This window comes from Pinus tabuliformis, chromosome 9 (genome assembly GCF_031772625.1).
Source record: "Pinus tabuliformis cultivar Carrire ecotype Pingquan chromosome 9, CPIR1, whole genome shotgun sequence".
Lineage (NCBI taxonomy): Eukaryota > Viridiplantae > Streptophyta > Pinopsida > Pinales > Pinaceae > Pinus > Pinus tabuliformis.
Window position 1 is genome coordinate 648,855,461 of NC_142307.1, and position 72,089 is coordinate 648,927,549.

Here is a 72,089-nt window from a genome sequence, read left to right on the forward strand (position 1 = left end):
GTGAGATCAATATAATTAAGAAGAAGGATTTGAGTTATGAACATGAAATAGATTTTAGTATTAGTGATTCAGATTGCATGATAAAATAGGTTTCTTCACTTCAAAAATTCATGGTGTGATTGTCAGAAACAGAGTGTGTGAGTTTTTTTTACTTAATTTTGCACTAAATCTGCATAGGATAAGTTTGGATTCGAACTGGAATGCATTGCAACTCAAATTTTATGAATCTCAATTGACAATTTAAATTTAGGAATTCAATGACATATAAAATCCATAATAGAAGGAAAGTTCAATATCTATTGATTAAAGGGGGGAAGATGTGGATTAGCCCAAGATTCATCCAAAAAAGTGTTCACATTGAACAAGTAAGATAATGAAGGGAAGAGGATATGCATGCATAAATACACCCAACAACAACTATTACTCATAGGTGAAAATACATGGAATGTGAAGCAGCACTAGAAAAGAAGCATAAAAGGTTGAAAACACTTTTAGAAGCTAATAATAGTTAAAATGAAACTTTTTGTGTAAAAATTGAGACAAAATAACACTTTTGAAAGAAAAAGTGACAAAAGTGAAAGAAAAAGTAGCAAAAGGCAACAGCTAAGAAACTTAACTAGAAAAGCAAGGAAATTGAGACAAAATCTCCCTCTACTCATGAGAGTAACTAGAGCTCCATGGATGACGGAATGATATCTAGGATGAATTCTTATATAGATGAGAACTCACAAAGTTATGGTTATGTGTTTGGGTGTGCATGTCTAAAATCTAGAAGCTAAATCTAGATAACTAACACATGTAAGGTAATCAATTTGGAACACATGACATATATCATATATAAGTGTGCATGGGTATCCTTGGGAAGTGCACACTTCTTACTTTCAAGGAATAAACATTTGATTATCACTAGGAACTATGCAGTCTAATGGCTTAATAGATTACACAGTTAGATATCTCAGTGGAGTGCATAGTTCACTGCAACAAACAAGTGTGACGTTTTACACCATTTTTTGATGGCGTAGTTTCTTATCACAAAGAGTTGTGCACTTTACTCTGACAAGGAGTTCTGTGGTTGACTGTAACATAGGATTGCACAATCTCACAGATCAAGGTATGCAATCAATGTTATTAGGGAATTAGCTTATTTTCTCAAAAGAACTTAGTATTTCTTTCAATTTTGTGTAGCTATTGTTGACAAGGACTGGTTTTCAACATGTGGTGCCCAATAGTTGTTTGACATAATGCATAGTTAAGGTATCACAAGTTTATCATGAGAGAGTAAGTGACTTCGAACTTAGTACTTCATGAAGAAAACTTGACACAAGTTGAAATAAAAGTCCTTATACCCAAAGGGAAGCTCCAAAATCGAATCATCGACAAAGTTTTGGAGCGGTTTGTAGTAGCTACGACAAGTTACTTCTATAGAAAAGAAAAAAATAATCAATTTAGGATTGGAAGTTTGACAAGAAGTCATTGGATGCTTATGATGGAAATGGAAACAATGGAAATTCTCTATACAAGAGGTATATGGTGCTTGTGGGATGTTAGACTAAAAAGTTATTAATATTTCACATTAATCTAAATCGTTCTCCTTTAGCTGGCCAACAACATTTGGCATCCTTTAGGCATCATACTTATTGATACATTATCTATTTGCAAGTGGTGCGAGGCATGTTGGAGCTATGTATTCTATGGTTCTATGTATGCATTAAGTAGTTAGTGATGCCCGTGGTGATTGGGATATCATTCTTGACTATCTTGAAGTGTGCTTTTCGATACATATCTCTTCTAATGCCAAGGTAGTGTCATGGTGGGACTATCAAATCACAACAATGGGAATCACAAATGTGAAACTTGAGAATTGGGAGGAAGCCTTTGCACATCCAAATTTCTTCTAGGAAGACCATTAAAGTTAACTATATCATCATGGTTAGGGACAACCACACAAAAACCTTGTCACTGAAGTCCATTTGCTAGGCTGCATGTTGTCAACATCACAGTTGGACCACAAAACATTATAGGGTATCTCTATCCTCAAATATTCACCCATCATTGTTATGGGTCATCCACAAACTCATGGCTATGGATCAACCACACGAAACTTTTTACATCGAAGTCATTTCCCAGGGCCACACATTGTCACTATCATAATTGGCTCATAATCATTACAAAGTACCTCTATCCTTGGATCTTCATTCATCATGATTATGGGTCATCCGTAAATTAAAATAATTAGCCAAATTTAGAGTTAATAAATATTGCATCATATTTGTTCTAAAAAAATTAATAAAAATAAATTAAATACACAAAAATAAAATTACTTATTTGTAATTTAGTACCAATTAAACTAAAAACAAAAAGAAAATAATATAAAATGATATAATTAAATTTAAGAATAAATATGAATAAATTAGAAATAGTAAAATTAGTGATAAATCATTTGTTTTTTTTAAAGCAAAGATTAAAAAATCATTGAATTCAAACAAATTTAGAGATTAAAAATCATTGAATTCAAAACAAATTTAGAAACATGAGAATAAAAATCATTAAAAACAAAAAGAAATATAGAAAAATTGAGAATCTATAACTCATCAAATTGACACATTTACAAAAGCAATATAACATTTATCTGACCTTAAAAAAGGCATGGATAAGTGAACCGTTGCATTGATATTCGTTGCCAGAAAAGCTTGAAGAAGTACAGGTGTGAGTAATCCGATATCCGTTGAACGGACGCCGAAGAATATATATATATATAGGCATCAACTCTACATTATTATAGCCAGAAACCTGGACTTCCGGTGGAGCAGATCGAAGGCAACCAGATCAATCCCTTCGGTGGAGAAGTTCAATGGTTAATGATCATTTTCTTTTTGCCCTTTGATTCTCTGAGAAGCCCTTGATTTCTTCGAAATGGTTCAGCAATTTTAATCTCTTATGAGCCGAAGCAACCGGCAACCAAATCGTCCGGTGGAGAAGTTCAATGGTTGATGATCACTTTTCTTTTTTCTTTTCATTTTTGAGAAACCCTTGATTTCTTTGGAAATAGTTCAACCAATTTTAATCTCTTCTGCATATGTTAAATTTAGTGTATTAACTTTAACTTGATTGTATAACCTCTTCCTCCATCTAAGTTTTGTTGGCATGTTACTGTAGGTAGCCTGGGCTTCAGGTGGAGCAGATCTGAGGCAACCAGATCTTCGGGTGGAGAAGCCCTGTTCTTTTGAACTTTGATTTTGAGAAGCCTTGATTTCTTTTTGACCTTTGATTTTCTGAGAAGCCCTTGATTTCTTTGGAAATGGTGCAGCAATTTTAATCAAATTCATGTTCAAATGTAGTGTATACTTTTTGATTGCAAATATTTTAGATGCAGACAATCATATGTTGGGAGAAGTGAATGGAAGATGTAGGAAATGCTGGTGGCTATAGAATTCCACCAGAGGATTCACAAGTTTCAGGTTGTATGGATCTAGCTTCTCTTTCCTTTTCTTCAACAGGTTAAGCTGGATGCTACTACGGCTAGGCTCCTGTATCTGCTGGTAATTTCGAATGAATCACAGCGAGTAATCTCCAAAAACAGTTTAATAAACAGTAATCATCTCCATAGCTTATTTATATCCTCTTGACATTTCTATAGGCAATCTCCATAAACAGTTTAATAAACAGCTAATCATCTCCATAGCTTATTTACTCGTCTTGGACATTTCTATAGGCGCTTCGAATTCAATTATTGTCACAAAAACCATTTCAGCACAACTAACATTCTTTGAAATATTGTTTTAAATTTTTAAAGTTGAAGCTTATAGAATTTCTATTTTGCAGTTGTTAAAACAGGTTTTCTTTGGCTGGAATTGGATATGGATTGGTTTTTGAAAAGTGAAAGTCTCTAAGTTTATTTCATAATCTTTTATATATATATGTTTTAATTTATTTTACAGTCATATATATAGTATACAGTGTTTCAATTTATTTCACTTTATGCTTTTTCAGTAATTTTGGAGAGACAAAATTTGCTACACCTGAATGATTGTATTTTTATCAATTTATTTCACCTTATGCTTTTATCAATAATTTAGGAGAGTCAAAATTTGTTACATGTGAATGCTTGTATTTCCATGATGAAAATATTTTGAACAGCTTAAAAATTTATATTTTAATAATTCATATTTATTATATTTTGATTATAAGTATTTTTTTTTTTTTTATATATTTTTATTTACTAAAATAAAAAATAGGGAATTATATTTTTTTCCTCAATTAATATATAAAGTTATTTTTTATATTAATTTGTTTTTAATAAAAATCATTTTTTAGAAGAAAAAAAATTGTGCGCTTTTAATAAAGTAAATTGTCTTTTTATAATTTCTCAAGTTTTCTTAGTTTTTATATTATGAATTTTTTATTAGTGATTTTATCTTTTAAAGTATTTTTTTTATAAATTTATTATTTAATTACTTAATTGAACATTTTGTTATATATGTTTTTATTGTATATTGAAAATTTATTTTATTGTAGAATTTATATTATGTTTCATAAAATATGTTTTCAATAAACACAAATTTTTATTTTGTAACTTTCATAATAAATCCATTACTTATGTTCTTCTTCTTTTTATGTGAAGTTATTTTATTTTCATGTGGGATGTATATTTATAATATATATTGAGATTTAGGGTCTAGGTTTGTCTAGGTTAGTCTAGGTTAGGCTAGACTGGGGTAGAATAGGCTAGGCAAGACTAGACTATTTAGGCTAGGCTAGGCCAAGTTAGTTTAGGTTCGACTAGGCTCGAGTAGGCTACTTTAGGCAAGACTAGGATAGGCTAGTAGGTGCTAGACTAGTTTAAGCTAGGCTAGGTTAGGCCAAGCTAGTTTAGGCTAGGCTAGGCAAGCTTAGGTCAGGCTAGTGTATGTCAAACTAGGTTATAAGATAGTTTAGGCCACGCTAGGCTAGGCTAGTTTAAGTTAGGCTAGGCTAGGCTAGGCTAAGCTAAACTAGGCTATGTTAGGTTAGGCTCAACTAGTTTAGGCTAGATTAGGCTAGGTTGGATAATCTAGTTTAGGATAGGTTAGGCTAGGCTAGTTTAGGATAAGCTACCTAAGGTTAGGCTAGGGTACGCTAGGTTAACGTAAGCTAGGGTAGGCTCAGATAGGCTTGGCTTAGGTAGGATTGCCTAGGTTAGGCTGGGCTTAGGATAGGGCAGGCTAGGTAGGGTAGGTTAGGGTAGGCTAGGTAGGGTAGGGTAAGGTAGGCTAGCTACACTAGGGTAGAGTAGGCTAGGGTTGGCTAGGGTAAGCTATCTTAGGATAGGGTAGGGTAGGCTATGCTATGCTAGGCTAGGGTAGGGTCGTGTAAGATAGGGTAGGCTAGGGTGAGTTAGGCTACGTTAGGTTGGGCTAGGTAGGCTAGGGTGGGCTAGTGTAGGTTAGTGTAGGCTAGGTAGGCTAGGCTAGGCTAGGGTAGGGTAGGGTTATGGTAGGGTAGGCCAGGTTAGGGTAGGGTAGGGTAGGCTAGGTTATGGTAGGGTAGGGTAGGCTAGGCTAGGCTAGGCTAGGTTATGGTAGGGTAGGGTAGGCTAGTTAGGCTAAGCTTGGGTAGGGTAGGATATGCGAGGTTAGGCTTAGGTAGGTTAGGATACGCTAGGCTAGGCTAGGCTAGGCTAGGCTAGGCTAGGTTAGGGCAGGATAGGGCAAGATACGTTAGTGTAGGCTAGGGTAGGTTAGGGTAGGGTAGGCTAAGCTAGGATAAGATAGGGTAGGCTAGCATAGGGTAGGATAGGATAGGTTTGTCTTAGGTAGGCTAGGCTATGCTCAGGATAGGGTAGGCTAGGGTGGCTAGGCTAGGTTATACTAGGGTATGTTAGATAGGCTAGGATAGGTTGGATTATGTTAGGCTAGATAGGGTAGGCTAGGCTAGGTAGGCTAGGGTAAGCTAGGTAGGCTAGGCTAGGCTAGACTAAGGTAGGGTAGGCTATGCTAGGGTGGGGTAGGGTAGTGTAGGCTAGGTATGCTAGAGTAGGCTAGGTATGCTAGGGTAGGTTAGGGTAGGCTAGGTTATGCTTGGGTATGTTAGGTAGGCTAGGATAGGTTGGGTTATGTTAGGCTAGGAAGGCTAGGCTAGAGTAGGCTAGGTTATGCTAGGGCATGTTAGATAGGCTAGGATAAGTTGGGTTATGTTAGGCTAGGTAGGGTAGGCCATGCTAGGTAGGCTAGGGTAGGCTAGGTAGGCTAGGATAGTTAGGGTAGGCTAGGCTAGGCTAGGCTATGTTAGGTTGGGCTAGGGTAGGAGAGGGTAGGGTAGGTTAGGCTAGGTAGGTTAGGTAGGCCAGGCTAGTGTAGGCTAGGTATGCTAGGGTAGGGTAGGGTAGGATAGGTTAGGTTTGGCTAGGTTAGGGTAGGCTAGGGTAGGATAGGTCAGGCTAGGCTATTGTAGAGTAGGGTAGGGTAGGATATGTGAGGCTAGGCTAGGCTTAGGTAGGTTAGGATACACTAGGCTAGGATAGGATAGGTTAGGTTAGCTAGGCTAAGCTAGGGTAGGATAGGCTAGGTTAGGTAGGTAGGGTAGGATAGGCTAGGCTAGGGTAGGCTAAGCTAGGCAAAGGTAGGTTAGGCTAGGGTAGGTTGGGATAGGCTTAGGTTAAGTAGGCCAGGACAGGCTTAGGCTAGGCTAGGCTATGCTAGGCTAAGTTATGCTAGGGTAGCCTAGGTAGGCTAGGATAGGCTAGGTTATGCTAGGCTAGGTAGGGTAGGGTAGGTTGGTAGGGTAGGCTAGGGTAGGTAGCCTAGGGTAGGTAGGGTAGGTTAGGGTAGGCTAGGGTAGGCTAGGGTAGGCTAGGCTAGTCTAGATTAGGCTAGAAGAGATTAGGCTAGATTAGGCTAGGCTAAGCCAGGCTAGATTTAGAGTAGGCTAGGCTAGGTCAGGCTAGATTAGACTAGGCTAGATTAGGCTAGGCTAGATTAGCCTAGATTAGGTTAGATTAGGCTATGCTAGGTAGCTTAAGTTAGGTTAGGATAGGCTAGATTATGCTAGCCTAGATTAGGCTAGTTTAAGCTAGATTAGGCTATATTAGGCTAGGCTAGGTTAGGCTAGATTAGGCTAGATTAGGCTAGGCTATATTAGGATAGGCTAGATTAGGCTAGGTTAGATTAGGCTACGTTAGGATAGGCTAGGCTAGGCTAGGCTAGACTAGATTAGGCAAGATTAATCAAGATTAAGCTAGATTATGCTAGGCTAAGCTAGATTAGGAGAAGCTATGATAGGCTAGGCTAGATCAGGTTAAATTAGGCTAGGCTAGATTAATCTAGTTTAGGCTAGGCTAGGATAGGCTAGATTAGGCTAGGCTAGGTTAGACTAGATTAGGCTAGATTAGGCTAAATTAGGCTAGGCTAGATCAGGCTAAATTAGGCTAGGCTATATTAAGCTAGTTTAGGCTAGGCTAGGATAGGCTAGATTAGGCTAGGCTAGGTTAGACTAGATTAGGCTAGATTAAGCTAGGCTAGAATAGACTAGACTAGATTAGGCTAGGCTACACTAGGCTAGGCTAGATTAGTAGCCTTGGCTAGATTAGATTAGACTAGATTAGTCTAGATTAGTCTAGGATAGGTTGGGCTAGGCTAGACTAGGCTAGGCTAGACTAGAGTAGCCTAGCCTAGCCTAGACTAGACTAGCATAGACTAGGCTAGAGTAGGCTAGACTAGACTAGGTTATCCTACACTAGACTATACTACACTAGACTAGACTAGAATAGCCTAGCCTAAACTAGACCGGCCTAGCCTAAACTAGAGTAGCCTAGCCTGAACTGGACTAACCTAGCATAGGTAGACTAGCCTATTTTAGACTAGCCTTAACCTATTCTACACTAAACTTGGTCCAGTCTAATCTACTTTAATCTAGCCTAGTCTAGAATAGGGTAGTTTACAATAGGTTAAGTTAAGCTATGGTAGGTTAGGGTAGGCTAGAATAGGGTAAGCGAGGCTAGGTTATGGTAGGCTAGACAAAGCTAGGCTAGACTAGGGTAGGCTAGGGTAGGCTAGAATAGGGTAGTGTAGTGTAGACTAGGGTAGGCTAGGGTAGGGTAGGGTAGGATAGGGTAGGCTTAGAATAGGGTAGTGTAGACTAGGGTAGGGTAGGGTAGGGTAGGATAGGGTAGGCTAGAATAGGGTAGTTTAGACTAGGGTAGGGTAGGGTAGGGTAGGGTAGGATAGGGTAGGCTAGAAGAAACTAGGGTAGGCTAGATTGGACTAGGCTATGGTAGGGTAGGCTAGAAGAGACTATGGTAGGCTAGACTGGACTAGGCTAGGGTAGGTTAGGGTAGTCTAGAGTAGGGTAAGCTAGACTAGGCTAGGGTAGTCTAGGGTAGGATAGACTAAGCTAGGCTAGGATAGGCTAGTCTGGGGTAGACTAAGTTAGGCTAGATTAGGGTAGGCTAAACTAGGCTAGCCTAGAATAGGGTAGGGTACACTAGGGTTGGCTAGGCTAGACTAGGATAGGCTAAACTAGGCTAGCCTAGAATAGTGTAGGGTACACTAGAGTAGGCTAGGCTAGGCTAGAGTAGATTAGGCTAGGCTAGGCTGGGCTAGATTAGGCTAGGCTAGATTAGGCTAGGTTAGGCTAGATTAGGCTAGACTAGACTAGACTAGATTTAATTTAGGCAAGGTTAGGCTAGGTTTGTTTAGGTTAAGCTAGTTATGGCTACCTTAGGCTAGGCTAGTTTATGCTAGGCAAGATATGCTAGGCTAACCTAGTTTAGGCTAGGCTAGGCTAGGCTAGTCCAAGCTAAGTTAGGCCAAGCTAGGCTAGGTCAACCTAAGGTAGGCAGCTATGTTGGGATGACATAGGCTAGGCTAGGCTAACATAGTTTAGGGTAGGTTAAGCTATGCTCAGCTAGGCTAGGCTAGAGTAGGATAGGTTAGGATAGGCTCGGCTTAGATTATTTAGGCCAGTTTAGGTTAGCCTAGGTTAGGCTAGATTAGATTAGGTTAGGCTTGCTTAGGCTAGGTTATCATATATAGTTTGGTTAGGTTAGGCTAACCTAACCTAGGCTAGGCTACACCTTGCTAGATTAGGTTAGGTATGGCTATGCTAGGCTAGTTTAGGCCATGTTGCGATAGATATAAGCAATGATATGGTGGGCTATGTTAACATATTTTTGGCTAGGCTAGGCTTGTTTAGGCTAGACTAGTCTAGGATAGTCTAGAGTAGGCTAGGCTAAGACAGAGTAGGCTAGGTTAGGGTAGGCTATGTTATTTTACGCTAAGCTAGGCTATGCTAGTTTAGGATAGGGTAGGCTAGGCTTGTTTAGGCTAGTTTAGTCTAGCCTAGGCAAGGCTATGCTAGTCCAGGCTAGTTTATGCTAGGTTAGGCAAGGCTAGTTGAGTTTAGGCTAGTGTAGGTGAGTCTAGTTTATGTTAGGCTAGGTTAGGCTAAGCTAGGTTAGGCGAGGATAGGCGAGGTTAGGCTAGGATATTTTAGGCTATGATAGTGTAGGATAGATTAGGCTAGGCTAGGCTAGACTAGTTTAGGCTAGGTTAAGCTAGGCTACGCTATGTTATGCTAGGCTAAGCTAGGTTAAGCTAGGCTAGGCTAGGCTAACCTAGTTTCAACTAGGCTATGTTAGGTTAGGCTAGGCTATGCTAGTTTAAACTAGGGTGGTTTGGGCAAGGCTAGACTAGTTTAGACTAGGCTAGGTTAGGCTAATTTATGCTAGGCTATGCTAGTTTAATCTAGGATAGTTTGGGCAAGGCTAGGCTAGGTTACACTAAGATAGGTCAGGCTAGGCTAGGCTACACTAAGATAGGTCAGGCTAGGCTAGGCTAATTTAGGCTTATCTCATTTAGGTTGGGTAGGCTTGTCAAGGATAGGCTAGGCTAGTTAAGGGTAGGTTACGCTAGGCTAAGTTAGGTTAGGATACATTATACTAAATTAGGCTAGTCCGGGCTAGTCTAGTTTAGTTAAGGTTAGGCTAGGGTAGGCTTGTCAAGGATAGGCTAGGCTAGTTAAGGGTAGGTTAGGCTAGGCTAAGTTAGGTTAGGATACATTATACTACATTAGGCTAGTCCGGGCTAGTCTAGTTTAGTTAAGGTTAGGCTAGGCTAATTTAAATTAGATTAGGTTAGTTTAAGCTAGTTTAGGCTAGGCTAGGCTAAGATAGTCTAAGCTAGTTTAGGCTAGGCTAAGTTAAGCTAGTATATCATAGGCTAGGGTATGTTAGGATAAGCTAGTATATTCAATAGTAGGTTAGGTTAGGCTAAGTTATTTTATGGAAATATAGGTTATGCTATGTTATCTTAGGCGAGGCCAAGCTAGGGTAGGTTAGGGTAGGATAAGTCAAGCTAGACTAGTGCAGGCTAGTTTATGTTGGGTAGGTAAAGCTAGTTTAGACTAGGGTAGGGCATGGTAGGGTAGGCTAGTCTAGGCTAGTTTAACTTAAGATATGTTATGCTAGCATAGGCCATGCCAACATAGGATAAACTAGGCTAAACTAGGCTAGGGTATGTTATGCTAGGGGACGGTATGGTATGCTTGGCCAGTGTAGATTAGGCTAGGGTAGTCTAGGATAGGGTTGCCTATGCTATGCTAGTACAAAGTAGGCTAGCACAAGCTAGGATATGTTAGGCTTAGCTAGTTTAGGTTGGGATAGGATGGGTTAAGAAAGCTAGGTTATGATATACTAGGCTAAACTAGGATAGGCTAGGATAAGCTTATGCTAGGGTATGCTATGGTATGCTTGGATAGTGTAGGTTAGGTTAGGCTAGGCTAGGCTATGTTATTTTAAGCTAGGCTAGGCTATGCTAGTTTAGGATAGGATAGGCTAGGCTTGTTTAGGCTAGTTTAAGCTAGACTAGGTCACGTAAGGCTAGTCTAGGCTAGTTTATGCTAGGCTAGGCAAGGCTAGTCTAGTTTAGGCTAGCGTAGGCCAGTCTAGTTTATTTTATGCTAGGTTAGGCTAAGTTAGGCTAAGCTAGGTTAAGCAAGGTTAGGCGAGGTTAGGCTAGGCTAGTTTAGGCTTTCATAGTGTAGGATAGGTTAGGCTAGGTTAGGCTAGACTAGACTAGGCTATTTTAAGCTAGGCTAGGCTAGCTTATGCTAGGTTAAGCTAGGCTAGGCTAGGCTACACTAGTTTCAATTAGGCTATGCTAGGCTAGGCTACACTAGTTTCAATTAGGCTATGCTAGGCTAGGCTAGGCTATGCTAGTTTAAGCTAAAATAGTTTGGGCAAGGCTAGACTAGTTTACACTAGGCTAGGTTAGGCTAATTTGTGCTAGGATAGGCTATCTTAGGCTATGCTATGCTATCTTAAGCTAGACCAACCTAGGCTAGGCTAAGGCAGGGTAGGTTAAGTTAGACTAGTGCAGGCTAGTTTATGTTGGGGTAGGTTAAGCTAGTTTAGGCTAGGGTAGGGCATGATAGGGTAGGCTAGTCTATGCTAGTTTAACTTGAGATATGCTATACTAGCATAGGCCATGTCAGCCTAGGATAAACTAGGCTAAACTAGGCTAAGATATGTTAGGCTAGGGGACGGTATGGTATGCTTGGCCAATGTAGATTAAGCTAGGGTAGGCTAGGGTAGGCTAGGGTAGGCTAGGCTAGGCTAGTGTAGGATAGGGTTGGCTATGCTAGGCTAGTACAAAGTAGGCTAGCACAAGCTAGGCTAGTTTAGGTTGGGATAGGATGGGCTAGGAAAGTTAGGCTATGATAGACTAGGCTAAACTAGGCTAGGCTAGGATAAGGTTATGCTACAATACGCTATGGTATGCTTGGATAGTGTAGGTTAGGTTAGGCTAGGCTATGTTATTTTAGGCTAGTGTAGGATATGCTAGATAGGATAGGCTAGGCTAGGCTTGTTTAGGCTAGTTTAGGCTATCCCAAGTTAGGCTAGGCTAGGCTAGTTTATGCTAGGCTAGGCACGCCTAATCTAGTTTAGGCTAGTGTAGGCCAATCTAGTTTATGTTAGGCTAGGTTAGGCTAAGTTAGGCTAAGCTAGGTTAGGCAAGGTTAGGTGAGGTTAGGCTAGGCTAGTGTAGGCAGGCTAGGGTAGGCTTGTCAAGGTTATGCTAGGCTAGTTTAGGCTAGGCTAAGTTAGGTTAGGATAGTTTAGTCTACTTTAGGCTAGGTTATCCTCGGTTAGGCTAGTCTGGGCTAGTCTAGTTTAGGTAAGGTTAGGCTAGGCTAGTTTAAGCTAGGCTAGGCTAGTTTAGGTTAGATTAGGTTAGTTTAAGTTAGTTTAGGCTAGGCTATGATATTCTAAGTTAGTTTAGGTTAGGCTAAGTTAGTCTAGGATATGGTAGGCTAGGGTATGTTAAGCTAGTCTAATTTATGCTATGGTAGGCTAGGTTAGGCTAAGTTAATTTATGGAAATCTAGGTTATGCTATGTTATCTTAGGCTAGACCAACCTAGGCTAGGCTAGGGCAAGGTAGGTCAAGCTAGACTAGTGCATGCTAGTTTATGTTGGGGTAGGTTAAGCTAGTTTAGGCTAGGGTAGGGCATGGTAGGGTAGGCTAGTCTAGGCTAGTTTAACTTAAGATATGTTATGCTTGCATAGGCCACGTTAGCCTAGGATAGGGGGCAATATGGTATGCTTGGTCAGTGTAGATTAGGCTAGGGTAGGCCAAGCTAGGCTAGTGTAGGATAGGGTAGCCTATGCTACGCTAGTATAGACTAGGCTAGTACAAGCTAGGTTATGTTAGGCTAGGCTAGTTTAGGTTGGGATAGGATGGGCTAGGAAAGCTAGGTTATGATAAACTAGGCTAAACTAGGCTAGGCTAGGTTAAGGCTATGCTAGGGTATGCTATGGTATTCTTGGATAGTGTATGTTAGGCTAGGGTAGTTTAGGCTAGATATGGCTAGGCTAGGATAGCGTAGGTTAGGGTAGCCCAGGCTAGGCTAGTACAAGCTAGGTCGTGTTGGCATGGCTAGTATAGGCTATGATATGTTGGATGAGGAAAGATAAGCTATGATAGACTAGTTTAGGCTAGGTTATGCTAGGATAGGCTAGGCAAGGGTAGACTACGATAGGCTAGTTAGGCTAATTTTGGCTAGGGTAGACTAGGCTACACTAAGATATAGCTTAGGCCATGGTAGGTTATTCTATGCTAGGGTAGGTTAGGTTAGGCTAGGGTAGACTAGTTTAAGCTAGGCTAGGCTAGATTAGGTTAGCCTAGGCTAGGCTGGGCAAGTTTAAGTCAGGTTAGGCTACGTTGGGTTGGCTAGGCTAGGATAGTATAGGCTATTTTAGGCTAAGGTATGGTAGGCTAGGCTAGGGTATGCTATGTTAGGCTAGTTTAGGTTAGGTTGGAGTAGTCTAGTTTATGCTAGGTCAAGAATGGCTAGTCTAGTTTAGGCTAGGCTAGGCTAGGATAGTGTGGGATAGGTTAGGCTAGGCTAGGCTACTTTAGGCTAGGTTAGGCTAGGATAGTTTAGGCTAGACTAGTTTAGGCTAGGTTAGGCTAGGCTAGGCTAAGTTAGGCTAGGAACGACTATTTTAGGCTCAGCTAGACTACATTAGGCTATGCTAGGTTCATTCAGGCTAAGTTAGTTTTGGCTAGGTAGGTTACTTTAGGCTAGGCTAGTCTAGGTTAGGCTAGTCTAGGCTAGGCTAGTTCATGCTATGCCACATTGGGCTAGTTTATAGTAGGTTATCCTAGGCTACTTTACTCTAGGCTAGTTTAAGCTAGGTTATTTTGGTCTAGGTTATGCTATGCTTGTTTTGGCTATGCTAATTACGCCGTAAGGTGTTCCCTCTGGAAAGGACTCCCCTCTGGCATTACGTGTACATTTGTGCGCTTTTGATTTCTAATGTTAGACGATTAAAATAGTTTCAACCGTGTGATTAAGACTGGTAGCGGTAGCGGTTGCTCTTGACTATCCATTGTCTGGAACACTTCTGCTACCAGACCGAGGGTACAACCATGCGATTAATTCCAATTAACAGATGATCTGTGATTGATATTTAATGACAGATGATCTGCATAAAATTGAGAAGAAGGTATGGGTGTGAGAGAGTAGCTGATAGACTGGGCCACCGAGTTTTTGATAGCGATGGTGTGTGGGAAACAATAGGGAATGAAGAGGCCGTATATTTATTGAAGGATGTGATGGATCCTGACATGGCTGCTAAACTCCTGGTTGACAGAGCTGCTGAGAAGGGAACTAGCACGGAAATATTGTCCTGTATTGTCATTCGCTTCCAATGATCCGAGTCGACACAAATCCTGGAAAATTAATGTTGAGTTTTTCTTTTCAATACAAAATTAAATTGTTACTGATATCTATCTTCTTTTGTTTTTTATGCAGGTGGCTAAACTAGAGGTACAATTTAAGGGAGGGCGCAATACGCGAGTAGAAGAGAACCACCTGCTGAAACAGATAAAAGATCTGGAGAAATCAAGAGGACAAGTTTTGAGCGTTGAAGATTGGAATCTGAAGAGGAAATTGAAAGATATTTGGAATGAGAAGAAAGAGTTGCATGACATTGATTCAGAAATCCGATATCTGGAGAAAGATCTCCAACATTATAAATCTTCCATGAAGCACCTTTCTCCATCTCTCGATCAACTACGTACTCGCCGATATCAAAACGTGAGTTTCAAACTATATCAATAGAATTTAATATTACAATTTAATTGAGTAAAAGTCATTAATTTCTATTCCAATGGCTTCCTTTCCTGCAGAATGTGCTCTCTTTGCAACTGCAGGCCGTAAGGGATGATGCGATATTTGATTTCTACAGGAACAATCACAACGTTTCTGACCTGGAGAACAGGTCAAGACTTGAGGTATATAATATTTTTATTTTTGGTTTCTTCTAGGGTTTCTAACTTCTTAATATACCAGAGAAATTAACGGACTGCATATTCATTCAATTGCAGGTTGATAAGTTCATGGAAATGTGGAATGAAAATAAAGAGTTTAGGGAAGAATATGAACGAAGAAAGTTGATGGCTCGCAATCAACAAAATTGCTCTGATGCCAATGTTACAGATAGCAACAAATCCCAAGAGTAGTCTTACTAATTTTTCAATTACATATTTTTTGGAATCATTTCCAGATCAGTTTTTCCATTTATTTAAGAACGTCGTAATAGGTAATTTAGGAATTGTTGTTCAACTTTTTGAACACTATTTAAAACATAACCACATATGTTTTCCAATGTTTCTTAAAATATGAAGATATAATTATCTTGTTGCTCTATAAAATGCTTGTAATATATGAAATGGATATATTTAATACAGAAAATTTAATAAATATAAATAAATTATATGTATTTCTAATTAAGCGAACCTTGCTGCATAACCAAAGTTTTCAATGGTAACTGTGAGAAGACTCATGATATAGTTAGTATTACTGTAGGTTGAATTTTTCATTTTTCATAAGTTATGTAAAATGCAGAAGATAATTCTTATACTAGTTAATGAAAAAATAATAAGCAGAAACTAATTAAACAAAATTGTAATTACGCCGTAAGGCGTTCCCTCTGGAAACGACTCCCCTCTGGCATTAAGTGTACATTTGTGCGCCTTTGATTTCTCATGTTAGACGATTAAAATAGTTTCAACCGTGCGATTAATTCTAATTACGACCATGCGATTAATTCCAATTAACCGTGCGATTAAGACTGGTAGCGGTAGCGCTTGCTCTGGACTATCCATTGTCTGGAACACTTCTGCTACCAGAACGCTTCTGCTACCAGACCGAGGGTACAACCATGCGATTAATTCCAATTAACAGATGATCTGTGATTGATATTTAATGACAGATGATCTGCATGAAATTGAGAAGAAGGTATGGGTGTGAGAGAGTAGCTGATAGACTGGGCCACCGAGTTTTTGATAGCGATGGTGTGTGGGAAACAATAGGGAATGAAGAGGCCATAGATTTATTGAAGGATGTGATGGATCCTGACACGGCTGCTAAACTCTTGGTTGACAGAGCTGCTGAGAAGGGAACTAGCACGGAAATATTGTCCTGTATTGTCATTCGCTTCCAATGATCCGAGTCGCCACAAATCCTGGAAAATTAATGTTGAGTTTTTCTTTTCAAATATTTGGTGTTTTGTTTTACCACAGTTTCGCTCCATAAAACAAATCAATATGAATAAATTAAATTTATTCCTTTCATCATAGTCCTTGAGGTGCCAGTTAGTTCTCACAATTCTTCAAATATAATTTTTATGTTGGTTATCGAGTCTACTTATCCTTTCGACATGGAGCCATACATAGCAGATTTTGGGCTAGAAAAACCACTGGATACTACCAATGTCAAGTATAGTAGGTCTGCTATCCACCTAAGGAACCTTGAAGGTAATTTGAGCATATTGTGAAGTCCTTGTTACAATTTAGTGAACTTTTGTTTTACGGATAAAAATTTACAGCTAATTTGTTATAATCGGGATTATGTTTTATTTATTTCCTTTACATTCTATCACTTTTAAATTTTAAACATGGTTCTCTGGTTTTAGGTGGCAGATTATGTGATAAAAATGTGCTCATTATTTTCATTATACTTATATTTTTTTTCAATTTCTAAGTATTTAATACTGGCAAGCAAATGAATTTGCAACAAAAACAATCAAGAATAGTGGTTTTGTGAAAATTATTTATTATTTTTATTAGATTATTTTACAGGAAGTATAGCCAACAATTAGCTTACAGAAAGTATTCCCAACAATTATCTTATTGTTGCACAGTTCAATCAAATTTGACATCTTTAAGGAAACTCTGTTTTTTACTATCAACAGCATTGATACATACATCTCTAATTTCTGTAGCCTTCAATAATCATGCATACATGTAGTAATAGGTCACTTTTTTGGAGTTCATTGGGTTTATCTTTTATGTTTTTGGTTATGTTTTTTTGTTGGAATTTTGGAATCAACTGAGTGGACTTTTTGTCCCTTATTTCGCTCTCTTTTAATAGAATTCTTTGGACCCTTTCTAAGGCTACATGCACAGGTCCTAGATGTCATATTTGGCCTGCTTCCTTGCAAGGGTTTGGCCTTCAAAGAATACAAACTAAGGTTTGAATTCATCCTTCTTCACAAAGATTTCTATGGAAAGTTCAGGCATCCATTTAACATTCTATTTCGATCCTTTTTGAAGTCAATTCGAATTTCTGGGTTGAGGTAGGATGGGCTTATCTTCAAGCGAGTTCTTGCCTCCCTCTAATGAATATTATTGGCAATCTTTTGCAGATACTTATCACCTACATTTCAGCCTTGAGGAAGTTTCTTATTCACACAAATTCAGGGTTATTTCTGTGTGGTTAACCTGCACTATTTTGAGAGTAATTGAATGATGTTTGGAGCACAATATGTGGATTGATTTTGAATTCAACATTCTGTCTGCACGCAAGTGTCTCAAGCCTGTCAGCTCATTGACATTGCCACAACTTCGTCTCCAATGTTCTTCAGTGTAACACATATCCAACGCAAACAACATGATCTCATGTAAGTTTTTTCACTATGTGTAGTCCTTTCAACACCATCACTGCTTTGGCATGTTTCTTTGTTTCTCTTCTTGTGCTCCATGCAAAATCTGCTCCCCTCTAGTCGCCTGGGTCAAAAATTAAGTGTGTGGGAAACAATAGGGAATGAAGAGGCCGTAGATTTATTGAAGGACGTGATGGATCCTGACACGGCTGCTAAACTCCTGGTTGACAGAGCTGCTGAGAAGGGAACTAGCACGGAAATATTGTCCTGTATTGTCATTCGATTCCAATGATCCGAGTCGCCACAAATCCTGGAAAATTAATGTTGAGTTTTTCTTTTCAAATATTTGGTGTTTTGTTTTACCACAGTTTCACTCCATAAAACAAATCAATATGAATAAATTAAATTTATTCCTTTCATCATAGTCCTTGAGGTGCCAGTTCAGTGTTGCAGGAAGCGCCCCCCCCCCCCCCCGGATCCTAGGCCGGAATCGCGTCCCGTACGGAAGCGTTTCGGAAGCGCCCTAGGAAGCGCGATTCCATTTTTTTCGAAGCGCGATTCCAAAATTTTAATGCGCTTCCTGGGATTCGGGTAAGGATTTTAGAGAGCAGTTTCGGTGATATGACTGAGATTACTATCTCGGATCTCATAGAAGATTGCGTTGAAGATTGGGTTCAATTTTGTTATGTATCACAATGAATGCGGATTGCAATGGAGACAGTTCTGTTATGTATTACAGTGACTCAATGTTATTCCTATCACAGTTTCGATGCTACCTTGATTTCGATGCTATTACAGTGATCACACTTCGGTGATATTACAGTGATCACACTTCGGTGATATTACAGTGATCACACTTTAGTGCAGTGATGCAGTCACAGAAACTCGAATTATCTCTAAAATAAAATTTGGGTACCACAGTAAGGTAATGCAGATTAAAGGTTTTGTGCTACCACAGTCTTGGTGCCTCAACAGTAAGAACAGTCATCAATAGATTTTGGTATAACTACAGTGATACAAATTTGGTATCACAACAGTGAGAAAGTTTTCATCACAATAAGAAGATCTTGGTACCTAACACAGTCTCAATGATAAGGGTTCGGTGAGAAGGTTTCACTGTCAAAATCTTGACGCATAACAATGATATTACAAGGATAAGGACTTTGCATCACATACATAGAAATTCGATCAAGGCACTTCAGAGTTTCGATGATATTATGTAATGCTTAAATCAAAATTTTCCCATTTAATTTTACAATTGAATTGCTAAATTCATGTAATGCTTAAAAATTTGATGTATGTTTGTAATAGCTAGAATATAGATGATTGTTGTACATACTAGTAACTACAATGGAATCATGGATGCCATATCTATCTTGATTTATGCAAAAATATGCATGTTTTCATGTCTTCTACAATTAATTTGGTATTTGGGATGTTTGTTTTGAGTATAAATGCAAAAATATATATAATATATATATATATATATATATATATATAGCAGACGCTTCCGCGGACGCTTCACTTCCTAGATTTTTGGAAAATGACGCTTCCGCGCTCCGCGCTTCCGCTTCGCTCGCCGCTTCGTGCAACATTGTGCCAGTTAGTTCTCCCAATTCTTCAAATATAGTTTTTATGTTGGTTATCGAGTCCACTTATCCTTTCGACATGGAGCCATACATAGCAGATTTTGGGCTAGAAAAACTACTAGATACTACCAATGTCAAGTATAGTAGCTCTGCTATCCACCTAAGGAACCTTGAAGGTAATTTTGAGCATATTGTGAAGTCCTTGTTACAATTTAGTGAACTTTTGTTTTACGGATAAAAATTTACAGCTAATTTGTTATAATCGGGATTATGTTTTATTTTTTTCCTTTACATTCTATCACTTTTAAATTTTAAACATGGTTCTTTGGTTTTAGGTGGCTCATTATTTTCATTATACCTATATTTTTTTTCAATTTCTAAGTATTTAATACTGGCAAGCAAATGAATTTGCAACAAAAACAATCAAGAATAGTGGTTTTGTGAAAATTATTTATTATTTTTATTAGATTATTTTACAGGAAGTATGGCCAACAATTAGCTTACAGAAAGTATTCCCAACAATTATCTTATTGTTGCACAGTTCAATCAAATTTGACATCATTAAGGAAACTCTGTTTTTTACTATCAACAACATTGATACATACATCTCTAATTTCTATAGCCTTCAATAATCACGCATACATGTAGTAATAGGTCACATTTTTGGAGTTCATTGGGTTTATCTTTTATGTTTTTGGTTATGTTTTTTTGTTGGAATTTTGGAATCAACTGAGTGGACTTTTTGTCCCTTATTTCGCTCTCTTTTAATAGAATTCTTTGGACCCTTTCTAAGGCTACATGCACAGGTCCTAGATTTCATATTTGGCCTGCTTCCTTGCAAGGGTTTGACCTTCAAAGAATACAAACTAAGGTTTGAATTCATCCTTCTTCACAAAGATTTCTATGGAAAGTTCAGGCATCCATTTAACATTCTATTTCGATCATTTTTTGAAGTCAATTCGAATTTCTGGGTTGAGGTAGGATGGGCTTATCTTCAAGTGAGTTCTTGCCTCCCTCTAATGAATATTATTGGCAATCTTTTGCAGATACTTGTCACCTACATTTCAGCCTTGAGGAAGTTTCTTATTCACACAAATTCAGGGTTATTTCTGTGTGGTAACGTGGTTAACCTACACTATTTTGAGAGTAATTGAATGATGTTTGGAGCAAAATATGTGGATTGATTTTGAATTCAACATTCTGTCTGCACGCGAGTGTCTCAAGCCTGTCAGCTCATTGACATTGCCACAACTTCGTCTCCAATGTTCTTCAGGGTAACACATATCCAACGCAAACAACATGATCTCATGTAAGTTTTTTCACTATGTGTAGTCCTTTCAACACCATCACTGCTTTGGCATGTTTCTTTGTTTCTCTTCTTGTGCTCCATGAAAAATCTGCTCCCTTCTAGTCGCATGGGTCAAAAATTAAGAGGGAAAGATTGCTTTTGAAGAGCCTGCCCAATCCAATAAGTCTCGGTTCTTCAATCAATCTCTCTTTTTCTCCAAGTATAATGTTGATTTGTCTCTCTGACGTGCCTTCTGATGACAAAAGATCAGTGGTAGGAATCTACCTGAGTATGAAGAGAAAGCAAGAAAACAAGGGGGCCCAAAAGGATCTGGAATGTATGGATAAGATCAATATCTCTTTAATTAGTTTTCGGGTTGTAGTTTCAAGTTATCCTTATTAGTGTTTCGTAAGGTTGACTTATTTTCACTCATTGTGTGTATCAGATCAATTGGTGGGATTGTTACTAAAACAACAGTTGAAGTTGTCATAACTGAGCATGCCATTACACCTCTTATTGCAAATTTAGGGAAGGGTGTTGCTCAAATTTCCCTGTTAGCATTATTGACAAGAGAGAATGTTCAATGGTGGCAGACATTGTAAGTTCTAAATATGTGCACAGGCCACTTGGCTGTCCATTTGTTCAAACCATCTTCTTGGTTTCTGATTTGATTTGGTCAATCCTTTATTGTATCTGCATCGTCTCAGAGCTCTTCTCATGAGTATATTCATCAACAAGATCTTATCTACCTTCTACAAATATCAGGTGCAAAAGTTAACTTACTTGAAGTGAGACCATGATCATATGAAGTGATTGAATATCTGGTACTCCAGAGCAAACCCATTCAGCTCAGAGTTTGCTTCATGCATTTATTCTAAATAACCAGTCATCATGTGGTTCATATTCTGGATAAGTACTTGTATGGTAAGCTATGAAATATGCTGTCTGTTTTGTAAAAGGCTTTTGTCATGGTTGTTATGTCTTTTGATAAACAAATTTAGATGGCTCTTGATTGGCACAGATGTCTATTTCTGTCTAAAGGAGTTCATTACTGATAGTTGGGGATTGACATGAAGTGCTGGCACATGTTTTGTATTTAAGCAGATCTTGCTGTTGGTTGTTTTGAACACGTGGTCAGTAAAAACAATGCCAATGGGGAAGGATAGAGTTATTTCTGATGTTGGAAATGCAGCTGAGGCAGTGAATGCTGATGAAGAGGCAGCCAATCCCCCAATGCTCTTCTTGGATTGGTTTGATATGAATATGTTTGACTACTTCTAGTCTTCCAATAATTAATTATTATTGTTGAACTGTAGCTTTCTAACACTCCGTAAATATTTTTTTTTTTTGTAATAGGTCTTATTTAAAATGTGTGCCTTTTCTGCTATAGTTGTTAGAATTTTCAATGTACAATAACTGGTGCTTGAAGTTACATTCTTAACCAAAAAGTTACATATTTGGAATAGGAGAGACTTGTACTGATCATTCTCCAAAATGATATCAGGGGAAATGCATGGTGGATATTTGACAATGCTTCTATTTTGTGTCTAGACTTTAGATTTGGCTTTTGTTACTGGGTTTCTTCTGCAGCTTGGATTTTGTTTTTTGGTGGACACAGTATCTCTTTGTTCGTAAGACCTGTTTTAGAAAAGGAAAGTTTGAGTTACGCTATTTCATACTTATTGGGAATGACTATAGGTGGTTTTCACTTATGCCAACTATATCAACAAGTTTCCCCTACACACTGAATATTCACGCACTAGTGGAAGCAAGATCTTGTATAACTGGCAGTGTTTTTTAAATATGTTTTCTTGTTGCAATTGCTTATCCATGCCTTTTTAATGAAATGGACCCTAAGAGATTATACTGAAATCAGTTGCTTTTTGTGTTTGGATGGAGAAATTTTTCAGTCTCTAAAGGAATTTTCTCATCTCCATTTTACAGACCTCTTCATAAAATGATTTTCTTCCCTAAGATTTTCCAGATGGAAGCATTTCTTAGCCATATAGAATTTGTTAGGACATTTTTGTTTATAAGGTGTGCATTTTGATACAATGTTTATATAATACATTTGCATGTTTGAACAGTATGGACATCCTTTTTTCGAACAGTATAAAGCTTATAACATTTTTATTATTTTTTTCTTTTCCTTGGCATATATATATATATATATATATATATATATATATATATATATATATATATATATATATATATATATATATATATATATATATATATATATATATATATATATATATATATATATATATATATATATATATATATATATATATATATATATATATATATATATATATATATATATATATATCTTCAGTAAAATGCTACTATTGTCTGCTCTTGAGAAAAGAAAATTCATAGCATAAATGGCAATGTCCAAGAGTCACATAGTAGTCCTTGCTCCATTCGTTACTAAGGGCTAGGATCCATGTTGTACTGAATAGTGCATGCACATTGTTGTTGTTTTTTTTTAACTGTAACGGATATAAGTTTTATTTATTTGAAAAAGATAGGAGGGGTCTTTGCCGAGGCAGCCCCAATTACAAAGTGAACATCCAACAAATTCAGCTTTTAAGTTGCATCATTTTCAAGGAATTTGAAAGGAATAGTCGTCGTTTATAATTAGCTGCCCTTTCATGAGAGAGAATCCTTTGTTCGCCATCTCGTCTGCTTCACCATTCAGGTTTCTGAGGATATGATAGAACTTGTAGGAGGTGAAATCTTGAAGGACTCTTTTCAATCTGCCCAGAATTTTGTTGAGGCTAATCCTCCGAGTCCTCGAAGAATAAATGACCCCTCCAGCGCCAGTAATCCCGGGGTTTCCTTTGGAGGCCCCATCGAGGAAGATTGTGGTTGGATTTTTCGACCTCCACCAGTTTATGAAAGAATCCTCAGAGTCTCTTTTACGCCATTCCAGGTTTGTTGTTTGAGGAGTGAGAAGGAACTTTCGAGGAGAAGGTTCGAGGGGGTGAATCCATCTCCTTTCTTCGGGTAGGAGCAATGAATCTTCTTTAAAAAACTGCTGTTATGTGAGCTATAAGGTATAGTAGCATCTGATTCTTTTCATGGTTATTTTGTATTGAATTGATATGGATGCATCAATAATAAGTACAGTTGATTTGTTTTTATTCATTATTTTCTAAATGGCACATATCTCTTTCTTCTTGAAAGGCAGTGAAAAAGAAACAAATAGATGTAGAGAATAGAGATCTATTGTGCTATTATAATTTCCATCAAAACTTTTCCATTAGGTAGGTTTGGGAGTCTATGGTTATTTGATTGCACTTGAAATAAAGAAAGTGAATGTAAAACACCTCATGATTCAGAAGGTTTAAACTGAGCTTTCAATACCTTGTTTTTGATGCAGTGCATAAAGTCAAGATCATGCCAGATATACCATCCAGATGCAGTTTTCAGTCTTGTAGGTCATCCTTTCTAAATATGGAGTCCCTACGCTCTCGATCTTCAAATTTACAGTCCACAGTTTTGGCTGGATGGGAAGCAGTGAGAAAAATTCGTGTTAGACCCCATCCTCCTCTGCGTGCCACATATTCTCAACGTGGTCTTGCTTATGTGCAAGCTAGTGCAGAATACATACGAGAGGTGTCTACCCTTATAAAATCAGGGGCAACATCACTTTGCAACAGCACATCAAATGAAATGACACAAGGTGTGACTTATCTTCTATAACTTTGTAGAGGTTTTAGACCATCTTTGTCCATGTCTCGCTATTAAGAAAAAATATTCAGTTACATAGCACAATTTGAACCTCTCCGTTACAGGGATGTAGGTTATTAACACAATTGTGTTTGTTGATTTCTTTAAATTGTCATGTAGTTCGGAAAATGCAAATTCTTTCACAATTTTGGGTGAAACTATTGTGGATTCATCACATTCAAGCTCTAGTAAACTTAAGATTTGCAAGATTTGGAAATCCAAGTGGGTCCTGCAAAAATTTCTAAGGGGTCTTGCCATGCAGTGAATTCAACTTCCATTCTAGAAAATGTATGCACTTATTTAATACACTAGTTTGATTGAGGGAGATAAATGAACGTCTGCTAACATAATTATTTTTTGCAAAGGCATTCCTTGGAAAGGAGACACGTTCCATCTCTGTTTCTGAAGATTTGTTTGGAATCTCCTGTGCTAACAATCTCAATTCTTTGGCCGCTGAGGGAGTTTGGAAATATTGATCAACACAGTTGCTACACATATTGTCAAATAAATATGTAAAAATATAGCACTCACTTCAGATAATTTTATATATGGAAGCCTGCAAAAATGATTCGAAGCAATTTTATAAGTAAACTAAAGGTTGGTGTTGAGTCTACATCTGTGGCTTGTCTTGGAAATTGTTGAAGACCAATTCAAAAGATATGACAGGCCCCTCTAGCATATTAAGACTATTCATTGTGGTGATCAATCGTAGGCTACTCTTCCACATTTTTGTGGTGCAATCTAATCCATAAAGGCTTATCTCTATAAGTAAGAGTTTCATTGGATGATTTGAATGTGTTTTTTATGCTTTTGAGGAAAATGGAATAGTGGAATTCAGACCCACGTCCTCACCATAATATTTTTTTTTTTATCTCAGAAACAATGATGCCAGTGAATGTTCCCAGTGTAATATTGTTTTTAGAAGTTCTTTGTTGTGCTTTATAATATTTTATCTGTCCTTCTTTTAACATAGTTGTCATATGAATTGCAAAAATATTATTATAGGTCCCTTTAATATAGTTGTCATAGGAATGACAACATTGTTAATATATATTTTTTCATAATAATTGGTTTGGGAAGTTGAGAAGTGCTTTATAGTATTTTTATCTGTCTTTCTTTTAACATAGTTTTCATATGAATTCCAGAAATATTATTATAGGTCTCTTTAATATAAATGTCATAGGAATGGCAACATTGTTAATATATTTTCTTCATAGTAATTGGTTTGGCAAGTTGAGGAGACTCAAGACTGAAACTTGAAAAAAAGCCTTAAAATAATATACAAAAACATGTTCACATGAACAACAATTAAATGGATAATGGGGATAACGGATAACTTGTGACATGACATTAACTATAACTCATTATCATCCACCCTTGCTTTCAACAATGTTGATTCACATGTTTCTATTCTTCTACACACTATTATTATTTACAAAATATTCATATTCGAAATACAGAACTAATACTTTCAACGGTAACTCATTATCATCCACCCCTGCTCTCAACAATGTCCATTTAGTTATTTTTCTACACACTACTATTATTTACAAAATATCCTTACTCAGAATACAAATAACTAAAAATATCAAGTGTAAATCATTATTATCCACCCTTACTTTCAACAATGTCCATTCACATGTCGTTATTCTTCCACACTTTATGGCATACACACTTTATCGTTATTCTTCCACACTTCCACACTTTATGCCTTACGACGTTTTCTTTGCAACATCAGATGCAAATGCTAGTTTAGGCTAGGTTAGACTAGGCTAGTTTAGTCTAGCTTAGGAAAGGGTAGGGTACTCTACATTAAGTAGGCTAGGATAGGGTAAGCTAGGCCATATCATGTTAGGTTAGGTTAGGCTAGGCTAGGCAAGGCAAGGCAAGGCAAGGCTAGGATATGATAAGTTAGGCTAGGCTAGACTAGGGCAAGGGATTAAATAACTACCCCAAATTACATTTTTCATGATGGTTTTTTGAAAAGACCCCTAAAATTCATGAGAATTCAACCTTTGAAGGAAATTTTTGAGTCCCATACCCCCCCAAAAAAAATCATGAGAATTGAACATTTGGAGGTAGTCATCCAATAATCTCCTCTAAAAGTTCAACTCTCATGATATATATCTATGTATGTATGTATGTATGTATGTATGTATGTATGTATATATATATATATAGTGTTGGGGGGGGGGGGGGGGGGTTGTCCAAACCATCTCCAAAATTTCAATTCTGATGACTTTTAAGGGGATTGTTTGACAACCCCCCTTATAAGTCACTAAAATGTAACTTCTGGAGGTGGTTTTGAACATGCTCCACACCAACCCCCCACCCCACACCCACACCAAAAAAAATCATTAGAATTGAACTTCTAGAGGTGGTGTTAAAATTTTTAAATGACCACCTCCAAATGTTCAATTATCATGAATCTTGGGAGATTGAGATATTTTTGTGTATTGAACGAGAAAGGGGACATAAGGTTAGAATGAATGCATAGAAGTGAGAGGTTCAAGCATGGTTTACTGACAGCTATAATCCTAGAATTAGACAATGAGAAGGGGCCCTAATACCTCATGACACAGGGGCTAGGGGGCTTAGAGGTAAGGAAATGAGAGCAATTGATAGGGGAACCTCCAATAGTTGTGATAAGGGGATTAGGGCCCCCATTATCACAACCCATAAGCCATTAATGCATAACCACTAAATTCCTATCCCTTTTGTTATCAACCTATTTTTCTCCCCAGGGTTAGTATTTATGATTCGTTATGCTAATTGACCTTTTTCTAGACCTTAGCCAATATTTTTCCCAAGTTTTTCCACAATCGCATGGATCCCAACTTTTTCATGTGATTGGAACATTCAAATCACATGGAAAAAACAATGTGCATGTGGTTACACTCGAGATCTTCTTGTTTTGTGCATGCATTTGAGGGATTTGTTCTAGAGACTTGTGGTTCCTAGGAGATTAGTTTGACTCATCACTTTATCCTGTCTATGCGAGATGGTTGGGATTCATTATTGAGAAGCTTCTCTATCTTATATTTTTCATAAGTGTGTACATTTGTCCTCTTAAGATTCCTCTTCTTCTTATTTATACAGTGTCATCTTAGAGGGTGATGCTAGTTTTAAATACCCAGAGTTTTGGAGAGTGAACTTTAGAGAGTCTATGCTCCCATTTTCATTCAGATTTGAGGGCTTCATGTTGTTGTGATTCCTTCTTCATTATAGTGGGGACACTCTATCGAGATGAAGAGAAAAGAACCAAATATTGAGTTATATTGATGTAATTTCATTTATATGGTTAATGAAATCTATGTTCCTTCCCCTTATATAAGTATATGTAATGATTTATATGTGTAATTTCTAGTGGTTTTGAGATGGCGATTTCTACATAAGATCACTAGTCATCTCTATTTGTTTGTGTTTGTGTGCAGGAATTGGATCAGAAGTGGATGAAAGAGATCACTTGATTAGAGCACAAGGATTCTTCATTAGGCCCAAAAAACTTCACCGACCTGCGAAGACGAAAGGTACCATATGAAATGAAGCACTCAAATCTAAGTACCATACACTGGCTCATACAATATTTTCCATGCATGCAATGAGGGTGAAATATACTTTGAATTGTGATGTGAGAGCATCTCTTCCTACTCCTCTTGCAGGCTTCTTACTGAATTTCTTATGTGGACACTTGGTTGCATAGTGTCCATAATCATTGCAATGAAAACAATTAATTCTCTTGGGTCTTTCTTCTTTCCATGGTTCTAGATGGGTTTTTCCTTACCTTAGGCCTTCTTTCACTTGGGTTTATTTCAATTTCCTTCTAGTGAAATTTTTTTTCCTCATTAGCTCTGAATGTGACACTATCTTTATTGTTTCTTCTGATATCCTCCTGCATCAAATCATACCAAAGTCTCTCCAAATTTGTTATCTTGTCTCTTCCATTAACTAAATTCTGATAGTGTGCCAAGACATTAGAAGATCGAGTCCTAAGTTCAGAAGTTCATATGATGGAACATTTTCTCTAACTCCTCCAAGTTCATCTCTGACCTGAGTGAACATGGATAGTTATTGAACACCAATTTCATTTTCTACATTCGAATGTTCTTCAACTTGTTTTTCAATGCCAATTTCCTATCATCATTGCTACTATTAATTAGGTCTGTGAGGATCTTCCACATTTCATAAGAAATATCCTTTCCATGCAAATTCAAAACAACATGGTCTCTAACTCCCTCCAGGATAATCCTCCTAGCTTTTCCAATATCTTTCTTCCACTAGGCCAACTCTTGTGCATCTAATGCTAATAGTTTCGCAATATTTGTTTTTGTGTATTCCAGTACTCCATTTTCATCCAAAACAACTTCCATTCTATCCTTCTAGGAAATTAAATTTGAAATTCCTTCCAATGCATACTCAAGTCTCAATCCATTGAAAGGAATTATTCCTCCACTAAAGAAAATTCCTGCACCACAAATTTGTTATTCGAAAATTGTTTAAGAGAAGAACACGAAGCTGGTTTCTATGTAGTTTTCAAGGATATTATACCATGTAAAAATGGCTCGAAATTTGCAGCTGCTAATGAATTCAGACTGAAAACAATAGACACAAATTTCTTCTACTCAATCTACAGAAGGGAAAACATACAATACAAACACATGCAATCATTTAATCATAATGAAAATAGTCTTTTTACTTGGGAACCCAACTGGAGAAAACCACTCCTCTATTTGTATTTAATAAAATGAGGAAAAAATAGATCTATTATAATCTCAGCCTCAATCTTAAAGTTGAACCTACACTGAATAGAAATTTTCTCCTCCTGAGACTGCTCTACGAAATACCTATCCAATTCTTAGCCTCCTGCTCTTCCTATTTCCTTGCACAATTCCTGAGTTAATTAACTCCTAAATAACGGGGGAAGATCTTATTTTCTTGTGCAATTCCAAAGGTAAATTCCTCACTTTATACATGAAAACGTTATACACTCACTAGTATACAATAATGATTACATTGATGCATTTTTCTTCCACTCAACTAGGAAATTCAAACTCCATAGATGGCTCATGATGTTTTTAGTAAATTGACTAGTTAACTAAGAGATCAATAAGGTAACAACAATTTCTAGTTCTCAATTGAACTGCTATTGAATCTATTTATGGCTAAAGCTCAAATAAGTGAGTTTAATAATCGATAAATCCACTAGATTTCTATATCTTAGCAACAAAATCATGCACAACTCTACTTCTTGCCCATAAACTCAAATTTCAAATGAAGCCTTTTATTTCTACAATTTAACACCTATGACAAATTAGAAACTGTCACTTGTCCTATCCAAGGAGAGAGAAAGGGTCCTCGGATACTTGGTTTTGCGACCAACCTATTTGTTAAAATATTTAAACAAAAACCACCGGGTTCAAGCCTCGACACCATTCCATCATGGTTTGTGTTATATAGAGGAGAGGTCATAGGTTGATTCTTCGTCTTTGATCTACGTGATCAGTAGTTTGGGAAACCACAACTCGTGATGTCCAATCTTGACAAGACTGTCGTTAAATGGCCCATTGAAATTCCACCATGTAGCCTGATGCCTATCTCCCAATGCTTCCATTTTGTTCCCCCTTTGTAATCCTTGATGAAGCACCTGAAGAGGTAAGTTTGTCAGGATGTCATCACCACCAAGCATCATCCTACTCCATACATCCCAATGCAAAATACTTGTGCATCATAACCACTCCATTGGGGTTCTACCATTGTGGTGACTTCTCCAGGTGGGATCCACCACACCCAATAGAAATTATTCTCGTTGCTATGCTGTCACTCTATGTTGGCCCCAAACTCCTTTTGGTTTCTCTGCCATGCTTCACTGCTAGGTTTGGCAATTTTTTCATCTTTGGCTATGTGCCAAAGTTCCTCCGTCCATCTTTCAACTTTGATAATTTTGACTCAAGGTCACCAAATATTGACTCACTCTATCTTTTGAACCAAGAGTACATTTTAAAACTTCCACCTATCACTTGAAAGATGTTTAGAGCTCTTTCCATATGAATTGGTTTGTGTTGACCAGTGGTTGTCATTGATGTCAACCCAAGCAGCACCGGGGGCAACCCTGATCTTGAATGGGCATTTTGACTTGAAAAATTACTCTATTCTAAGTCAAGGATCTTCTATATTGATTCTACTCGTCGAGATGTTTCCATTGATATATGGCATGCCAAGTACTTCTTCACGGTTTGAGAGATATTCATGTTTGAAGTTAGTAACCCCAGTTAATGGGCTAAAACCCTATGGGGTTGTGGCATGGGCACTCATAATTGGTTGTGGTAATTTAATAGTCAATAATTAATTTAACAAAGTTCTCCTAAAATCCCTCCAATGTTCTCTTGTTGAGGACCCTCTCAGCTCAAGAAATTCATATAAATAATGACCTTCATATCCTCCTCTACTTAGGATTTTGTGGCTTCAAATAGTTCATCGTGGCATCTTCACTATAACTGTTTTTCTGCAAAGATTCAGAAGTTTAACTTAAAACCAATTTTATTTGAAATCTTGATGAACCTTGTTACCAAATTTTAGATCTTGGTTATCTATATTTTTGGAGATATGATCTGAGGAAGTTAGGGTTTTTGCAGTCTCTCAAATTCCATGTTGAACATGTGATGTTGGGAAAATTGTCATAACTTTATCTATGAGAATTGGATTCAAATTTCATCAATAGTCATAGAAAGAGTACAGACCATATTTTGTCAAGTAGTGCTTATAGGCCAAAGGTCACAACACTGACATATGGCACTTTTTACAAGTTAGCTCTACTGAACCAAGCTATAATCAGGTCATTGTGGGTGATGGGGCATAACGCTTTCTTGAAGAATCCAATATTGGTCAGACCCATGGGATTGGAAAGACGACTTAGAGGGCTATCATAGGACAAAATTTCAGACCCTGGAGATCCGAATTAGATAGATACAAAAGATTCAATATCAAACTCCTAGAAGGCAAGAAAAAGCATGCATTCAAGGATCACTGCAGTAAGGACCACACATCAATAGTCAAGGGAAAGTCTCCAACAGAAAGGTATATATGATTAATGTTTACATTTGAATTTTGAGTATCATCTCTGACATGTTTTTTTTTGCAGGACAACGTAATTATATACAATGTCTCACTTATATCTCTATGTCTCTATATGTCACAATTAGTTTTTCGGATGTCCTATTCTTGATACTACACATTTTATGCTACATATTATTGATGCTACACCAAGTTTGATAAATCTATATGATGTTGTAATTTCATGTTACCTGTCTTGTCAAAGTTGATATAATGGTCTTTGTTGTTGTACTTAGAACTTGGTCCATCACAAGTCTAGGGTTTGTCATCAGTTTTTTATTGTAGATATCTTCAGGTCAGTTTTGGATATAGTCTTGCATAGAGTCCAGACCTATATCAAGAGTGGGAATTTTTGTCTACTGCTGCAAAAAGTCAACAACAAAAGTGACAAGCACACATCAGGTACACATTTTAATTTTAATTTGTATTTATTCATTATTATGCACTTGCATTTATTTTGCAGGAAAAGGTAAGTTGAAGGGGATTTTGTTTTGTTTTGGGATTGGTTTAGCCAGGAAAATTTTGCATGCACGTAGAAGAATATTCAAGTACAACTTCAGACAAGAATTCAAGAGTAGAAGTATCAAATCAAAGGAAGCATTGTAGCAGGACATCCTTTGAAGACATGAAAACCATCTGTATATTGTGAAGAAGTGTTAAGGCCAAGAGTCTTCATTGTAAAGTTGTAAAAGAGTCATTTGTAAAAGTGTCATCATTGGTAGATTCATTATTGTAAAAGATTTAATCTGTATAGAGTCAAAAATTCATTATTGGTAGGTATATGAGTCTCTGTTGGGATGATGTCATGGTTGGGTTACAGGTCATAGTGTGATTGGGTGTTTGGTCAAGATCATTGTAAATCATATTGTATCATGGATCGTTGTCCTTGGTACAAGAATACACACTCTTGTCTCATTTCAACCATTATAGGGTGGCAAGGAGGTGCTAGGCTAGTGCATGAAATCGCCTACAGGTTGGAGCCTATGAGAACTTTAGGGTGGTATGTTGGTCTAGAATGTTGGGGCATCCATTAAATTGACTACTGAAGAAACCAGGGCATTGGGGCATCCTTCTAGTGGGCGCTGGAGAACAATGCTTTTTCTAGAATTATAGGAAGTTTTTGCTTTCATTTCAGTTGGGCCTGAAGATTAAACAATTTATTATAAAAGCGCTCGGTGGTTTTTGGCCGGGAGGGGGTTTTCTACCTAAATTGTGTCTACTATGTTATTTTATTTAATTTTATTATTGCATAAACTTTAATGATAACTAAAGATTAACTAATGCTCTGAAACCAATTGTTGGAAATACTGAGAGGGGGGCTGAACCAAGTAGATAGATCTCTCAGTTAAATCAAGAGATCAAGACTCACAGGAACTACCTTGGAAGACAATTCCTCGAAGAATATTTCCTCCTAGGTACCAACCTATGTTTTATGGTCATTGTTATTCATGTGGAAGGTTTGGAGATAGAGCTGCAGAATGTCACATGTATGTTTGAAATGAATATAATTATAGGAGATCCTTCAGAAATGGATATTCCAGAACTCAACATAATATCAACAAATTTGATCATTTTAGAGATGATGTCAAATGTTACAAATTTAACAATTTTGGACATAAGGCTAGGGATTGTGAAGTTCTAGATAGGTACAACTATTATTGGCAAAACCCTAGAAGAAAATTTGCAGGATCACAAGTTAGACACCAAAAGAAATCTTAAATAACATTGAATGTTACAAATGTCATAACTATGGACACATACCTCATAACTATAGATACAAGATGGAATCAACCATGAATGAAAGGCTTGATGATAGAATAAGAAGGTTTGGAAAGGAAAATAGGTACACGATGAACAAGTACAAGACAAGCAGACTTAGAAAGAAAAATCTTGCAGTTGTAAAGATGAAGAAAAGGAAGAAGAGGAAGAAGAGCTTGCAGATAAAGAATTTACCTACTTCACTCGGAAAATGAGAATAGGTGTGGGAAAATTCAAAGGTAAACTTTCATTAATATGTTTTGATTATGGTGAGTTTGGCATTTTGCAGCCAAATGTCCTCACAAAAATGAGGATGTTACGAATGGAAAGAAAAGTCCTAGGAAGTTAAACAAGCAAGGCAAGAAGAAATGGTTTAAGAAAAGTTTCTTCACCAAAGAAGATAGTTCCTCATCCGAAGAAGACAATGATAACAAAGAAGAATTCAATGGAAGAGTATTGTTTATGCCTAATCACAATAAGCAAGAGGAACCTGGCAATGAAGGAGATGAAGGACAAGTAATGACCGAGGTTGAATTTCAAAACGAAGTGATCAGGGTTATCAAAGAGCTCGAAGTTGAGAAGAAGCATGTCAACACTCTTGAAGATGAATTGAAGAAAGAAAGAGAACACATTCTCAACCTTAAAATCAAGATTGAAGAATACAAGTGAATTGAAGAATCTCTCAGGAAAGAATTAAAGGAAAACAAGAAGGAAAGAGAAGCATTGGAAGTTGAAATAGTTTCTCTACGAAAGGAATTAAAAAATGGAAAAAAAATTCAAAACTACGCCAACAACTAAAATACTTTGGACCAACTCATCAACAACCAATGATCATATAGTGAATCAATTTTGAATAAAAAATTGCTTCCGTTGCCATAATGGAAGCTGTAAGGATGTTTCTCACTTATGCTTACTCGAGAAAAATCAAGGTCTACCAAATGGATGTTAAGTCAACTTTTCTAAATGGTGAATTGGAGGAAGAAGTTTACATTCAAAAACCCGAAGGTTTTTTTCTCTCTGACAAAGAAGACTACATCTACAGATTAAAGAAGGCTCTATATGGTCTTAAGAAAGATCCCAAGGCTTGGCATGCTCTTCTTGACAGATATCCACATCAACATGGATTCAAGAAAGGAAGTCATGACATCAATCTTTATGTGAAAGTGGATCTAGATAACCTAACAATTATCGAAGTATATGTGGATGATATAATATTTGGAGGGAGTGATGACAAATTAAGTAGAGACTTTGCCACAAAAGTTCAAAGTGAGTTTAAATGTCTATGCTTGGCGAACTAACATAATTTTTAGGGCTGGAGATTTCTCAGCAGGATATTCCATTCATATATCAAACCAAGTACATCAAAGAAATGCTCAAGAAGTTCCAGATGGAAGATTGCAAGCTAGTGCTTTCCCCCATGCTAATAGGTTGCAAATTAAGCTTTAAAATATTCGTTAAAGATGTGGACCAAAGGTTGTATAGATCCACGATTGGTAGTCTCATATATGTGACAGTATCCCTGCTAGATGTGATGCAGGGAGTTGGATATGTAGCACGATTCCAAGCAACACCAAAACAATATTATATTATTGGCGTCAAAAGAATTCTTTGATACCTTAAGGGTACAGTGGAATATGTTCTATGGTATCCCAAAGGAAATGATCTGGTCATCCAAGCTTATATAGATGCAGATTGGGCAAGAAGTGTTGATGATCGTAAGAGTACTAGTGGAGCAACATTCTATCTAGGTGGTTGTCTTGTTTCATGGTTAAGTAAAAAGCAGTCTTCAATCTTGTTATCCATAGCAGAAGCAAGATATGTCATAGTAGTAGCTTGTAGTACTCAAGTTATTTGGATGAAGAAAACTTTGTAAGATCTTCAAGTCAAGTTCTATGAGCTTATTCCCATATTTTTTGATAACAACAACGCAATCAGTATCTCCAAGAATCTTGTGACGCATTCCAAAACAAAGCACATTCCGATTAAATATCATTTCGTTAGAGAGCAATTCACTTATACGAATGTCAAGCTTGAATATGTTGGCACAAAGGAACAAATTTTTGACGTATTTACCAAAACATTACATCATGAAGCATTTGAGTATCTTCGCCAAAAGCTTGGGATTCCCCCAAGTTTTCATTGGACTCTTTCTCTTATCTACTCAAGTAGAAAGGGGGAGTGGAGGTGTGTACATGCCTGCAGAATAGTTGTTTGCCAGGGGGAGTTACCCTTTTCCATTGATGAAAAAGGGGGATAGAAGGCAGTAGGAAGAGGTGCCATGATCGCAAGGGGAGTACTTTTGTTTCCATAGATTCTAAAGGGGGATATTGTTGATCGATGGTTGTCATTGATGTCAACCTAAGCAGCACCAAGGGCTACCCCGATATTGCATGGGAATTTTGACTCGACAAATTAATCTATTTTGAGTCAACGATATCCTATATTGATTCTACTCGTCAATATCTTTCTGTTGATATATGGCATACCAAGTAATTATTCACGGTTTGAGAAATATTCATGTTTGAAGTTAGTAACCATAGTTAGTGGGCTAAAACCCTATGGGGTCGTGGCATGGCACTCATAATTGGTTGTGGTCATTGAATAGTAAATATTTAATAAAAAAAAAATTCTCCTAAAATCCCTCCAGCGTTCACTTGTTGAGGACCCTCTCAACTCAATACATTCATATAACTAATGACCCTCATATCCTCCTCTAGTAGGGACTTTGTGGCTTCAAACAAGTCATTGTGGCATGTTCGCTATAATTTTTTTACTGTGAAGATTTAGAAGCTGAAATTAAAACCCCTTTGATCCTAAATCTTGATTAACCTTGTTACCGAATTTTAGATCTTGGCTAGCTATATTTTCAGAGATATGAGCTGAGGATTTAGGGTTTTTGCAAGCTCCCGAATTCCATGTCAAATAGGTGATGTTGGGAAAAGCGTCATAAATTTCTCTCTGAGAATTGGATTCAAATTTCATAAATATTTATAGAAATAAGATGGAATATAGTTATTTTATTAGAATTTTCAGGGCCGAAGGTCACAACAGTGACACGTGGTGCTTCGTACAAGTTCACTCTACTGAACCAGGCTATAATCAGGTCATCATGGTAGATTGGGCATAACGCTTTCTTGAAGAATTCAATCTTGATCAGACCTATGAGGTTGGACAAAGGACTCAGAGGACTATCACAGAACGCAATTTCATAACCTAGAAATTTGAAATTACATAGATAACATAGATTCAATATCGAGATCCTAGAAGGCAAGAAACACATGCATTCAAGGATCACTGCAATAAGGACCACACATCAACAGTGAAGGGTAAGTCTCCTATAGCAAGGTATGTATGATTAATGTTTACATTTGAATTTTGAGTATCATCTCTGACATAATTTTTTGCATGACAACGTAAGTATATACAATGTCTCAGTTATATCTCTATGTCTCTATATGTCACAATTAGTTTTTTAGATGTCCTATTCTTGATACTACACATTTTATGATACATATTCTTGATGCTACAACAAGTTTTCTAAATCTATATGATGTTGTAATTTCATGTTACTTATCTTGGCATAGTTGATAGAAGGGTCTCTATTGTTGTAATTAGAAATTGGTCCATCACAAGTCTAGGGTCTATCATCAGTTTTTTATTGTATATATCTTTAGGTTAGTTTTGGATATAGTCTTGCATAGAGTCCGGGCCTATATCAAGAGTGGGAGTTTTTTTCTACTACTACAAGTCAACAACAAAAGTGACAAGCACACTTCAGGTATGCATTGTAATTTTAATTTGTATTTATTCGTTATTATGCACTTACATGTGTTTTGCAGGCAAAGGTAAGTTGAAGGGTAGTTTTTTTTTTTGTTTTAGGATTAGTTTAACCGAGAAAATTTTGCATGTATGTTGAAGAATATTCAAGTACAACTTCAAGGAAGAATACAAGATAAGGGGTATCAAATCAAAGGAAGCATTGCAGCGGGACATCCGTTGAATACATGACAACCATCTATATATTGTGAAGAAGTGTCAAGGCCAAGAGTCATAATTGTAAAGTTGCAAAAGAGTCATTTGTAAAAGTGTCATCATTGGAAGAGTCATTATTGTAAAAGAGTCAATCTAGCTAGAGTCAAAAAGGAATTATTAGGAGGTATAGGAGTCTCTGTTCGGATGATTTCATGGTTGGGTTGCTGGTCATAGTGTGATTGGGTGTTCGGTCAAAATCATTGTAAATCATATTGTATCACGGATCATTGTCCTTGGTACAAGAATCCACACTCTTGTCTCATTTCACTCATTATAGGGTAGCAGGGAGGTGCTCGGCTGGTGCATGAAGTCACCTACAGGATTGAGCCTGTGAACACTTCAAGGTGGTAGGTTGGTATAGGATATTAGGGCATCCATTCAGTTGACTACTGAAGAAACCAGGGCATTGGGGCATCCTTCTAGTGGAAGCTGGAGAAGAATTCTTTTCTAGAATTATAGGAAGTTGTTTATTTCATTTCAGTTGGGGTTGAAGATTAAATAATTTATTAGAAAAGCGTTTAGTGGTTTTTGACCTGGAGGGGGTTTTCCACCTAAAATTATTTTGTCTACTATGTTTATTTATTTATTGTTATTACTGCATAAAAAATAATAATAATTGAAAATTAACTAATGCTCTAAAAATATTTAAAAGTGTCAATTGCTAAGGAATACTTATTCACCCCCCTCTCAGTATTTCCAATAGTTTGAACTATTTTTAAGGTGATTTTCTACACTCAAAGTAGCTCCAAATCATAACACCATTATTGCTACCATGATAGTCCATACTTCTGCTTAAGGCTTCTTCCTAAGACCTTATTTGACACTTGTGCCACCTGTTGAAATCAATGGACACCTTGTTTCCATCAATGAAAACATATTTCAATAATAATGGGATTAAGAGTGCCATTATCAAAACCCATATGCCCTTAACCCATAACCACTAAGTTCCCTATCCCCTTAACCCCAAAGCCATAATCCATTAACCCACACACTCATAACTCATAAGCCATGAGACCTTAAGCCACTAATGCCTGACCTAAAATCCACAAATCACTTAAGCCCTAACCCCTTATCCTCTTAACTTCATTTGCCCCTAACCCTCAACCCTCACTAGTACATATGGGAAAAAAAATGTTGTTTTACTTCGATAGGCCGATCATATTGTTGGATTTTACATGAAAATATTTTTTGTATTTAAATTATAAAAATTACATTTGTCAAATATCTAACAAACAAAATTATCTTCGAATATCAGACAATATGTTAGTCAGATATATGATGATAATTTTGTTGGTCAGTTATGCAACGAAAATTGATTTTTTGTCAAATATTTGATGTATGGAAAAGTCAATTATCTATCTATCGAAATATTGGAGATTGACAAAGTCAATATTTTTCTAGTTGGACAACATCTCTCTGGTCAAAATCCATCGAAAGTCTAACGAAATGAATATTTTTTTGTCATAATACAATTTTTTTTTCTTAATTGCATTACAGATAGTTCAACACTATTAATGTTTATTTTTTAATATAATCACAATCGAAAGTTTGGTATGGAAAAAATTCACATAACATTCCTCCAAGAAGACAAGGAGATGTGAGATCTACATTTGAGGCTTTGAGTGATTTACTTCCCTTGTTTCATCCATATTTATCATCCTTAAGCCCTCACAAAATTCATAATTACTCCAAAGATAATTTCAATATTTGAAGTTTGAACATGGAAAAAAATGATTTGTTTCCAACCAATTTATTTACAATTGAACATCATGCATTATTCAATGCACCCATCATGCTTCCTATGCTATGGGACCTAGGTATGAACACCTTGACAAAAATAAAGGTACCCTCTGTACTAAGGCTTGGTTATACCAACATATAACACAACAATTTTCATCTCAATTTGGCAATGACAGAACGAAAATTGAATTTTTCCCACTACTAACACTTCTCTTGGCATTCCCAACTAACAATGAAAACATTCTCACATGCTAGCTAAAGAATAGTGAGTGAACGAGTTACACTCAGAAATGCATTAAGCATAGAAGCAACCAAGAGATCAACTAAGAGTCTTCATATAAATCTAGGGAACTTTGAGGCATGCAAGAGAACTACCCTTAACATTGTACAAGCATTCATCCATTTGTATAACTATAACATTAGGGTATATCGTATATGCAGTGCATACAAAAACTAGGTCCGACAAGTTTCTCATCATCCATGAAGCTATAATAATCAGGTCCAAGGCATTAACATTTAGATCATGATTTTTATGGTGTATAACATACCTCAACATATTATAGTTGACCCATACACAAAAGGTAAGGTTAGTCTCTGATTGAAAATAATGTTGATTAGGGTTAAGATTTTATATAATTAATAAACTTGGTCAAAACCCTAGAGGTGTTTGTCCACATTGGAGAAACAACTTGCATTTAATCACTAACTTGCACCACCCTTACAATGCATATACACATCCTAATGGAGTACGTATGACTGCCAATAAAACATTTAAGCCTATATTAGATAACTTGAAAATAGTTTGGTCTACGTCTTAATAAAACTAGAAGGCATTAATCATAAGAAAACCATAAGTTATAAGAAAACCATAAGTCATAGGAAAAGCATAGGATGATAATGAAAATGATGATAAATATGATGGTGGTTACAATGAAAATGATGATGATGATGATGATGGCGACAATGATTATGATCATGGTGATGATACTAATGACCTTTGCCAATCTTCCAAGTTTTTAAATGTCATCATTGTCATAATCATACTCATTATCTTTAGGACTGTCATCCAATTCATCATCATCTAATGATCACTATCATCATTGTCATTGACTTTTGTAGATTTAGCATCATAGATTGCAAGTTGGATGTGATAGGACATGTTGCCCCACTTTTTATATGGGTCTTTAGAGGATATTTTTAAATTTTTATTGTCATCTCAACCCCTATGATTCTTGCCACTTTAGTCATTTTCCAACTGAGATATATGGATATATATGTAATTCATGGATGTATCATTGGTTTGATGACAACTTTCCTTGCCCTTATAGGACACTATGTATAGGAAGAGGTTGCTTTAGCTACCACATTTAGCTTGATATATAGGATCCATGTGTCTATGATATCTCGACATGTATTATTTTTATTGTGATCACTTAGGCACTCTATTCTAACTCTTGATGCTTTGGCTATAAGTTCTAATATTATTTTTTCCATGGAATTTCTCATTAGTGAAGCTTCATTAATATCATAACATAGTACCATCCTTAATTAAAGGAGATCATAATGATATACTTATTTTTTTTTTGGCTAGGCTAAGCCTAAGCTAGGGCTGCCCCTTTTATTGGATATAACAAGGTTGATCTACCCCCAATAGGATGTTATTCAACATGATTGTGTGGGGCTCAGTCGAGCATAGACATCCTTTTAAATATTTAATTCCCCCAAAATGGCTTATATCCTCAACCCCTCCTATGAGGCTTGAATCTGTGACATGGGGGGACTAAACCCCATGCAAACCAACTAGCCTACACATTATGGATCATAACGATATAGCTTGAACTAGCATGGCCTAGTGTAACCTAGCCTAGCCTATCCTAACCTATTCTAACCTAGAAAACCATAGCTTAACCTAACCTAACTTAGCTTATCCTACCCTAACATTTCCTAGGGTGGGATAATCTAGCCTAGCCTAGGCTAGCTTTGTGTAGCTTAACCTAACCTCACCCAAAGTAAGTTAACCTAGCCTAACCTAAACTAGCCTAACCTAGCCTAAGATAACCTAAAATAGCCTAGCCTAACCAACTTAGCTAGCCCTAACCTAACCAAACCTAGCCTAAACTACACTTCCCTTTCTTAACGTAAACTAGTGTAACCTAGTCTAACCTAGCCTAGTTTAGCCAAACCTAGCCTAGCCTATAATAGCTTGGCCTTAACTAGCCTTGCATAAACTAGCCTATCTTATCCTAGTCTAGCCTACCCTAGAATAGCTAAGCCTGCCCTAGAATATCTAAGCCTACCTTAGCATAGCCTAGACTAGCATAGCATAGCCTAATATATCGTAACCTTATGTAGGCTAAACTAGCATATCTTAGCCTAACTTAGCCTATATTATTCTATCCTAGCAAATACTAGCATAATCTAACCTAACATTTCCTAGACTAGCCTGTCCTAACCTAACCTAGACTATCATAATGCAGTCTACCCTAGCCCAGCCTCGTCTATCCTCGCTAGTCGAGTCTAGAATAACCTACCTTGGCATAAAGTAAGCTAGCCTAGCCTAACCTACACTAGCCTCACCTTTCCTAGCTTAACATAAACTAGGGTAGCATCCTACCCTTAACTAGTATTTCCTAGCCTAACCTAAACTAGCCTAGCCTATCCTAACCTAGCCTAGCCTAGCCTAGCCCAAAGTAGGCTCACTAACCTAAGCTTGAAAAATATACCTTATCCTAACCTATCCTTGGCTAACGTAGGCTCACCCAGGTTAAACTGGCCTAGCCTATCCTATCATACCATACCCTAGCCTAGTGTAGCCTAGCTTAGACTAAGCTAGCCTAGACTAAATGGGCATAGCCTAGCTGAGCGTAAACTAACCTAGCATAAACTAGCCTATCCTAGCATAGCCTAAACTAGCTAGCTTAAAATAGACTAGAGTAGACTAGCATAAGCTAGCCCAGATTAGCCAACCCTAGCCTTGCCTAGCATAACCTACCCTAGTCATTCCTAACCTATCTTAACCTCGCCTAGCCAAGCGTAAAATACCGTAGCCTAAATTATTCTAGCTCAAACTAGATTATCTTAAGCTATTCTACACTAACCTAGGCTAACCTTACCTAAACTAACCTAACGTAACCCATCCTGGACTATCCTCACCTATCTTAACCTAACCAAACTAGCCAATCCTAGGTTGACCTAAACTAGACTAACCTTTCCTAGGATATCATAAACAAACATACCCTACACTAATGTAACTTAGCTTAAACAAACCTAGCTTAGCCTAGACCCAGCTAGCCTAGCCTAGCTATCCTAGCTTAACCTAGCCTAATCTATCCTAAACTAGCCTAGCCTCACCTAACCTATCCTATTGTAGTGTGACCTAACCTAGACTGACTAATAGGCTAGGATAGGCTATACTAAGCTAGGCTATTCTAAAGTAGTTTAGGCTAGAATAATATATAGGTTTGGTTAGGCTAGGCTAGGATTTGCTAGGCTAGGCTAGGCTAATTGATGTTAGGTTTAGAAAGGCTAGTTTAGGCTAGGGCAGGATAGGCTAGACTATGTTATCTCAATTTACATTAGGCTAGGCTAGCCTTCCTTAGGCTTGGTTAGGGTAGGGTAAGCTATGCTAATCTAGCTAGGGTATGCTAGGGTAAGCTAGGCTAGGTAGGATGGCTTCCTAGGCTAGGCTAGCATATGCTATGGTAGGCTATGCTAGTGTAGGCTAGGTTAGACTTGGTTAGGCTAGGCTACTTTATGTTAGAATTGTTGGAATTTAATTCCAACTGCAACATAAACAACTGGACAAAAATCTGATTTGCTGTAGATATTCAAGACTGTTGGATGCCTCAAAGTCGTGCTTGATATTTTCCACATTAATGTTTATTAAATTTTCAGCATTAAATTCCCCTGCAACAGCCGATTGGGGTTGCGATGCCCAAATATGTCTATAACACTATGTCAAATTGAAAAAATAGTAATGAGGAATGAACATCTCATATTATTATAAATTACTTACATTCCTTCTTCCATGTTCATCCTTCCATGTGCTAGCTTCCACAAAAAAAGGAGACAATTTTTTACGTCATTTTGTTCCACAATTAATTTTCTTAACTCTCATTTGTAAATTGGGTAATGAATCTCACATCGAAGAACCCTCCTTAATGGTAATATTTTTATTATTAATTTTATTATATAAAATTTTTATTTATAATTATCCCTTCTACTTTTTAGGTATTAGTTTTTTTATTGAAGGGAAATGGAAAAGAACATGTGTTGAATTATTATTTTCTTTATAACATAAAGAAAAATGGTAATTAATGAGAAGCTGTGTCAGAATAATTAATTCTCTCATCAATATGTTGGAGGCTAACATGATAGATTAACCTCTAATCATTAGGGAAAACTAATTGAGTAGTTATGCCTAAGGAGGGAAAACTATGTGTTGTCTTTTTGGATAAAAAAGAAATACCTGAAGTTATATATGAAAAGGAAAGAGAAGATACACCTTGATAATATAGGGTGAGAGATAAATACCTTGTGGTGTAAATGATATAAAAACTAAGGGTAAATATTAAAAAAAGTAAGGGTGAGGTATACCTGTGTGAGTATTTATAATGTCAATTAGTAAAAGTATGTTTTAATGAGTTAACTAAAAGGGTGAAGGATAACCATGATTTGAGAGGACTTTTAAAAGAAAAGATTAAATAAAAAAAATGACCAGTGTGTGATATTTCAATCTCTTTATTTTTTTACAATTATTTTATGAGGAAAGTTAGGATGTGACAATTATATCAATATATCAATATTAAGATTATTAATATAGTAATAATGTAAATTAACAAATAATAATAATTATTGTATTACTAAAATATAATATTTAATATGTTTTAATGTGTAGTTTTTAAAATTTTTATAATATATATTTAGCATCTTAATTTCTTATTTTAATTGATAAGTTTAAATTTAAAATAAATTTACATTTTTGAAAAAAACCACTGAAATATAAAAACCAAAACACTAAATGCTTAAATTCCAATAAATAAAATTAATATTAATTAAATAGACTTTTAAATAATTATATATTTACTTTTAAAAAACAAAAACTCGAAACTACATGCAATTTTTTTTATGAAAATAGAACAAAAATTAAAAATAAAAGTAACAAGTTTGAGAAAATGAATAATTCCCAAAATCCAACGGGTGAGTTGTTATAAAACCACTTAAAAAGTTTAGAAAAAGAAAAAGGAGAGGATTTTGAAAACCTTCTAAGTAGTGAAATAGAAACATTACAATAGCTTATGTGGGTTGAACACATTTTTAAAGCCTATAAAATGTAGGCTTCTATGTATTTAAATTTAGATGAAGCCTTTCTCTTGGGCCTCCGTAGTTTCTTTATGTCTGAAGCACTTCTCTATTCCTTGTAGTGGTGTTTATTTGGCCAAGGGATGGATTTCTACAATGAATATTTGAAAATATTTTTTTTAGAATTACCATGTGTTTTTTAGTTTTTATTGGCAATATAATTTTCTATTTCTTCACTTGGTTTAAATTATTTAGAGTAGTATTGACATCAATATACTATTGTTAATTTATGTTCTTTAAAGACATTACAAGCTTATAGAATGAGATTTTTGAGCTAGAAGCTCGTATTTACCAATGGGTTTTTATGGCCGATGATATTTGTTTTGAAATTTTCACAAAATGGGAAAGGAGAAATAGGAGTTATACATTGTTTCAATGAATTATTGGAAATTTTAAATTAGAAGGAAAAAATATATGTTTTTCATTCGATTCTTTTGTTTTTAAGTTCTTTATTTTATTTTCTTACCCATTATGAGTATGATAGGAAATACTTCTATTATTCATAGCATGGGTGAATGTGAGATTTTGTTTAAGATGCTCCATTTTTATTTATAAGAATATAAACAAAATTTTGGCTAGGTATTCTTTGTTTTTCATAAAATAGTGAAATTTGTTTTACATTTTATTATTAAGGATACTCATAAATATATTTATGTAAGGTTGAATGAACTAGATATATTAAATTAAATAAAAATTAAAATTAGGTATTACTCAACTTTAGCTGAACATGCGGTGAAATGTAAGCACCATGTCTGCAGGGTTGATCACTTCCATCATATGAAGTTAAGAGAGAGAATTGAGATTGAGAAGCATTTGATCAATCTCAAGCACAATGTCTACATTGAGGGTTGATCACTTCCATCATATGAACCTAAGAGAAAGCATTGAGATTTAGAAGCATGTGATCAATCTCAACAGGTATGATGGTTGGAATTGAAAAAAAAAATTAAATAGGTATGATGGTTGGAATTGAAAATTAAATAGGAGGTGGATTAGTGCCCTCTCCTCTGATGACCTTTTATTATTTTTATTTTTATTTCATTTTATCTAACTTTAATCTTTTTTTTTTTTTTTTATTTAACTAATATATTTTCATCTTTTTATATTTTTTAGATAATTTTCCCCTTATGGTATAGTATTTCATAACAATATTACAACTAAAGCCATTACAGATATCATACAACGACCTCATACAACCATTACAGATCTCATACAACGACTACAATGGGTTCAACATATTTATGAAGGCGTTAAAGCATATGCATCTGCGTGTTCATGATGCTCTTTGCCCATCCTGTGCGGCGGTGTTTATTTGACATAAATCAAAAGAAGCCATTACAAATCTCATACACCCATTACAGATATCATACTACAATGGGGTGCAATGTGTGTGTTTAGATGTTGATAAAGCATATGATCTATGTGCATGTGTGTTCAGGATGTGTGTTAAGGATGTTCCTCGTCCATTCTGTGCGGCAGTGTTTATTTTTCCAATCAATCGAACACTTGAAAGTCAAATTCCTTGATCTGTTTCAATGATATGTTGCTCAAGCGTAAATCGGCCCTTCAAGAAATCCACCATTTCAACTCAATTCCTTCCACCATCTCGTTAACGCCCAAATCTGAGGTTCTTCTCTTCAAATCTATGGTTGTTCTGTTCTCCCATTAAAGGTAAGTAAATTGTTTTTACAAATTCAATAAGCATTTGCTTTTACAAAATTAAATTGTTTGTACATTATTAGTTTAAGTGTAGTTTTGTTTAACCTTATCTAATTTTATTATATTCAATTTTCTTATTGCTTTTTGTATATATATTAAAATGTATTTAATTGTCATTATGATTAAATTTAATTGTCATTGGGTTTATGATCAAATATATATTTTTGGTGTAGGGTAATATTAATTTATTATTATATTTATGTTAGTTAATATTTTTTTGTGATTTTGTTTTAACCATATATGTATTTAACATGCAGTTAGATATTACATTCTTATTATTTTATCAAAAATAATCATGCTACTAGAATGTATATCCCTACTTTTAGTCTTTTAGGTGGCATTTCCTTATTCATGACGAACATTTCTTGATTTGAATTCATTTTTGTGTATCCTCATTACATATCCATATCCATGACCAACATTTCTTGATTTGAATTCGTTTTTTTCTATTCTTGATTACATTTCTAACTTGCATGGTTTCCGTCCTTGAAAACCTCATTCCGTCCATTATCTTGTCATTGGGCAAGTCTAACGTTCGGTCCATTATCTTGTCATGGGGAAAGTCTTATGCTCGGTCACACCATGGACGAATTATACTTGATTACCTTTTTTGTTTTACAAATGGAGTATATATTTGGGGCCTTGTTACAACATTCATTAAATAGTTTCTCCATTATTAGTTTTACTTTAGTGTGTTTAAACCCGTCATTTTTAATATGAAATATTGTAGGGAAACAAATCTAAAATTCTCTTATTGTCTCTTGTATAGATATTAAAAAGAATTTTGTGATTAAATTTTTATTTTATTTTTTTTTTTCCCATAGAAAAAGTCATAATTTCTATTAGATCATAAGAAATTACATTCTGTAGATGCCTAGGCATATGCATAATGAGGTTGGTCGCCTCCTGGATAGTAGCAAAAAGACAGTTTGACTACAACCCTGTACGAGTAAAAATACGCAGTTTTTTCCTCCACGTAGGGAGTTTCATTTCTCAGATGTATCATAAGAGAAAACTATACATGATAAAAGTATGTGCTCCACGCAGGGAGACATGCTAGTAATTACCAAGATAAATAAAATAACATCAAGTGATAACAGCAGCTGCTTTCCAACAGCTTATGAGAATCTAGTGGGCCAAAAAACCAAAAACTGTGTAGATAGATTTGAAAAAAAAAACCTGCCTCATAGCTATGTGTCCTGGAGAGAGTGCAGATCTACAAAAGGTTTGTGGTAGTGTTGATGGAAAAATCCATCCACTTCTTCCTGTATCAACCAGTCTTCTTCTTGCCTTTGCGCTGCCTGTTTTGATAGGAGGTCTGCCCTTGTGTTGCGCTCCCTATAAATGTGTTGACAATCGAATTTTTCAAATAAAGATATAAGCCTGTGTGTCTCATCCATAATGTGTCTCAAAGAAAAAGCAGAGCAGTAAGATGTTCTAGTGATCCAGTTGCAGACAAGTTTAGAATCCCCAAATAGTTGTAGCTTTGTGCATCGCTTTTCAAGTGCAAAATGGATGAGGTGTTTGGCTGTGGATAGTTCGGCATAATTATTTGTGCCCCTTCCCAGGTGCATCTATATATTGAAGCAATGGTTGTCCCTAAGGTAGAGGAGGGCTCCTCCCCCACAGCCGTCTGCTTGGGCTGAGCCGTCGAAGTAGGCCCATGGGTAAGTTTTGTCAATGAGCTCAGGGTGAATGGATCTAGGGGGGGCTGTGAGAGGTCATCAGGGAGGAGTCCAAAATCGGCAAGGATATGGGATCTGATATTTGGCCAGATGGGGTCTTTTTGGTCAAAAATAGCTCGGTTCCTTGCCGTCCATATAGCCCAGCACATAAGGAGTGGTAAGTTCCTATCTCTTCCTTTGTGTTTCTCTAGCCAATTCAACCAGGCCTCTGTAATGGTCTGTCCTTGCCATTGATTGAGGGATAGGGAGGATGAGGATATGAGGGACCATTGCTCAATGACAATAGGGCAGGACAGAAATAAATGATCAGTGTCTTCCTCATTGCTCCTACAGAGGTGACACCAGAAGGGCCCATGGAAAGATCGTTTCATCAGATTTGAGCCTGTGGGTATTTTGTTGAACAGGATGGTCCACATAAGCATTCATGTTCTGGGAGTTGCTTTGAGCTTCCATAGTGCTTTCCACCATTGCTGTACATTTTCTGGCTGAGCTTGTTGCATGAGCTTTAAGTAACCTTCCTTGGGAGTATATGTTCCATTTTTTGCGTGTGCCCATACAATCTCATCTTCTTCTTCCGTTATCCTGATGTGTGCTTGAGTGAGGGCTTCTGTGAATTCCTCCCAGTCATGCCGCCACTGTCCCAGGATGTGGAGGTCTTGTGCTATCTTCTAGGCCTGCTGGAAAAGAGTGGCTTTTTCTTGATCTGCTATGTGGGCTATGTGAGAGACACCCAGTTCCTGTAGATGAGCGATTAGTTGTGATGGAAGTTGATGGGAATTGCCACACCCAATCGAGGGGTCCGTTCTTATGCGTATAACATTCCCCTGATGTATCCTGCATGTTAAACCTTCTCGGATGAGAGGGAGGGAATTGAGAACAACTTTCCATATATTGGAGTGCCTTCCGCTCCCCCTGTGTTCCCTGTGAATCCAGTCCATAATGTTTTCCGGGGCAATGTATTTTTCATATACTACTCTTGTCCAGAGGTTATGTGAGGTAATGAGCTGCCATCCTAGCTTTGCTGCCAGTGCTTTAGCAAAAGCGTCCAACCTTTTTATACCCCATCCTCCCCATTTCTTAGGCCTCGCTATAGTATCCCATTTTACCCAGGCGAAGAGGTTTCCCTGTTTGTTCCCCTTCCATAAGAATCTGCAGCATATCTTTTGTAGTCTGGCTAGGATTCCTCTTGGAATCCAGGCCAATGACATCCAGTATACAGGGGTTGCTTCCAGTACTGCTTTTATGAGGGTGAGTCTTTGAGCCCGGGTGAGGTATCTGTTGTACCATATATTTAATCTCTTTTCCACCTTTGCAATAATCCATATCCAATCAACGATTTTATATCCCCCATTTTTCACTCGGAAGCCTAGATATTTCAACCCTTCCTCCATCGGGTGTGATGGGAAAGGGAACTGGTGTCAAGTGAAAAAGATTTCACGTTGCGAGTAGCCTATGGCTGTGAGGGTGGATTTGTGAATATTTATGATCATGCCTGTAGCCTTCTGAAAGAGGTCGAAAATAAGCTGCAAGGACGAGGTGTCAGCCAAGCTACCATTTAAGAAAATGAGCACATCATCTACAAATAGTAGGTGAGTGAGAGAGAAATTTTCCGTGATTTTTGTACCAGTAATCCTACCCCTCTTATGTTCTGTCCCTATCAATCTACTTAACCCTTCCATGATGAGCAAGAAAAGTAAAGGAGATAGGGGGCACCCCTGCCTGAGACCTCTTTCTGCAGTGAAGAAGGGAGTGGGGGATCCATTAAGGAGGACACTGTAAGGCACATCAGATATGCAGCTCATTATCCTTTTGATGAACATATAAGGGAAACCCAGATGGGTAAGAAGCATTCGAATGTAGAGTAGGCTTGCCCTATCGAAAGCTTTGGAGAGGTCCACCTTTAAGATCATGCCTTTCAAATTCCTGCTCTGCATCGAGTGAAGGAGCTCTTGTGCAGTGCCAATAGCTTCATGGATCTGGCAGTGCTGTAGGAAAGCGAACTGTTCAGGGGATATGTGTGCCGAAAGGATGGGCTTGAGTCTATTTGCTAGGATTTTTTCCATGATCTTGTATAGGCAGTTTCAGAGTGAGATGGGCCTGAAGTCATTGAAAGAGGCTGGTTTGTCGGATTTGGGGATGAGGGCTATGAAGGTTTCTTTGATGGCCGAGGGGATCTTTCCTGAGAGGCTGCAGTGATTAATGACTTTGAGGAGGTCCTGGCCCAGAAGGTAAAAAAAGGCAAGATAGAATTCGATGGACCAGCCGTCAGGTCCCGGAATTTTGTTTTTTTGGAAGACCCAAATGGTGGCTTCAAGCTCCCCCAATGAAACCTCCTTGATGAGTTCTTCTGCGTACTCGTCATCCACAAACCTAGGGAAAAGCTCGGCCACTCGCATGATCTCTAATAGACTGGCTTCCCTCGGGGCCATATACATGTTCCTGAAGTGTGAGGTGGCTAGTGAGGCGAGTTCTCTAGAGTTGTGAACTTGTTGTCCCTGATCATTTTGTAGCTCCCGGATAGTGTTGATTAATTTATGACCATTTGCAAAGCGGTGGAAAAATTTTGTGTTTTCATCCCCTTCCTTGAGCCAGATTGCTCTACTTCTTAGTCTCCAGCTTCCCTCTCTATCTTTGAGGACTTGAATTCTTTGATTGATAAGGGTTTCATACTTAGCTTTCTGTTCTGGGGAGTTGAAGGTTCCATCCAACTGAGATTCAAGGTCTACAATTGCTTGCTCTGCTTGGGTGATTGTTGGTAAGGTAAATCCCCTCTGCGGACAGAGGCGATCCCACTAGCCTATCACAGAACTAGCCACAAACAAACCACGCTGCTACGCAAGTTCCTAGTTATGCATCAAAGGTGAATCAAGAAGACTAACCTGGAGTCCAACGCTATGATTGAAGCAGAGTTGATATCCTCGCTCCCTTGCTCCAACAGATCGTAACGAATACCTGCACATGCAAAGGAAGAGACAGATACCAACATAAAAACTACCAAGGCACAACTATATTTCAGTCAGAAAGGAAATAAATCAACATATCACCATGATAGATAATGAGATTGGAACTATAATAGCAGTCGCTCATCAATTAATAAACAGGAAAAGTTACAACCATTGTTCTGACGTCGACCCTTCTCCTGGCTGGGCGAGTAACTATATGTGTCTTGACATGCATCTCTTCTCCGACAGCATAACCTCTCTAGCACCCACTAGCATTCCTCCAAGAACTCAACATCTAACACTCCATGACTAATAATCATCACTACTATCACTCAATCACCAAATCACTAGCATAACACTAACACCAACACTCTCTCTAGCTTGTCCAATGCATAATGACAAGCTTATATAGATGAAGAAGGGAGGAGGATGCGATGAACTGGGACACCTTTCGTGGAATTAGCAAAAGCCATAAAGATGGATAAAGCTCGACAAAAAACTGATTTTCTATCCTCAGAAAAGCTCCATGTAATGAAGGAAACAACAGTCGGACGTGCATTAAGGCAAAAAGCACGACTAAATTTGGTTGGCGCGACTGTTGCTCTAAGATAGAGCGCCAATGGTCGTGCCCTCTTTTGAGGATCTCCATCATTGGCGCGGGTAGGATACTGTGGACTTGCGCCAATGGAAAAAGAGCACTTTTTAGGGATGATCTGCAGAAGGTGTCTTCAGGGAACATGGAGTACATACTCAAGGGAACATAATGCAAGTGTTTTTAGCCCTTGTCACTTCTTATAACTCCCGTAATGAGTCCTCTAAGGTACGACAAGAGGAGTAACAGGGATGGTGACAAATTACTGTGTAACAGATGCCCCCTAAAGCATGAAGTCCGAGAGGTGGAGAGGGGTGAAATGCTTTACCAGAACGCACATAAGAGCACACAAGAGCACATATAGTTACTGCCGCTGAGGAGCTGTATTAAGAGACATGACTGATAGTTCAATTACATGATGTACGTGGCATGGTCGCAACCATCCATAAGAGAGTACATAAATAATCTGGATCCATAGTATGGACGCAGCCATCTGGTTAGGATCAATGAACTGACTCAGGTATGGTCGCAGCCATCCAGTGAATGAGTCAAGTACCAAGAATCACGCCTGGATTACGACAGACACAATCCAGGGTCTTGTGCTCGATCTCTACCCGAACAAGAGTACAAGTCCAAGCATGTGAATATATGAGCTGAAGTCGAACATGCATGAACATCGCCTGATTACCAGTCAATAATGGAAACTGTTAACAGACGCGAGAGGTACCACCAATAATGACAATGGCCCTCAAGGTACTATAGGTACAATCTACGGCGTGTGAATTAATGAGCTGAAGTCGAACACCCGTAGAATCATTCGATCGGAGGCCAATGATGAAAACCTCACGTCGAACACGAAGAACCTGCCATTGAGGCATGCAGGCTCCAAGGCACCGGAAGGGAGTCTCTAGGTCAACTTCCTGGATAATGAGCTGAAGTCGACAGGGAGTGACCTTGATCGAAGGTGGGCCATAATGTTTCCCACATCATCGACACGAGACAGAGAGATAATGTCGTGAATCAAGATTGTGCGAACTATCAGAGGGAGGTTGTTTATTTGCAGAGGTCAACTTCTCTTGAACATATCGACGACACATTAACGGAATTGGCAGTATTTGACATCAATGTATCAAAGGTCATTATGACGAGGCAATGAGCGAATGAGAGGTCAAATAGGGTACCCAAATCCATGGAAGCAAGTGAAAGATATGAGATGAAATATCCCAACCCTGGACACGAAAGCAAAAAGTGCCATGTTCAAGAGCGACATACTGCCGTTACGGTAATAATTATGGTTCAAAAAATTTTATTTTCCCCCACCATTTCTGGCGAGTACCCCAGTTATTTTTAACAAGCTTGATGGGGATAGCATATGCTTGTGTTGTGACAAAATCTGATGTCATTAAGTCTTAACGAGTCTGACAAAGGAAGAACTCGGCGTCTTTTCTTGTTTAGAGAGTTTGAAAAGACAGCAGAAAAGGAAACTCCAGGGATGTCCTTTTTCGTAAAGTTGTGTCTCTCGGGCCCGAAAAAGTATAAAATAATACCCGAAAGAACCGCCCGATCATTACGATCGAGGAGTACTTTTCATGATTAGTGACTTCGACCTGAAAAAGTAAAAAAGCGGTCAAAACCACGTCGTTTCGTAACCACTAACGAGTTTGAAACGACAAAAACCTGGTAATCTTTTTATGTTTTAACGGTCGACAAAAAGAACTTAACACGACCGCCCCTTATCACCATTTAACGAGTCAAGAGGAGCGACTCGGCAATCTTTTCCTCTTTAAATGGTCAGAAAAGAGCTGAAAGCGGACCTCCATTTTTTATTTTCTTTAACGAGTCAAAAAGGGAAAAATACTCAGCAATCCTTTCATATTTTACGAGTCAGAAAAGAGCGTAAAGGCGACTCGTCCTGAAGGAACGAGTGGTATAAGGGATAGCAACTGGTTCCGGTAATGGTGGAACTTTACTTGAAACACGTAAAGGTTAAGAGGCTGGCTAACAAGACCACTCATCGCTGCGGTTCCTCAGGAAAGGAGAAACAACCAAGTGAAAGCATATGATCGGCAAAAAAGATGGTAGCGATGGAATGAAACAACCAGGGCTCATCTAGCAGAATTTTAGCGGATAAAAGGCAATCACGGGATGTAAATGGGTTCATTTTTACACAAGCTTGAACCATGGAGAACTTTGCTTATTAAAAAAAAAATTTGTTGCATGCCCCCAGCATGATTATACCAATCGAGGTACATGCCCCCCAAGCTTCATGGCATTCACGGAGTGGATGGAATGAAGGTTTACTTGGAAAGACTCGATTGGAGGATGCCCCGGGGCTTCAGTCACGCGCCCGGGCGAGCTACCGTCATCAGAATGACGGGGTGGGTGCTGGGGCATTTCCTGTGGAAATAAGACCATTTAGGAATGGAAAATGGCTATATGTGAAGTGTGAACCGGGGAATGAAAGTTGGTCTACGACTTTGATCGTTCTTCCTTCATGCGGAAAACACATCACTCTGAAGAGTGAGGACACAATAGCACGTATGCGATAAATATAGTCTCGTCCAAGGAGTAAATTTTAATCTAACGGACCTTGGACTACCATGAGACCCATTTGGATGGTCTTCCCTTCTAACGTGATAGGTACATTGGGAAGAATTCCTAAAGGTCGAGTGATTTCTCGATGGAAACCTACAAGGCTTCTCATCTCAGGCAGAAGCAGTGGGGAACCAAGTGCTTCCCAAGTTGTTGAAGAAAGGATACTCACAGGAGATCCTTCATCAATAATTGTACCAGCCATAACCATGCGATAGACTTGAACTATAATTCGAAATGGTATGGAGGCTGGTAACCGAGGATTGACTAGGTGATCCCAATTAAAGGAAATAACTAGGTTGCTCGGAGGTGGGACTGGATAGACAGCCGGATATGCCTCTAATGGACTTTCTTCCTGTTGTGAAGAAATGAGAGGGATGCTCACTTGATCATTAACGTCTATGTCAATGAATAGAATTTGGATGGTGGGTTCGTCATTCTTGGCAGTGATAACATCATCTGAGGAGGTAACTTCTGAAGGCGAAACCGGGTCACTTGTAATCCGGACCGTTTGACTGTTGTCTGGTTTGGATTCAGATGTAGGATCATCTAGGGGTGGAAGTTCTGAAAGCAAAACCGGGTCACTTGTAATCCGGACCGTTTGACTGTTGTCTGGTTTGGATTCAGATGTAAGAGCAACTAAAGATGGAACTTCTGTAGGCAAAACTGGGTCACTTGTAAGTTGGACCTTTTGAAAGACCGGGTTACTTGTAAGCTGGAACTGTGGACTTTCGGTTGGTTTGGACTCAGGTGGTTCATCTTTGATGATCAAGTAGTGCGTAGATGATGAATATAAATCACTTGTTCCGACCAGGGACTGGTCTGGAGCAAGTGGAGCACAGATAGGTTCAGGAAGAGAAAGCTGGACCAAAGAGGAATCATGTTTGATCACTTGGTTAGTGGAGAGACGCTCTGCAGGTGTAACAAGACGCTGATATCCAGCGGGTAGTTGGGGTAAGGAATCCGACAGACTTGCCAAAAGACGGGAAGCTTCATCCATAAGTGGACAAAGGCGAAGGAGATGATTACCTTCACAAAGTCGATAAGGGAAACGAACCTTCCCTTTTCTGTTACCAACTAGTAAGGTATCGTCAATTTGCGACAGCAAGGGGCGAGTCGGGTCACGGGACCATATATCTAGGATCCTGGGAATGCCAGGACAATCAGAAAGAAAATGGTCCCCTTTGCATAATCGACAAGGAGACCGAAGCTTCCGCGGAGGAGCAGAAGGTGGTTCCACTTCTGATAGCTTCGTGGTAGATATGACCTTTCCCTTAGGAGACTTCTTCTTTTTGGTCTTCTTCTTCTTCTTCTTAGCCACCTGGTTAGTGAAATCCAAGGTTTCACCAGGCGAAGTAGAAGATGAGGACACAGCAATAGGCGAAGAAGGGAAGGGGTCCACCTTAGAATCAACATGGTGTTGTTCAGGTGGAGGAGGTGGTGGTGGGACAGGAGTCATCACACTTGAGACCACCGAGTTTGAAAACAACCATACGGGTAAACCAATGGTCAACCTAGGCAAAGACAATGTTGCGATATACTGAACACCAACATTTCCAACAGAAGGAAATGGGCGAGGGTACCCATCAGGAGGAACACCTTGGCCGGTGGGCACCAGAAAGGCTGCCATTGAACGAGGAATAACCCTACTCAAGCTAACGCAAACAAGATCTAATTGGGTAGATGTTATCGTGGCCAATAATTTTGAGACACTGAACTTAACCTTTTCATTTTTTAAGAGTCGAGAAAAGGGTAAAAGATGACTCTAGTCTCCTTCAAATATTTAATGAGCACGAAGTGACAAGACGCTCATAGGCACCTTTTCGTTTAGGGAGTCCGAAAAGGATCAAAAGTGACTGCTCTGGAATTCTAGGTAGAGGGTGTGCCAAACTTTTCGCAAAACCACAGAATACTTTTTAGGGTACGGGTGGTCGATCTTCGTGAATGCTGTGTTCACTGCATTGCGAATCGTAGGGCGGCTGACACGGCTTCCTATGGATAAAGGCTTTATTCCTATAGGGGTCTCCCAATATATACTCGACAGTACGTGGGAGCACAGTCCGTATTGGCAGCTACCGTTTCACCGTGGAGGAATCACCCAACCACTTGACGATAAACTACCAGGTTTAAAGACGCCGGAACACGTCTCTAACCTAGACCTCTAGAGTGTTTGTGTTATGTTCCAATGCGTTGTTATGTTCATTTGGTTCATTTTAAAGTTTATCTTTGATTATGTTTCAGTTTTTTGGTCCTACCGTATGTGATATCTCGAAAACTTCTTACATGCAAACTATATGCCGGAATTAAATCATTTGATTCGACGAATTCTATCTACAGGAGGGTTGAGATCTTTTTCACAAACGAAATGATCACTTCAACAAAGAACAAAGATCCTAATGCAGCTAATAACAAGAAACGAAATTTTGTCTTTTTTCTTTTCAATAGCAAAAAATAACAATAAATGCTAACTGCTATGATGCAAGAGATTTTTTGTTTTTATTTCCTTTAAGATGGCATGATGCATGTAAACAAATTCTAAGAGATATGCACAATCCAGGTTCAGTCAATGAAATAGAACCAATTCTAAAACACAAAATGAACCATGCAAGCAAGGAAAAACACAAAAACTAGTGAACTTCAAAGAGGCTAGAAGTGAAGTATTCAGAGTATAGAAGATCAAGCTTTAACAAATCACTGGATAAGTGTAGAACAATCAACAAGCTGACTGGATGATCAAGAGACCGAAACTTCCCACAGAAGGCTAGACATGCAAAGTCACTGGAAATAAGCAAACAGCTGAGGGATACAGGCTAAAACCAGTCAAGCAGAGGTTCAACACAGTTCCAGAGGCTGAAAGAGATATATAAAGAGACTGAATGAGCTTTCCACCCACACACAGGCAAAATTTACAGCGCTGGCGCGACTGTCAGCCTGCAACTTGCGCTACCACAGAATTGGCGCGAGTTGCTTTTGAGCAACGTGCGCCAACTGGCGCGATTGTCAGAGAAATAACCGCGCCAATTAAGCTTGCCAACTAAAAAGATAAATGATACGACCTCAGGTCAGGTTGACAGTGCTCAGATGGGTCAAACAGTAAAGAATCAACTCAAAACTGACTCAAGAAGCTCATGCACTCAAGCAAGCAGAAGAAAATTAACATGCAAGACAGAAATCAAAGAGCTACTCCCCAGCGGAGTCGCCAATTTGTTGGTAAGGTAAATCCCCTCTGCGGACAGAGGCGATCCCACTAGCCTATCACAGAACTAGCCACAAACAAACCACGCTGCTACGCAAGTTCCTAGTTATGCATCAAAGGTGAATCAAGAAGACTAACCTGGAGTCCAACGCTATGATTGAAGAAGAGTTGATATCCTCGCTCCCTTGCTCCAACAGATCGTAACGAATACCTGCACATGCAAAGGAAGAGACAGATACCAACATAAAAACTACCAAGGCACAACTATTTTTCAGTCAGAAAGGAAATAAATCAACATATCACCATGATAGATAATGAGATTGGAACTATAATAGCAGTCGCTCATCAATTAATAAACAGGAAAAGTTACAACCATTGTTCTGACGTCGACCCTTCTCCTGGCTGGGCGAGTAACTATATGTGTCTTGACATGCATCTCTTCTTCGGCAGCATAACCTCTCTAGCACTCACTAGCATTCCTCCAAGAACTCAACATCTAACACTCCATGACTAATAATCATCACTACTATCACTCAATCACCAAATCACTAGCATAACACTAACACCAACACTCTCTCTAGCTTGTCCAATGCATAATGACAAGCTTATATAGATGAAGAAGGGAGGAGGATGTGATGAACCAGGACACCTTTCGTGGAATTAGCAAAAGCCATAAAGATGGATAAAGCTCGACAAAAAACTGATTTTCTATCCTCAGAAAAGCTCCATGTAATGAAGGAAACAACAGTCGGACGTGCATTAAGGCAAAAAGCACGACTAAATTTGGTTGGCGCGACTGTTGCTCTAAGATAGAGCGCCAATGGTCGCGCCCTCTTTTGAGGATCTCCATCATTGGCACGGGTAGGATACTGTGGACTTGCGCCAATGGAAAAAGAGCACTGTTTAGGGATGATCTGCAGAAGGTGTCTTCAGGGAACATGGAGTACATACTCAGGGGAACATAATGCAAGTGTTTTTAGCCCTTGTCACTTCTTATAACTCCCAGAATGAGTCCTCTAAGGTACGACAAGAGGAGTAACACGGATGGTGACAAATTACTGTGTAACAGTGCTTATTAGGTCATCCTGTTCCCTCTTCTTGTGAGCCCAAGCTCTAGATAGCACCTCAATTTCAGAGAGGTTTTTTACAAAGCATTTAGCTGGATCCTCCTCCTCAGGGATCAGATGTGTTTTCCAGAAATTAGATATTGGTTTGATATAGGAGGGGTCCCGGAGCCAAGTGGAGTTGAACTTGAAGGGAGCCTTGTGCTTCTGTTGCTTTTCTCCAATCTCTAGAAAAATGGGTCTGTGATCCGACATACCATCACTGCCGACCCATTGCCTAGATCTCGGGTGACTATTGTGAAAGGCCTCCTTGATAATAAAGCGATCTAGTCTCCTAGCCAAGCTTTGGTCACCAGACCGGTTGTTACTCCAGGTATGCTGAATCTTGGCCGAGGGGATGTTGATCCAGAGGTAATCCTCAAGCAGCTGCTCGAAGAAATCAGAAAGCGGGTCAATCTGCGACATATGTCCCCAGGATTCTTAGAAGCCCATTGAGAAATTCAGGTCTCCCCCTACGATTACATTTCCAACTAGGAGGAGGGGGAGCTGAGAAGCTTTTGCCAAAAGAGTTCCCTGCTATGACAAGGTCCATAGACATTTATGATTCTTAGCTCTTCCTCCAGCTCCTTGGAGTAAACGTCCACCCCCAAGAAACCCTCACCACCCCATATGTTCTTCAGGTTAATGGTGCAGTTCTTGAACCCAATTTCAATGCCCCCAGAGCGCCCCAAGACATCAATAGCATGGAAATACCATCCAGGCATCCAAGAGCAGAGGATAGAAATGGCCCAATCTGCTTTGCATAGGGTTTCTTGTAAAAGGATAATGTCAACCATCTCAGATATAAGGAGTCGCTTCAGGGCCAACTTTTTCTCGGGGCTGGCCATCCCTCTGTAATTGAAGGACTAAATCTTCATGGAGGGGGGTGGGGAAGGGTGTCCTTTGCTCTAAGAACCCTTTCTATGGTGTGATGTTTGCCATGCATCACTTCGTCCCCAGCTTGTTCTTTTGCCTTATGGATGTTCAAGGGTCTGCCTCTATCCTGCTTGGGTGAGAGGATGGGAGGGGAAGCTGCCAACCCTATGGCGTCCGGCTCTTTCTGCTTTGCACTCGAGCGGGTGGAGTACCTCGAGGTGGAGTTTACCAAAGGGGAGGGTGATTGAAGGGAGCGGGACGGGACAAAAGGGAGAGAGCAGGAGGTAAAAAAGGCCAATGGCTGTGGGAGAGGGCATGTCATATAAAGATGGTGTGATATTGAGGGGGGGAAGGCGGGCGAGAATCCACAACCAAGTCAAGGAGCGACGGGGATGAGGGGGCAGGAATCAAGACCCGAAGGAGGCAAGTGGGAGGAGAGTGATAAACAAGAAGAAGTAAGATGCGATGCAGAGTCAATAGGGGGAAGAGACATACCCGATGAAAAGATGACTCCTTTTGTAGCCCTTGAGCGCGTCAGAGGAGGAGATGGAGGCCTGATCAGGATCTTGCCCTGCTTTTTTTCAGAGGTACGAGCGGCGCTTCCACCGTGTCTGAGGTCTTGATTTGTTCCGCCCTTGGTGTTGCCGCAGTTGGAGGAGCTAGAATTCCCGCTATTGTGGGCTGGTCCTGCATCATGGATTCCTGCTGAGTCTTTTTGAGAAGGGGGCAATCTTTGTAGAGGTGACCCACTTGATGGCACCTTCTGCATCGGTAAGGGATTCCTTCGTAGTCTAGCTTGTGCTTCCTCGAGAAAGATTTCCATTGAATAGTGATGTGTTCTTGCAAGCCTCCTCTCATATCTAGATGGACTAGAACCCTAGCGTATGCCATCATCCCCATCGTGAGATAGGATTTGTCTGATTCCATGAAGGTGCCCAGAGAGTTTCCGATTCTCCTGAAGATGTCCTCAGACTAGTACTGTAGTGGCAAGCCGGGAGTCTAACCCATACTAGCCCGACCCCAATTTGTTCAGTCTCCAGGTCGAAGAGGGGCGTCCATCTTTTGAGAAGTACCTGTGCTTTTTTGAAGTGCCAGAAAGATGACAATAACCAGCTCGTGTGGTCAGCCCTTGTGAATCTCAACACGAACCAGCCTCGCATGAATGTCTGGACAGAGGGGATTTCGGCCAGATTTTGGCCCTAGATCTCTGTAGCCCAGGTCTTTAGCTTTTCTGCTGAGTAATTCCTGCCCCGGATGCATCCCACAAGAACTCTTTCCGCTAAATCCATCGTGTCTCCCCACTGGATATCTTCTTCAAGCCTTAGAATGATGTACTCAGGTCTGGATTTAAAACATCGTTGTTTCTTTGACGGGCGGGGGGACATGAGGATAGGGTTTGCAGGTGCCCTAGATCCAACCGGTGCAGCGATCGGGGGGGAGGGGAGAGGGGTCGAAGGGGGGGGGATAGCCTCCGAGATGGGGGGGATGGTGTTGTAGCTTCTAGAGGAGGCAGGGGGAGCTAGGGTAGCTGCAGGAAGGGGGGCTTCAGGGGATGCTTCAGATTGATGTGGAAGGGGTTGAAGACCCAACAAATTTGAGGGGTTGGCGTCGATAGGGGAGGATTGGAAGCATTCTGCTAGAAACCCAAGGGAGTCCAGGGAGGGAACAGAAAATGGTGCCCAGGAGGAGGGTTCAGCAAGCTGTAACGAGGTGGGAAGAGCCATATCAGTCGACTGAGTGAGGTCCTCAAAACTGGCGGACAGACTTTCACTATACAGACCTCCAGAAGTCGTAAACGTGGATCGCCAGATGGAGCCTTTTGTCAGCGGAGATTCCGAGTAGTCCACCTCGTCAAGATCCATATCGCCAGCTACTTAAACAGAATGCAACCTCGGAACCAGGTAACCGTCGGGGACCGTCACCGATAGCAAGGTAAACCGTTTGGGGCCATTCAAAGGCGAGAAATGTGGAGCAGCAGTAATCCGTCCGGGTTGTGCAGGCGTGAGGAAAGTGCGGTAGCCGTTAACTGTCTGGGCGCAGCTTCAGAGACCTAGCAACGATCGGCGGAGGGAAGTAACCAGAACGGGGTGAAAAAAAGAAAGGGTAAGAAAGAAACCTGCAGAATCGTGACCCGAGGAAGGACGGTGTCGGGGTTGGCTGCAGGACCGATGCCGACCTGCAACCCCGTTCTTACGACCCCCATTCAGGCCATGTAATAGGGGCATGGTCGTACCAGCTCCATTCCCTCCCTCCTCGATTAAATTTTTATTTTATATATTCATATACTTTTTTATTTATTTTTCATTATAAAACTCATTTAATTGAGTTTATGATGAAATATATATTTTTTGAGTAATGTAATATTAATTTATTATTTTATTTATGTTAGTTATTGTTTTTTTGTGAATCTCTCTCCTTTTAAGTATGAAAATGTATATTTATTTAATATATATTTAAATAATGTATTACTATTTTTTTATAAAAAATACTCATGTTAGAATGTATTTTTTTTAAAATTGCTAGAATGTACATCTCTATTTTTAATTTTTTAATTTTCACTTCAAATATCATAATGGGGTGTAGTTATTATATTAATATTTTAAAATAGATTTCAAGTTTATAATGTCTACAAAATTTTATATTATGACTATATATGTTTGTTAAAAGAATTAGTTTCACTTAATGCTAAGTAATATTAATTCAAGTCAAGTTTATAAATTAGATTTAAGTCTTTAGGCTCTTAGTATTATGGGTGAGACGGGGGGTGGTGATGGTGACATAAAGGGATAGTGGGAGAGGGAAGAATTAGAAAGAGAGTGACGAGAATGGGAGAGGGAAGAATTAGAAAGAGAGTGACGAGAATGTGAGAGACTAGGATATAGATGTTATGATGTTATGTTAAGATAGGGAGAGAGTAAGGGGGGAGAGAGAATGAAAAAGAGGGGAGAGAGAGAATGAGAGATAAAAAGATTGAGGGAGATAGGAAAGAGAAAGGGGGAGAGAAAGCGGGAAACACAAAGAGAGGGAGAGGGTGAGAGAGAGATGGGGCGGTATTGAGAGAGTGGTGGATTCGAGAGAGGGGGAGAGAGAGAAAGAATGAAAGAGGGGGAGAATGAGAGACAGAGGGAGAGAGTAGCAAAGAGAGGGAGAGTGAGGGAGGAGGAGGGGGAGAGAGAGGGAAGGAGAGAGAGGGAAAGAAATACTTAAAATGGTAGAGTGGGGATAGAGAGGTAGTGAGAGTCAATGTGAGAGAGAGAGAGAAAAAAAAGAGAGTGGCGTAGAGAGATCGAGCGAGGGAAAGAGAGAAAAGGAGAGAGGGATGGAGAGAGGGAATTAGAGAGAAGGTGGAGAGGGAATGAGAGAGGGAGTGGAAAAGAGAGAGTGGGAAAAGGAGAGAAGGGGAGAGAGGGGGAGAGTTTTAAAAAGATAGAGAGTGAGGAGGATATAATGTCAGCGAGTGTATGTGGAAAAGCCATTTTGAGAGCGAGAAAGACAAATATTGGGAGATAATGAGAGAGAGAGATATGAAGAGCGAGGGAGAGAAAGTGAGAAATAGAGAAAGAGGGAGAGAGAAGGGAGGATGGTAGGAGAGAGAATGATACAAGGGGGGAGGGAGGAGGAGGTAGAAAGGGAGTGAGGGCAAGAGAGGAAGAAAGAGAGGGAAAGAGGGGAAGAGAGAGTAAGAGAGAGTAAGGGAGAGAATGACATGGTCATCTATTGATAGAGACAAAGGTAGAGAATGATTGAGAAACAATGTGAGAGAGAGAGATAACAAGAGTAATAGGGAGTGAGAGAGAGAAAAACAGAGGGACGGAGGGATGGAATGAGGGAGGGCCTATTTTGACCCTTAATTTGTTTTTCACAATATGCATACACATTTTTAATTTATTTATCATTTGAAGAAATATTCTCATTGGAATTTATTTCAAAATGGATTTTTTGAGCTAGTATCTATCATATTTTCTCATGAATATTTGCCTAAGTTCCATTGGGAGAACTATGAATTTATGCTAAAACCTTTAGAGCATTTAATCTTTAAAACTTGTGTTGTTTTCCACATAGATTTTTCACTGATAACAAAGAGGACAAGGGGGTTGTATTTTGTTTGAATAGATCATTGAAAATTTTAAATGAGAAGGAAAACAAATATGGGGTTTCATTTGATTCATTTGATGCTAATTCGAGTGTTTTTGCATTTTATTTTCATTGAGAATTACTTCCCACGATTTGATTTTCATAGCATGTATGACTATGAAAGGAAAATTTTCTATATATTATGTTATTGTTTTACATCGTTTAAATAGATTCTTAATAATTTTAAATTAGAAAGTGAAAAAGTAGGGTTTTATTTAATTTATTTGTTTATATATATATATATATATATATATATATATTTCACTATGTATGGGAAACATGGTCCTTTTAAGACATATATAGATTTTTATTAAAAAATATATTGTGCCAATATCATTTGATCTATTTTAAGTAAATTTATGTGGGTAAATATATCTTTGGCAAAGGAATGGTCTAACTTGCTTAATGATTGTGTAGGTCATATATATGACTATACACCATGAAATGCTTATTCTATGGATCTTTTATTAGAAATATTTATTTTAAATCGGGTTTTCATTTGGTTTATTTTCTATAAATGTATCTCATTGAACATGTGTGACTCTATGGAGGAATATCTTTTCGGTTATTTATTTTACCCTCAATCATATTTGTGTAAATAGATTTAGGCCATTTTTGTAAACAACACTCAAAGATGACTTGATGTTGAGTAATATTTTTTTAAATATTTTAAAATTAATATATTACAAATATTTCATTTCCCTTTCAATGAAGTGTTTGTTGTTGCCATTTTACATTTGTTTCAGAATTTGTCTTTTTTTAACAACTTCTTTTTCCTTTCAAACAAAACATTGTAGGCAACACAAGGTAATTTATTATGTAGGTGAACAAACCTAGATCTATCTTAAATCCAAATCAAATATTTCTATGCACAACCCTCTTTTGTGGGTACAAAACTTAGGAAATTTTTGCATGTCAAAAGGTGTAACCAATTTATTAGCATAATAGATTCAGATTGAGAGAATGCATTGATGTCTTCTAAAATCTAATATTAATTTATATAACTATGACAATGTTAATGGTGTTGAATATAATTTTTTTTATCACATAAAATCATATAAATAATATGATAAATATTGCTACATAGAAATACATATTCCTCATATTTTTCCCCACAACATTAGATGGTGACCAAAATGCAAAAACTATTACAAAATTCTAGATAATATTGTTTAGTTCTGAATAACCTTGATAAATGTTTAAATCTATATTTTATTGTTTTACAATTATAAATTCTAAAATACTCATAATTCAAATAATGACATAAATAACTAAGAAGATTTTTTTTACCTGATCTTCATAAAAAAATTAAAATTGTAGATGTTAATTGTTTTAGAGAAGATCCATAAAATAAAAGTTTTTGTTTGGTATTATATTATTTTATACTAATATAAATATATTTGAGCAAAAAAAAATCCTTTAAATATAGTGGAGCAATTTAATTTGTATGTCGACATTTCAACTAAACTAGATCTATGACTAGTTGAAAACAATAGAGTGACAATTAGTTTTCATTACCTCAAACAATCCCTACATTGCAAAATCTAGACCAAGACCCATGTTTGACTCTCTATTCATCCCTCTACATTTTTATCCATTACAGATAGATATATGATTGGTATAATATCACCCCCTTCAACTTCTATTGCTAGTGTGTGGATATTTCGTGAAAACATATAATTAGTGGCCTCTAAGTTCAATGACAATATATCTTCTTTATATCCATATCTCTATAATATGAAACTATACAAAATAGTGTTACAAATTCAAATCGTCACATGTAGATAAAGGTTGTGAAAAACATGTTTTGGATAGAGACAAGCAATATCCTTGAGAGAATACTTAATCTAGCATCCATTACTTACACTTCTCCCTTATACAGGGGATCTAGAGCACCAATCATGCAATCAATAGAACTTAATATTTAATTCCATTTATTGATATTATATTTTGGGATGTTTTTATAAAAAAATAGTTGAAAGATTGTTGATCTCAATTTTTCTCTTAATGTTACATTTGTCCATACTTCAATGGTTAATAACAACATAAATGAAACTAGAAACTGGTATGTTCCTATATATGATAGATGCTTGTTAGTCTATATCCTGGTTTAATAAGAGTGCAAGGTAATTTTTATTTTTATTTTAGTGCCATATTTTTATAAACTCCCAACAAAACATGTTTAGTCTCCATCATTATTTCTATAAAAAATTCTTAAAAAAATAAATTTAATTTATAAATTTTATGAGAACGGTAATGTGATTGTAGAAATTATTTTCAAATTATCTTGTTTTAATTATAATTTATTTGAAATATTGAATCCAATTGTATCCACTAACTTTAGAAAAGTATATATATGAATCCAAATATTATTTGCAACTATAAATTATATATTGAGAATGCATGATTCTTTAACCATTATAATCAGTCAATCCATATATGTATATTATTTGTTTTTAAATACTTATAATTTTTTATATATAATTTTTCAAATTTATAGTAAAATATCATAGAAAACATTTCATCGTTTATTTTCTTATCATTGTCTAATCCAATTAGTGTTTTTCACAAATTTAGCACCCTATTTATGTCATTCCATTTAGTTGTTTGGTCATTAAAATTTTCCACATGTATCATTCTTTATAAACTAGTGATCTCTCTTGCATGGATATAGATGCTTTTTTCTTTTTTGGTTAATTTAATAGATTTCATTATATCATAAGTGCTCACCCATACCATATTTGTTGGCCAGTAGGTAATTATCAAAAACTATAACGAATTACCAAAAAATAAATTTACTAGAACCAAAAAGACACATTATATTAGAAGACCTTCAGGATCATGATGTAACTTACTATCATTACAAACCATATGAATTTACAGAGGCAAGATGCTACAATCTAGACTCTAGTGATGGAGGAGGCCTAATGTCATAGTAGATGTGCTTTAAAGTGATCCAATTTATGTTATAAGAGCTATTGTCCCCTTTTCATGCTATGAAAACAATCAAGCATATGTGAATGGTTTCTTTCCAAATCATTCATCAAAATAATAATTGCATTCTTCTCTTCACATTGGTCTTTATTGAGATTCTCCATAGGTTTGTTGATATGTCTCAATTTACAAATAAGATTGCATTGGGATTAACTAAGTCCTGAACTCCAAGGGTGTAGGTTGGAATGGGGTCCAGGGTCTCATGATACCCCAAATGTCCCGCAAAGTATATTTATTGTAGAACCCTCTCTGGAATTCCACTTCTATATCTACCTCATTGATGAAGCATTGCACTCCAAGCAATATAACAATACTTCTTACAAACCAAAAAACTATTCCATGAAAACAAACATGAATACACCTAGATATAATACCCCCATAACCCAAATGTGTACATCAAAGAAATATACAAGGTGTTAGGGCTAAGATTCGCAACCTGAGAGGCTAACCATACCCAATCATCCATCAAAACACAAGAAACTCGATGAACCTTTAAAATAAGGATGACCCTATGTATTCTAGTTCACCCACTAATAGAATTCACTCCATCACAAAGCCTCGTAAACAACCATAATATCGATCAAGAAAATGAAAGAGTGAATTTTCATCCAAAGCCTCGTAAACAACCATAATATTGATCAAGAAAATGAAAGAGTGAATTTTCATGGGTAATTAAGAATAAGGCTAAGACTAGTTAATTATTGTAGTTCCTAGACCCCATAGAGACTAACACAGAGTTGATGACATCAACATATAGATAGTGAACCTAGATTAGTGACGTATAAACAATTTACATACTCCTCTGTGCCAAATACATCCTAGCACATATCATTTTTTCTCTACTATGTAACATTTGACTAAGAGCATTATGTTTTCTACCACTTAGCATTGTAAAACTACAAGGAAATTTGTTTTAAAGAGCTAAAGGGGTGCTTTGATTAGACAAGATTGGAATGATCCTAGACTCACCCTATACCAGGTCAACTTGATTAGTGTAAAACCTCATAGAAGTCATTATAGAAGGTAAAATCTTCCATATTAATGCTTAGTGGATCCCCAATTCAAGCACACAATGCCAGAGGTGCCATGCATGAACCAAAATAGCTACTACCACCTCCATAATCTTTTTGTAATTAATAAAAATTCCTCTCATCAATTAGCATAAATTCACATGTTCTTGCATAGTTGGGGGGTCACATGCCACCTATCATTAATTATAATTAAGGTCAAATTAATGGCATGGGCCTCCCTGAGCCTCTCTTCATGATGTTTTTTCAACCCTAATGGGAGGCTATAGATGTGTGTTACTTGAATGTCTATTTTTATCTTAATTATTGATTTAAATATACACCATATTAAGGGAAGAAACTATTGGGGAAAATTAGAATGAGGAATGAGACATGTAAGCAGATGGTGGAGATTTAAAACACATTTGACATTTTTTATCTACATTGTACTTATTTAATTTTTAGTCTTTCTATGTAATCCATTATTATGAAGGTATACTCTCGTAACTAATTGTATGCTAATTTTTTATTTTAATATATTTGGATGAGAGTGGGATGCATTACATTTATACATTGAAAAAAACATTGATTGCATGGTGGTATGGATTGAACGATGGAAAAAAAAACAATTTGTGGTAACTTATCATGGCTTATCATGGCATGGTGTGCCTACATTGGTCAATGAAGTTGAACGTGAGAGGGATACCAATAATACAGAGAAACAAATTGATTTGTAAAATGTCTTAAAAAATAAATAGGATGGCATATCCCCCCATATTATTTAGTTTTCTAAATATTATATTGGTTTATTTTGTGTGTCTTTTCTCAATTTCCATATATTCTAGGTATAAATATTTTTATGAATTGAGAATTCTTTTTTTACATCTGTGACATTACGTAATTGAAACACTATGAGTCTATGTGGTGTAATGGCCACAAATTCCATGACAAAAGGTTAGATGAAAAGATGAAAACTTCTAATATTGGGGATTTCAAAGCATTTCAGATTACTAATGTTTCCTTTAGAAGTGATATATATCAAGAAGTCTCTCAAAATAGATACTAGTATTTGCAAGATATACTTTAGTGGGACTTAAAATCCTTCAAAACATTTTTGTTCGATGTCAAAAGGTAAAAGTTACAAATGAATGAATGTGATTTGAATAGAATTTTTGTTGAACATGCTAATGGACTTACCATGGTTAATACAATGAATATTAATATTCCATGTGATGTTGGAAGCTCATATCATTGTTTCTCCCCAACCCCCATTCACATCACTCTCAATTTCCAAATACCCAATTTGTCTACTATAAATAATAAATAGGTGCAATCCTTAGAAATGAAACACACAATTTTAGACAACAAGGGTACACTTCAAATTACAACATGAATTAGGATAAAATACAATGCCTTAGACATTCTAAGTTATTACAATATTTATTTCTAGTGCACCCAAGAAAAGATGATATAGCTCATTCCAAATCCTAGCTAGAGAATTTACAATATACAATTTATGGGCAACAATATTGTAGGCTATTAAGGAATCTCACTAAGCTATCCTAGGTGCATCAAAGGCTCCACTACAAGCTATAATAACACAAATAATTTCATAGTTGGAAAATTTTCTTTCATAAAATGAGTCTTAAAGGATATTTAGCTAAACTTGCATGACACAATCTCCATTAGCCTGAAATGTTGCAGTTATTTTATAAGGATTTATCTCACGAACCTTAGTTCTTGCAACATGTCAATTCTAGTGCTCTAATACTTCTATAAATTTTATCCCACACAAACCCTCGTGCCCATAGTCTAGATAATCTATAACCCTTTCATCACAAGAGAAAAGGACTACAATATGATAGCAACAAGAAGACATGGATTATCTAGTGACTACGTTGTAAGAATGAGGACACTCTCCTCATTTTATAAGGTATGTGAGTTATGCTAACAATATGAAATGGACCTAGTGCACAAAAACCTAATATAATTTATTAGGGTATATCCACATCAATGGTAATTTATCGAATATGTACATGCATCATGTAGTGATTAGAAGCCACCTCCAAAGTGGCGAGGTCTCGAAGATAAAGCTCCACATTTCAATCCCTCCTCATTACATGCTTTTGTGCTCTCTAAAAAGGCTCCAACATTTAACGCTACTTAGCATGTCCTAATTTGAAACTAACTCCATGTATTACACTTTACATGTAATAATACCTCAATATAGCCACTCAACATCTTAGACTATCACATGTGCTTGTGGTGTTCATAGGGGGAAGTGCCTTTACTCCTAGTGCTTGTTAATATAATGTAGATGACAGTGAAACATATGATATCTTCCCAAATCTAGATGGGTTTAGGGCCAAAATCCACCTCTACAAGTATAATGAAAATATGCATCTACATTAAGATATCTAAATGTTGAGTAACCAAAATAGTCTAGCATATAACAAAGGTATTAAGGTTTCATGATTAACTCCACATAACATTAATTTTACCATTAACATAGTTTAAACACTTTGATAAAAACACAAAATCTAATACTTCTTCTAAATGAGGAAAATATTTTTAGGAAAAAGAGTATTCTCCATCTAAATATCCATTGCACTTTCTTTTGAATTTTTTTAGCCAGAATACTTTTGAAATAAATAGATAATGGCCTGCAAAGAACCATATCCCAAACACCACTCCACATTAAGGGACCACAATAGACCACCTCTAAAAAATTGAATGCTCACTGGTGGAATAATTCCATGAAATATTGTTAGCATATATCGTAAGAGGCATACATAGCCTCATAAATAATTTGGATGCTCTTAGATATTCATTAAAATATTCAATGTTTAAATCATCCATATTTGTATCTTCTACGATGAAATAAAGGGTAAAGATGTAACCTTTAGTCAACTTTCCTTTTGTGGGTATATATCTAATCCATATTTTACATCCATATCATATTTTTTCACAACCACCTTCTCACTCCCCTAAGTAACCAAATAAATTTCTTGTGATCTTGAGGGCCATGCATCCTAATCAAAATTCACATATTCATTCACTACAGTCCTTTGTTTTTCTTGAATGTGGATCTTGTAAGTTTTAGAAGTCACAATATATGTAACAAAAAGATTGTTGATACTCGAGGATTCCTACTTATCCTCCTTTCCATAGGAACATGAATATATAATAGACATTGAAATACAAAGAAATGTGATACATTTGGTTTCATACCAATGGATTCCTTCTCTAGCTTTTTTTCTTTATTTCATGGAAAACTATTCAAAGTATAAATTATGGAGGAAACCTATCATCTAATCCCATGTTATTTGTGTGTCGTAATTTGACTATTTATAGTAGTAGCCTTTCCAATATATGCATGGTTCCTATGCATTGGACTTTGGAAAAGGGAACACTTATTGCATGCAAAAATATGTTCTTCACATGCACGAAAAGTAGAAGTATTTTGTATGGTTTCTTGGAAAGAGATGTGTCACTATGTGCGTAAAAGAATATCTAATTATTATAATTCTCTTAATACTAAAAAAACCATAGCTATTGTAAAAAAGAATAATAATGTTTTGCCTAGAAATAGTATGTATTCTATTAATTCCTTTCGGTAAAAGAAGTACACATTTGTTTATAGAAAGAGAATAGACGATTGTGATAGCTTTTTGAAAAGGAAATAAGTCTTTCATGCAAAAATAAGAAGATAAAAAAATAAAAATGGTTATTAAGTTAGACTTATTGGAAATAAATTAATTTTACATGCATGGAAAGAAAAAACAAAATGGGATAAGTTTTCTTGAAAATAAAGTATGTATGACATACATGGAAATGATAGTTATCGAGTGAGATTTCTTGAAAATAATTTTGCATGAAAGAATAGTTATTATATAGGTTTCTTGAATGAAGAATATGTGCTATGTAGGTAAATAATAGCTATATTTCTAAGAAAGGAATGTATGTGAGATAAACAAAGCCATAGCCATCATGAATACATTTCTTTTAGAGAGAATACTTGTTTATTTTGCCACCATGTTGAAAAGAGGAAGGTGTATTTGCATGCATGAAATATGTGCCTGTTGTGCATAGTATCCCTTCAAAAGAATGTTTGCTTGCATGCAATGTTTATTTAACTTCCTTTGAAAATGAGAATGTGTTTCACGTGCAAGAAGAATAGCTATTAGGTTAATTTTTTTGGAAAGAACAAGTAGTTGCATTCAAGAAAAAAACTATCATGTTAGCTTTATTTTCGAAAAGACCATGTATATACATGTACAATATCTATTGTGAATAGATTTCTTTGGGCAATATTGTGCATTTTCAAACAAGATTATGTTAGCTTTTATTCTATAAAGATTATGCATTTTCATAAAATATTTGGTTAGGTCTCTTTTGGAAAGATTATGCATTTGGAATAAATATTACATTAGCTTCCTTTAAGTTAATTTGTTTCGGAAAGAACAAGTAGTTGCATTCAAGAAAAAACAACTATCATGTTAGCTTTATTTTTGAAAAGAGCATGTATATACATGTACAATATCTATTTTGAATAGATTTCTTCTGGAAATATTATGCATTTTCAAACAAGATTATGTTAGCTTTTCTTCTAAAAAGATTATGCATTTGCATAAAAGTTTAGGTTAGCTCTCTTATGGAAAGATTATGCATTTGGAATAAATATTACATTATCTTTCTCTGAGAAAATACTATGCATATCCATACAATTTAGAAAGTCTGTGTATTTGCATGGGAAAACAATATCTATTGTGATAGTTACCTTTAAAAGAATAAGGACTGTTATAGTGGTTTTCTATAGAAAAAATGTTGACTTATGTGACAGGAATATAGTTAGTGTGGTATATATCTAATGATAGGAAAAGAAGGAATGTCATGACATTTGGTTTATATTTTATTTATGCACACAAATAGATTTTCAAGCAATGGTAATAAATTTTGGTTATTTTTTGATTAATACTTTATCTAACCTTAATATCGAATTTTGTTGACGACAATGATGGTAGGGAAGGATTGTGACTTATTTAAAGGATAAATTATGTTTAACATTTTGGAAGGTAAAAAATAATGATCTGTGTTGATTGAGAGATGTCACTTGTAGGAAAATCCACTGACGGGAACAACAAAATCAAAAGACTTAGACAAAGGATTTGTGGGTAAATGATATCATTATGCTTGCAATAGACTCT